Below are 67,658 nucleotides of genomic sequence, written 5' to 3'. Positions count from 1 at the left end.
GTGGTCCTGAACTGTGATTTTACACTGAAAGCAGTCTTTATACACAGGCTCCATGTAGCATATAGCAGGCAAATTAAGGCTCTTTGACAATATATAGCTATCAGAATCAGTTTTAAAGACTAAATAGGCCTAAGTGTAAACACATACAGGGAATTTGACTGCTTTACACAGAAAATAGACATTCATGTACAAATACATAGCCGACATCGAATAGACATTTGCATGTTGTCAATCTGCAACCTGTCACAGTTTCACTTCATGTTGCTCCTGTTTGAATAATGGAAAAGAAGCTGGGAATTTGTGTGGTCTGCAAATATCTTTGTTTTTCATCCTAAAGAGTTCTTTATTGGTTAATAATTTAATCTATTTAACGACAAAAATACTCATCACAATTTAAGGGAACCTTAAGTGATGTATTTAAAATGTGATAAACATAGTGAAACCTCAACAATATTGAGGCATATTTGTTATAGAAGACTTTTATGGACCTTGGTGTGAGATATTTGGTCAACCACTGTTTTGAAGCTCGAGAATGAACCCTTAATCTCAACTTTTAGGACAAGAAGTCCTTAAAGGGCTAAAAAAAAAAAAATGGAAATTTGAACATTTACAGGTCCATACTCTATCTCCTGAGAAAGATCATGTGGCATGGTTGAAAGCTCCAGAACAGCTACTTAGTGGAACTTGTGGGGGGATTATTTTGTCAACCTCAAATTTGGTGTGAAACGGGGGGGGCTGCACCAAAAATGACATTCTGACTCCCACACTAAATAAATTAATGCCATTACATGAGTCAAATAAGGGAAACAGCTGCCAGGTTGAGCTCTCCTCACCTTTGGGAATTGTCTTGACAGCCTGAACACTGTCCTCGGTCTCAAACAGTCCTATAACAGTGGTGTCTGTCGGTTAAAAACAAAAAACAAAATAAGCTCAGCTGAGGAGATTTCTGTCGGTTAATATGATTTATAAGTTGGGAGAGTGTAAAACCATGCTGCAATAGAAATAAGACTGCGTGTGTCTTTATTTTCTGTTCTCTCTATGCGATGCCATTTTATACTGTAAATGAAATGGCAAGGCTGAAGGCAGTGTAGTTATTCCTTATATCCCTTAGGGAGTCCCTGGAGTCTCCTGGGGGTCCTTTAGCACAACATTTTGGGGGATGACTGGGCTGCAGCAAGCAGGTGCATCCAAGCCATGACTGGAAATGCCTCTAGGGCTGATGAGAGTGCTGGCTGACTTCCAGACTGTAATCAGATAATGTTAATGAATACGGTAAAAGTGGGTTATTTGCACAAGCAGCAGCTTCTTTGTTTTTCGGGAATGGAAAATACTGTAAAATGAACCTCGGGCTCGCTACACATAAATATTGATGAAAACTGACTTAGTTGGGAGTGTTTCCCCCCCCCCGAGATGAGGGTCATGTGACTGGAAAACCATTTGAATTGTCACAGACGCTCTCACAAAGGCATTCCCCACAGGACGTGTATTAGTGCACCTCGAAACATATTTCTACTTAGCTTGCTTAATGTTTGAAGTGTATGGTTTTAAGTAGAAATGATTGGCTCATGTATAGGAAGAATAATCTAATTCTTGACTACTGGATTAGTTTTGCTTGTAAACACTACCGTGTGACCATGTTCTCCATTTTCTTCTCAATCATGTTTGAAAGGAATTCCGCCAAGGCCTTCTCTGCTATTTTAAATGAACACATCAGTATGTTGGAATTTGATGCATTCATAGATGTAATTTCATACTGTTTTCAGGGATATCTGGGAATTTCCAACTGTAGCTGCCATTGAGGTCATGTCCTCCGTACTGTTTCTGGGAATTTGGGGGTTTTAACAACCTGGATTGGGTTGCATCAGCTATCCATAAATCCATCTCTTAGTTTGTGTGTAAAGTTCTTAGTAACTACTAGCTCGTTTCAAACTAGTGATTTGCTTAAGCAGGTTGCACCATTAAAGTTAAAGAAATGTCTTGGAGACTTAAGTAAAGTGTAAACCCACAGGATTTCAGAAATACTACTTGCCCGATTTTCATAAACTTGGTGGGAAGGTGAAGCATGGGCCAAAGAAGAAAACATTAAAGTTTACATACATACAATTTATGGGGCGCATATACAAACTATTTTTCACTTTCGTTAACATTGCGAGATCGGGCGTTTGTGCTGCATTCATGTGGTTTTAGAATAATCAGAAAAATGAGTTCCCGACTGGGAAAATTCACACTGCATCAACATTTTGAAGTAGTAGTAGTAGAACACTGACGCTGTTTTCATTTCGTTTTTTTTTTTTTGATAGAACGTTTTGGTTCAGTATTTATATCACCTGAGTGATGTAGAATCATATCTTTGGCAATGTGGAGAGGGCTTTAAAATGCAGCCTTTAAACCGTCACTTACGGTGATAAAATTGACAGGGAAATTTCATTGCTCAGTTGAAGAAAATGGAGCCAAAAATGTCTTAGGAAGGTGATGTTATGTTGGGAAATTTGGACCCTTGACTTCTGCATTTTTTTTTAATTCTGGCTTCAGCCTTGATGGATAATCATGTCTGGTAGAAATGCACAATGCAGAAGTAAATCAACTCGCTCTCAGGACCTTTTTCTTTTACCTTCTAACTGAACGTGACAGACAGACTAATGTTTAACTCAGAGACTACACACTGTAGAATATTATAGATTTTCCTGCACACACGGTATTGCTTTATTGCTCCCTATCTGAGCTCTTCATGGACTTAATCAGTGAGGTGATGTGATAAAAGGTCAACAGTGGACCTGCAGACTCTTAACAGCTTCCTGCTAGCTACACACACACACACACACACACACACACACACACACACACACACACACGGCCACCTACTGTAAACAGGAGTCAATAACACTAGATTTAATGAGACAAGTCAGTCTGTTAGGCTAAGCCTGCAGAAATGCGTGGCAGGTATACTAAGGGCCCTGGGGCCCTCTATTGCTATGTGTGTACACTTGCGACAGGCATTGTAATGTACTGGTCTTGTTTTGGAGCAAAATCAGCTTGGCTAGACAGAACATAATTACCTTTCATTCACTTACTGGCTGAGGTCAGGTGTTTGTTTTTTTTAGTCCATTGACTTCCAATTACTTGGATCTTAGGTTATAGTCATTACTGTTGTCATTAAAGGTTTAAGGTTATATGTTATGAGATGTTTTTTTTACACAGAATACAAATGACTACAGAATGACACCACTTCATATGACTACAGTGTAAACTTCAATATGATTACTATTGTATGGATTTCTTTGAATGCTTATATTGCTGATATTAATAATCTAACTACATATCAGGATTTTAACATATGTCCTTGCCTGACACTGTTTCTCTGACGCTGTTTGTTGGACACCCCAGAGGGGCTGCAAACGTTTTTTTTAAGATAATTTTTTGAGCTTTTTCTGCCTTTATTCGATAGGACAGCTAGGTGAGAAAGGGGAGAGAGAGGGGGAAGACATGCAGGAAATCGTCACAGGTTGAACTCAAACCCTGGACCTCTGCGTCGAGGCATAAATCTATCAGTATATGTGCGCGCTCTACCACTGAGCCAACCAGGCCACATGACTTCATCGGGTTAAAATACTGTATATCGTTAAAAATTCAAATGTGATTTTGCAAAATTTTGACAATATACAGTAGCAATATCAGAGAAATATTCCTAGTTATTTGACTCAAAAAGTCTTAACTCTAGGTCTACTTACTGGCTTTTTTCTGGAGCTTTCAACTGCATCCCACAGTCTTTTTTTAGAGGATGAGTAAGAATGGAACTTTGGTCACGTAAAAACTCCATTCACTGAGGAAGACTGTATAATATGGTTGAAAGCTCTGGGAAAAGCTAGTAAGTACGGTTCATTTTTCTATGTCAAACTCTATCTAAGATCAGGAATAAATTAGTTTATTCTACTTCGTTTAAGAATGCTTGATTCTGATTGGCTGGGAGGAGGGCATTAACCCGGCAGGTTGCCCGCTGACTGAGCACAGCGTCATCAAATAGTAGATCAATACGCCGCTTGTATTTTTTTTTTTCTATGCCCGGCTTGTGGAAGGTAAGCCGTCCACAAGCCGGGCATATCAAACTGTTTATTGCCCTGCCTCTCGGTGATTATCCCTTACATGTTCAACATTCTTCTTCTGTGGTAGACTGGCAATCTGTTCAGGATGTACCCCGGTTCTCACCCAATGTAAGGCGGGGTGGACTCCAGCACTCATGACCTTCCCCAGGATAAGACGGTATTGATAATGGGTGGATGATTTCAACCACCTCCATCTTGTATGGTACAACCAGTTCCAGCTGTTTTTATCGACTTTAGTCCTCTGAGAATGCAAACCTCGTCTTGGCTTGAATCAATTATACCTCAGACTTCTCAGAAATCTCACAGTGCAGCTTTTTTTTTCTGTGTGTAGTGTGTAATAACCACAGAGTGTAAATTGTAATTTCCCCATTGGGGATCAATAAAGAGTATACATAAATAAATCCATACATTTTTCTACATGCAGGCAAATGAAGATTTTTAAATAGTATAAAGCAGAATAGAGTCTAGACTAATGTATGTAAAAATCCTCTACTTTGCTCTTGACATCAGTCCAAAGGCACTCAGCCTTCCCAGCCGTGATGAAAGGAATGCCACTTTGATTCAAGGCTTTAGTGATTACACTTGCATAAAATGTGGTCCAAATGTTTTACTCGCTGGAAAAGACATCTCTGATGTTAAGGTTGTTGATAGCAAATACTTTGGAGTTTTATATTCAGGAATTCAAGTCAACAAGAATGAAGTAAGCGACATAATGAGGATGATGGGAGTGTGTTCGAGGCAGCAAATCAGCATTGAACCTCTTACATTGAACCCGTTGTTCCCTGAGGACCTCCTTTGTTCTTGCCTCCTGATAAACTGTAACACATCCCCGTGTGTCCCGTTAGAACATCAGTCACAGCTGCATGCACAGCCGTGTGCCCTTTTGCAAACGAAAACAATCAACATAGAGATTGGTGGATGACAGTCTGGAGTCCCTATCCCAATTATGGACAACCACTAATTACCGGTGGAGTAATTAAGAATCAGGCAGCTGGGGCAACAATAAACTGCTTCTGGGAGACTAACAAGAAATGCTGCTGCTGAAGGTAAAACTGTTATTTATGCCCTTTTACAGTGCATTTACATACACTGTCAAAATATGGCTGCATGAGAGTGATTTTTCCCAGTTTTGAGTCATACAGTGCAGTTTGGATCATACAGAGCTGCTTACTGTGTCTTTACTGAGTGAAAAGTGAAGACTGGAGTGAAAAAAAACTGTATTTTAAGAGGCAGACTGAAGAGCAGGAAGGTCACTTGATAAAATGCTAATATGAGCGCTAAGCATCCATGCTCTGTCAGTCTGACAAGGCTGGCTGGCCTGGTTGGCTAAGAGATCTCTTCAAATAAACACACATACAGTACATCTCTCTCTCTCTCTCGCTCTCTCGCTCACTCGCAGCAGCTTAGAAAAAACTACTGCTTTGAAGGACATGGATAGTATATCAGACACCTCTACAAACAAAAAAAGACCATGAGTTTCTCAACCTTGGAGTTGATTTGCCTCGCAGGGTTGCTTGATATGCAAACTACTGAAGCTTATAAATTTCTTGTGACTCTGTCTAGTCACAAGAAATTTATAAGCTTCAGTAGTTTGATATTTGGTTGATATGATCAGTTTGGAATATATCCTGACAGTAAACAATATACTCTCAGCAACTCCAGATTGTACATCTTATAATCAAATAATACAATTTCTGTCAAACAGTGGTGGACACCAGCTACAGTAAAATACTAGTCACACATTCAGTGATAATAATTCAATACTATAATATATAACAATGTATATCTGAAAATGCATTATAATGTAATGCATTTACTTATTTTGAATGCATATTGACTTGAACTTTTAAATATTTTTACCCTGTTGTGTTGTATTGTGCTAACAAAAACACACCATTTCACATGATGTGATAGATTGATTCACATGTGAATTTCACTTTTGATGACGTCACATACATGTGTGGTTTTCAGACATTTCACATGTAATATACCTAATTATATGAAAACATGACTTACTCATGCTTCTAAGGAAACAAATAAATACAGTTCCTAAAATTGAGATCACAGGCAAAAAAAATCCTAGGAAAACTGTGTTCTGTCCTTCATTAAATTGTCCAATATCGTAAACCTTTACATGAGAGAAAGTGTCGTTTTTAGTGTTTTACTTGCTTACAGCTAATGTCTGTGTGTTCCTTGAGAGGTGTAACCTTTTCTAATGTGGACATCCCATAATATTATATGGATTAGCCTGCATAATCCCTTTAGGTTTATTAGTCTGCCAGTATTTGCACACAGTAATACAAAACCTGCAATTGTGGCTTGTGATTACAGCTGGGCGATATGGTGAAAATCAAATATCCTGATCTTTTTGACCAAATATGACGGCGGCGGCAATATTGTAGAGTTGACTATTGGTGCTTTCACAAAACATTAACACAATGAGATTTTTGATAATCACCAATAATGTGACTAAGTGGGTAAAGGCAAATAATAAAACAGCTACTAAGTCTGGTAAGTTCAGAAAATTACATCACTTTACTGTAATGCAGCCTTTAAAACCAGAAACGGACAACTCTTGTGTCATATCACGATATTATGATATCCAAAATTTAAGACGATATCTAGCCTCATCTAGATGTTGATATAATATCGATATATTGCCCAGCCCTACTTTGTGATGGGTGACGTAATGGTAAATAAAAAGGAAGGTTTAAAGTACAGTGGAACCTCCGGTGTTCAGTCTAAACATGTGAGTAAACTGTTTCTAATTTGACCTGGAAACCTGGCTTACAGTTGTGATGTGTGACTGTAATGCAGGTTTTTAAGTCGGACAAAAGATGGTAGGTTGTTACTCTAAAGTTACCTCAGCAAGCCGCAGCAGCTCCTGTCAGTGCAGTGCATTTTTTTTAAAAGCACAACCTCACTGATATGGGCTGTGGCAGGGTAAAAGCTCTCTCAGTGCGTGACCTCTCCACCTATCATCTGGTGTAACCATGAGTGAAGCTGCAGACAGGGCTCCAGCTGTGCTCACTCTCCGTCCACATCCAACCTTTTCCTTCTCCTTCGCTAACAACCATTCCTAACACCGCTCTCATTTTCTGCACCTCTTTTCCCCTCTTTTTTCTCTACACTACATGCTCTAATGTTCCTGTCTGTTCGAACTCTGTCCAAACGTTCATTTATCTCGCTTCCATTCATTGCCTCTTTCTTCTCTCTCCCCCCCCCCGACAGAAGTAGACTTATCTGAAGCTAAAGTGAGCAGATTCCCCATTAACACCCATGTTAAACTTATATCTTGAAGTGAAACCCTTCACACTAGGGTTGTGTGATATGACAATGGATACTGTAAGACAATAGAAATTTGTCAACTGGTAGAGATTCTGCTATGTGGTTTATACACAGTTAAATCATTTCAACATTTCTATTTGTATTAGACAATTTTGCACAATGTTGCAAATCAACGAGCAGGACTGCTTTATGGCAGTATTATGAAAGATATTGCAATGTCAGATGCAATGTGGATTTTTGCCCAAGAGCATTTTTCCTAAAGAACCAGAAATGAACACGTGACATAGTGAGCTTTTGTTCTCTCAGATTTTCCATCCATACAGTGAAGGCAGTGGCATTTTACCGGCAAAATATATTTCTCTCAGAGGAGATTGCTCCTTGCGTGTGTGTGTGTGTGTGTGTGTGTGTGTGTGTGTGTGTGTGTGTGTGTGTGTGTGAAGCCAGATGCAGAATGTTAATGAGACTGAAAGCAACTGTGCTGCTCTACCTTACAGCTTGAAGACGGCTTCTGCTTGTTTATTGGTGTGTGTACGTTTTTATGTCCACAACCTTCCTATGGACTATAAGATTCATTTCAGAGCACATTTTCACCAGTAGGAAGGATTATCCTGAAAGCAGCTGAGTTGGCGTGTTGAGTTAAGAGGTTGGTTATAGTTGATCAGCAGATTCCCAAAGGAAACTGTCTGATTGGAGAGGCTGGAGACCCTGATCTGGCTCTCAGTGTGCCCGCTTTGCCTTTAGTGATTTGGTTGCTAAAATATGGATTAATCTATTGGTCTGTACATCCTCCCCCCTCTGTCTGTCTCCCCTGCTGTCTCTCACCTCCATGACATGCTGAAATAGAAAAAATGCTGCTCTATTACAAGAAGATGTTATTAATAATACTACTACTAATAATAATAATGCATTTTATTTATATAGCGCTTTTTGCAACACTCAACAACTCAGAGACTGGTAATGGTCTTTTTCCTCTTTTCTCCTGTTAAATATCGTTTGTAGTTCTTTTAAGATTGTTTTGTAATCAAATCAAAGGTCTAAAGATGGGAAGTGAAAGGAAGTGTCATATGTAGTAAAGCCATCTGAGACAAATCTGTACCAGTAATTTGGGCGACAAAAAAATGGATGGGAAAGTCCTCTTGTTCCTTAACCTTGTTTGCCATCTAAACTATGATGGCGATGAGCATTTTTTTGGTGTCAGGAAACACAATAACTGTTGGGCACACAGTGACCAGGTGAAAATTGTTCTCACTGATCTTGGCTTTTTTGTAAAAATTGGCTTGACCTCCAATTCATTTCTTATTTCTGTTTCTGTCATGATACAACATACATGTGTTTGATTTTTGTGTATTCACTGGAAAAAATATAAATTAGTAGAACCATTAAACACTCCATAATTTGATACGTTATCAGCTTTATGTAGTTTACAACTTAATATTTAATGGCAGTACATTACTGTAGCCTGCGACCGACCAATCAGCGTTGGTTTTGAGGCGGGTTTAGGTGTGACGCAACAAGAAGCGACTGTTCAGTCTAAACAACGTAGCGGCTTCCACGGATGAGATGAGCGTAGCTATTGCGCAAGTTTTGTCCAAATTAAAAAGTATTCCTTCATTGAAAGAAGAGAAAAAAACGGCACTGGAGGCTTTTCTTGGAGGAAAAGATGTTTTTGCTCTTCTCCCGACTGGTTTCGGCCAGAGTTTGATATATCGTTGATCTGATTGGTTGATTTGGCCCGTCTATCACCAACATACAGTGGTGTGAAAAAGTGTTTGCCCCCTTCCTCATTTCCTGTTCCTTTGCATGTTTGTCACACTTAAGTGTTTCGAACATCAAACCAATTTAAACAATAGTCAAGGACAACACAAGTAAACACAAAATGCAATTTGTAAATGAAGGTGTTAATTATTAAAGGTGAAAAAAAATCCAAACCATCATGGCCCTGTGTGAAAAAGTGATTGCCCCCTAAACCTAATAACTGGTTGGGCCACCCTTAGCAGCAACAACTGCAACCAAGCTGCTTTGCGATAACGTGCAATGAGGCTTTTACAGCGTCCTGGAGGAATTTTGGCCCACTCATCTTTGCAGAATTGTCCTAATTCAGTTACATTAGAGGGTTTTCGAGCATGAATGGCCTTTTTTAAGGTCATACCACAACATCTCAATAGGATTCAGGTCAGGACTTTGGCTAGGCCACTCCAAAGTCTTCATTTAGTTTTTTCTTCAGCCATTTGGTGGTGGACTTGCTGGTGTGTTTAGGATCATTGTCCTGCTGCAGAACCCAAGTTCGTTTCAGCTTGAGTACACGAACAGATGGTCGGACATTCTCCTTCAGGATCTCTTGGTAGACAGCAGAATTCATAGTTCCTTTTATCACGGCAAGTCTTCCAGGTCCTGAAGCAGCAAAACAGCCCCCAGACCATCACACTACCACCACCATATTTTACAGTTGGTATAATGTTCTTTTTATGAAATGCAGTGTTCCTTCTACGCCAGATATACTTGGACACACACCTTCCAAAGAGTTCCACTTTTGTCTCATCGGTCCACAGAATGTTGTCCCAAAAGTCTTGGGGATCATCAAGATGTGTTCTGGAGAAATTGAGACGAGCTTTGATGTTCTTTTTGCTCAGCAGTGGTTTTCTCCTTGGAACTCTGCCATGCAGGCCATTTTTTGCCCAGTCTTTTCCTGATGGTGGAGGCATGAACGCTGACCTTAACTGAGGCAAGTGAGGCCTGCAGTTCTTGGACGTTGTTGTGGGGTCTTTTGTGACCTCTTGATGAGTCGTCGCTGCGCTCTTGGGGTAATTTTGGGCGGCCGGCCACTCCTGGGAAGGTTCACCACTGTTCCATGTCTTCGCCATTTGTGGATAATGGCCTCACTGTGGTTCGCTGGATTCCCAAAGCTTTGGAAATGGCTTTATAACCCTTTCCAGACTGATAGATCTCAATTACTTTCTTTCTCAATTGTTCCTGAATTTCTTTGGGTCTCGGCATGATGTGTAGCTTTTAAGGATCTTCTGGTGGACCTTACTGTGTCAAGCAGCTCCTATTTAAGTGATGCCTTGATTGTGAACAGGTGTGGCAATAATCAGGCCTGGGTGTGGCTAGAGAAATTGAACTCAGGTGTGGACAACCACAGTTATAGTATGTTTTAACAAGGGGGGGGGGCAATCACTTTTTCACACAGGGCCATGATGGTTTGGATTTTTTTTCTCCTTTAATAATAAACACCTTCATTTACAAATTGCATTTTGTGTTTACTTGTGTTGTCCTTGACTTTTGTTTAAATTGGTTTGATGTTCCGAAACACTTAAGTGTGACAAACATGCAAAGGAACAGGAAATGAGGAAGGGGGGCAAACACTTTTTCACACCACTGTAGGTGGTGATAGACAGATGGTTTATCCAATCAGCTAACCAGTATTTTCGCCCCTTCCCAAAAGTTCTCCAACGGAAAGTACCCAGATGGATATGCCAAGTATACGCAAAGCAATCCATCTGACGGAGTCAGGTTAACATTACTGTAGCTTGACCTACAGTAATGTAGATATGCCAAGTATATGCGAAGCAATCCATCTGACGGAGTCAGGTTAACATTACTGTAGCTTGACCATAACCCTTGTAGCCTGAAAAGTGCACTACGCCTATTAATACTCAAAAACCTGAAAAACTCAAAAGTTGGATAGAGGTTCGGACCTGGATACACAGAGCGTTTTGACCAAAAATGGCACTGTGTTTAAAAACTTATTGTCATGACTGTTGCTACAGGTACCAGTAAGAAGGTTTGAAATACAATGTTGGGAGACCAGTTTGAGTTATAGAACCATGAGTTTAAAGGGATATTATCAGACAACAAAACAGCAATTTATGATAGCACAATTTAAAACTCTGTAAAGTTATCACAGTGACAATAATTTTAGGCTTAAAGATTTGGCCAGACAACTCTGATCTCATTTAAATGAATAAGGAGGCTGCATTTTTTTATGCAGTTCTAATGTTGGTTTGCACACGGTCCTGTGCTCTCCTAATATAAAAAACACGCTTGTTTTGCAGCCTGGCTTCCTTACATGCAGTTTAACCTCCTTTGCTTAAAAAAGAAAATGTTTCTTTTCAGATAAGGCACTTTTGGTTCATTTAAACAAACGACAGCTTTTCATAGTGTCTTCACTACTTTCTGTCCATGTTAAACATTAGAAGCTTCTTTTTATGGCAACAGCTACATTGGTGGCTGTGCCTTTTCATCCAGAGATAGCCCAAGGTCTTCTCTAATGGCTTTTTCCATGTGCCGTTATTCAAAGTGCAGCGACCTTGGACCTCTTACCTTGGAACCTTTGGTTATGTCACCGACGTCATTGCATAATGTTTCGCTCTTCAGCACAACTGTGTTTGATGCAGACATGGACCTCATCCTCATGCAGAATGATTGCCTCTGGTACCTCACAGCGCTCGCCTGATGCCTTCATTCTGCCCAAGTACAGTGTCAATGAGATTCAAAAAGCCTTGTCTGAATATTCTGCATTATAATACCTCTTAGCCAGTCCTCTCTATTCATGTGTAAATGCTGATGTTTCTGAAATACGCACAAGCTTCCTACTATTACTATGAAGATTGGTTGAATTTTGATGGCTAATGTGTTTCTATCTCCGCCTCCCACGCAGCACACACAGTCTTTAAAAGCTGTTGCATCTCAGGAAAAGAGAAATAACGTTGATCTCTGCTTTTCAGAGGCTAATCTTGCTTTTATAGAAAGTGATCCAGCCAATGTTCTCAGTACATTCAGTCCAGTGCACCATCTGCAGATATGTTGCGTAGGGGCATCGATGTGTCAACAACCCTGTGTTTACTGTATCTACTGAGGCGATTAATTTAGGCTGAATATTAAGAGAGGCGTCCATTTCGCAGATGAATGAAGCCCAGTTGTGTTTCTGCAGAGCAGTAGATTTACTAGGCAATTTCATGTTTGGCTCATACTTGTTCAGATGCACGCTGGTACCTCTTGGCACTGTTCTGTTATGTAGCACTATCAGATGAAGTTGAGGTGTTTAACATGGTAAAGAAAGTGCACCCTTTTTTTTATTCCCCCGTGGTTATATTTCAACCGGGGAGCCAGTTTAGTGTACATTTGTGGCGATGATGATAAAAACGATATTAACCACCAGCAGCATAATCCTGCAGCACATCAGTCGCACTAACCAGATCTGTGTGTCATCTGGAGGAGAGCAATCAAGGCAGGCTGATGAGAAAGGCATGTAGATGGTGTTCAAGCGATCCAGCTTTGAGAGGGACTGTATGGTACACTGTGCAGACGGATAGTTCGACAGGAAAATTGGATTTTAAGACTACCCATTAGGAGGGCTGGGTTCATTCAATATACTGTGCAGCTGCGGGCATGCTGATTATGATAGCAGCTTCCCCTCTGCACACAGGGCTTTAAAATGGCCAATACTGGGCTCAGAAGGGGAGCATGTGTATAGACATACTGTACGCTCACCTACTCATTCACAAACACATCAGAGAATATAGGTCATAGAGATTTTTTTACGTAACATCTTACATGTTACAATGCCAGTTTAATATGATTCTGCAGTCACCTCTCTTTCCTATCAGACCTTTTAAGAGCGGATGGAAAAATAAATAATGAATAAGGTTTATAGGTCATGATGATTACGTGTGGCCCTGTTTTCCATTTATTTCCCCTTTTCCAGAGAGGTCAGATTCTGTTCGAGTGCACTGTCTGGTCTGATCAATACAAGCACACATACACTGCCAGTATATTTGACTGGTTCTGAGGTTAGCAGATCATCATAATGTTGCTGCACACATCACCCCAATACAAAACACTGCCATGTTTTAGCAAAAATGTTGGACTTACAGTAGGTCTTGCGTTGGGTATTGGTATTTTTGTCAGTAGTGCTGAAACCATGAGTCAATTAATTGATTTGTTGATCAGCAGAAAATGAACGGACAGTTATGGTAATCATTAAGTTGTTGAAGTCATTCATCAAACATTCTGTGGTTCCATTGTTCTATTTTTGAAATCACTGTAAATTCTCCTTGGCGTCTGGGAATTCTCCTTGGCGTCTGGGAAAATGTATAGGGCAACAATAATTGGTAGATTAATTGATAACAAAATAACCCTAGATGTTAGTATATCTAGCATATAAGCCCAGGGATGTGGGTTGTGTACACACACACACACACACACACACACACACACACACACACACACACACACACACACACACACGTTATGTGTATATGAAGCAGCAGTTTTTGCAGAGGAATGTGGGGCACCTCCCCTGACGCCTCCTGTCTCTCCAGCACTTTGGGTCAAAGTGTGTTATGGCGTTTTTCCATTACGTGGTACCTGCTCGCCTCGCCTCGAGTCTACTCGCCTTTTTTAAGCCTGCTAACAGGTACTTTTTTTAGTATCGCCTCCGTCGAGGTTCCAAGCAAGACTACTGATTGGTCAGAGAGAATCGTCACTAATTACTGCGTCATCATTGCTAGCGACAGACGGGGGTGTCCTGAACAAACCCGCCATTTTTAAATATTTTAGCCAGCGGTGTTTTTTTTTTTTTTTGCTGCCTCCAGGTTCTTTTGAAACAAAATGTGTCTTCTGGCTGAGATGCCGAGAGTCAAAAACAACACACCTTCGACGTTCTGTGTGTGTGTCGTGTTAGGTCACGGCAGTTTCCTGCAGCGTCTCTATTGACGACCTTTAGTACCTAGAATCACAAAACAGGAGTCTACAGCCACGCTAGCATCTCTTTGAGGTTGTACTTAGACACAGGGGTGTTAAGTACAGCCTCACATTAGCGTATAGCTTTGAGCTAAGAACACAAAATCGAGCCAAGGCTGATGGCAAGGTCATCAGTTTTGCAGGTATGCGATCATAAAATTTGACTAGATGAAGAGTCAAATCATCAGCAAAGGGATTTCAATTCATCTAGATGGAAAGATGAATGTCTTTTATACAATTTCATGGCAATCCATCCAATAACATAACCACAAATTTCAACCTCATAGTGGCACAAGATAAATTCTCAGGGAACCACCAAAGTCGTAAGGATTCATTGCCTGGGAGCTATGAATGTCTGTCCAAATTTTCATGACAATGCATCCAATAGTTGCTAAGATATTCAGTCTGAATCAAAGTGGTGGACCAGCCGGCCAACCGACATTGCCATCCCTAGGACCATGAATCTGGCATGGCTAAAAATGGAATAGAATAAGTAATAGATTTTGATTAATCACTTAAGTTAATAGACTTGATCCTTATGTTGGTCTTTAGGTTCAATGAAATAAAACAATAGAAAACTGAAATGCACCCACAACCACAAAATATGAAATCAGCAAGTCAAACCAAGTAATTACTGGAGAGATGTAAGCTGCAGTCATACTTTGTTACACCTACCCTTCTCACCGTTGAAATTAACAGGAGTACAGACTAAGCAAACCAAAAGTCTTCCATAATTCCCCTTTTACTGAATACATAATTGTCCTAACTATTTTTAATCATTCACGTCCCTTTAAAATTATAGTGTGTCTTTTTAATGGCAAATATGTTTTTAGATGCTATTTGGTTGTAATTGATTTAGTGCTTTTTGTTAATACTTGTTTGCATACCTCTATGCCACAGAACATAGATCTCATTCAGTACGTGTACATGCACACCAAGATTCCACTATTATTCCGAATATGGCAATATTCCGAATTTGATACAGGTCATGTAAACAACATATTCCGGTTGGATATTCCGAATAAGGCCTTTTTCCGAAAATAGCATTTTCCATTTAATCTGGGTTTTCACCGCAGGCTTATGGTCAGCTCTGTGCGTTGCTATGGTTTCTGTACACATACTAACCAGCCAACAGTTTGCAAGACTGGAGACCCGATAAGAAGGAGAAACACAGCTACTTTTAAACATTATGAAAGACTTGGATTTCAACAGGTTTTTGGATATCAAACAAACATCACTACGCCAACCTTTTCAAAAAGCTGGTTGAAGGAATGAAAGAGGGACACTAGGTTTGCACGATCCAACAAGTCCGCTGCCACTGGTAAACTTTGAAAAAAATCCTGTTTTGCACGGCTACATGTAAATGGGAATATCAATGAAATACTCACTTTCATTAGCCATGTATACAGCTTAGTCTGAATATCGTCTTTTTCGGAATTAGGGCAAAAAATGGAATATTATGCACGTGTAAACGTAGTCATTGTGACAAAACTTACTCTTACTACTAACTTACTACTCAATACCTAACCTACTACTTTATGCCAGTTGACAAAGGTTAATGGTTTAAATATAGTTCAGTGTGTCGAGCCTGTGGCTGCTTTACTGTATGTGTGTCACTGTGTTCCTTTGTGCATTGTGCCCTTCATCAACCTCGATCCAGTCACCCATCACTCTATTGATTGTCAGGCATCAAAAGGCCGCGCTGTGCCCCACAGTGCCCCTGTGGTTGCCAAGCAATCAAGCGCCAGATAAACACACTGGCAAAGGACAATTTTTACAACGTCCTGTGTTTAACGCACTCCCCCCTCATTCGATGTGTGAACACTTCCCATCTCACCAAGGGGGTCAACAACAATGCATTGTTCCTCCCCAGGAGAGCTAACAGTTACAGCCATTGTGCAGCAGTGAGGTCTGCATAATATGAACACACTGCCTGTCCACATTCTATTAGGCTTCCTCAGTGTTGGTGTAATAATATGGACAAATGACATGACTGAAGCCTGTCTTGTCTTTACTTCCTGCTGTGTTTGTTGGTTCAGGTGAACTCTATGGTGCAGAAGTATGCTTCATGCTTTCAGGCTCCCAGGGTTACTTACTCAACACTAAAAGCTGGCTCACCCTCCCACATTTTCTCCTCTGCTCCGCCCCTAGGAGCAATGCTAAATTTAGCAGGCCTCAAAATGGTTTGGCAAGTTCTTATTGAGTTTGCACCCCACAAATGTCTGTCTGTCTCTCTCTCTCTCTCTCTCTCTCTATCACATTGTGTCTTGCTCTCTCTCCTTCTTTTCTCAGTAAAGGCTTGTCCGTGAGTCAACCGCGAGCATCGTATGAATTATTGAACCAATGATAGAGCCCTCATGAATTATCTAACCGTTTGTCGCCCGGCAGAGCAGGGCAGCTCAAACTGACCAAACATGGTCAGTTTGGCTGTAATTACATACTGTATATATTCATATACTTCTCCATAAACACTCAGACCTCCACCTCCCTCCTCTGATTAATGCCCTCCTGCATTCGGCGTATTGATCGTTTGATGTGTGATGGAGCTGCTAAATATTGGAGGAAGGCTTTTACATCCTTGAACATTTTAAGTGTGTTGCTGTTGATGGCAGGTAGCCTTGATATGCAGAAAAGCAGGGGTCTCATTTATAAAACTGTGTGTAGGATCCTTACTATAAGTGCACGTATGCCCAAAAGCCCAAAATGGCGTACGCCAAAAAAAAGTCAGATTTATAAAACCGTGTGTACACACCTGTATGCAAAGTTCCCTTTATAAATCACAGATTACCTACAAGTGTGCGTACTTGAATCAGCCTCTTATCCTGCCCTGTACACGCCCATTTTTAACCATAGTCTAAATAGTCAATGCAAAGCACCTCATGAATGCTAATCAGTATATGAATGACACTGGCAGTTGTTACACCGAATCATGATGACTGGCGGAGAAAAAGCAAAAAACTTCTCAGACGTTCAGGAATTGCTGCAAATTGAATTATAATTTCAGCCTGTTCTTGTACAGTGTAGGGAAACCTGATCTATAACTACTTGTATTAATAATACGTCCAAAACGGCAGGCATTACGGCACTCAGGGACAGCTTCGATATACCAGACGTATATAATAAGATTTAACAGAACTATATATTATATCCAAACAAGCCTTACTGATAAAGTTGAAGATTATATATAATATTCTTTTTTTTTTATAAAGCCGGTTGCCTCCAGAGTGGCGAGGACCTGTAGGCTATTTGGACCGGGATGGCACGGTTCCGGCGCGTTGTCCTACTGGACCCAATTCAATACATAGATCCAAGAGCTCAGCTTTAGGGACTCTAAATCGGCATATTAGCCAGTCATCGTCATGGTCCCTGAAGTCTCTTTCTCTCCTGATTCTTCCATTTGGGGTTAGTCCTCCTGCAGGGCCAGCAGTGCCATCATGCAGCATTACGCACGGGTTCACCGCAGTATTTATATGTTTACAACAATTTGTGATTGTTAACACCTTGCCAACACAGCATCAACTAGTGGTATCCCCACCCGAGATACAATTTGAAGATGAAAGAAAGTCTAATAGGCAAACACACTTTTCTTCATGCAGGTTTTGTCACGAACAGGATTAAAGTTCGGACTGATAACGAGGACATTAAGGGTAACGATTGCGCGAGAGCTTAACGGCTGTATTTCCAGACTTTGACATTTGATGATATATGCACAGTATAGAGGGTTTTCACGGCGCGTCATCAGACGCGTCATCAGACCCGAAGTCGCCATGTTGGAGGTACTCTGCATCACAACAAAGCACAGGCATTGAAGTAGATCCCGAACGGCGTTAAGGAAAATGGTTAATTATTGCCGTGTTTTAGGTTGTACCAATAGGTCAGACCGAGAAAAACATTTGGAATATTATTGACTTCCAAAAGTTATTAAAAACCAGGGAGAGGAATGTCAGAAGTTATCAGAGGAAAGGAGGCGCTTGTGGTTGGCAAAGCTCAACCAGGATCTACGAGGGAAAGCTCTGTCTTGTTCGGTCTTTGAATTGAAAAAAAAACTATTGAGAGTCACTTGGCTACACCTTGAGTATCACAATGATATCATACAGTTAAGGTTAGATTGATTAAAGACGTTATTGCATTACTTACTTTGGCCTTCACAACACAACAGTTGTTAATGACTTGGTACTGCGTCTCCCTCAGCCATCCACACACCATCTGGTTATAAGCCTCCAAACTTTTGTAGGATTTAAGGTCTTCCCCTGTGTATGGGCTCGGCGAGAAAACCAGGTAGTTGACTATATTGGGATATGCAACTGAAGATAGAATCACCAGGTCGCCATGGATCCAAAAAGAGGGAGCCAACTTGTAGGGATCTGCACTGCCAGTAAACTGTAATTTCTCAAAATATCGTGCCTTTTTTTGTGGTCCAAGTCCTTCCATGCCTTTGCATCTTTGATGCATTTTGATGAACTTTTCTGTTGTTTAGACATAAAGTATTAAAGTATCCAAAGTGCACAATACTCCATTACTCCATTCAGTTGTTTAGACCGAGTGCCTCCAATATGGCCGTGCATCCAGGTTACCGCCCAGAACGTGACGTCGGTGAAAACCCTTTATTAAAGACAGATTTTTACATTTTTATTAAAGATTTGAGTTGGAGGTGTTTATGGAACAAGTATCACGAAGTACAAGCGCAAATAACACTGCTGGATTTAATCTTCATGGTAACGTGGATGATATAGAGTGAAAAAATGTGCGTGAGGCATATTAATACTTGAAAATATTACGGGTAATTGTTATTCCCATTTACTTTCTGCAGTCTGACTTCAGTTCACCACCTCACCATCTGCGTCGCCAATTCCTATTTTGTCTCCAAAATGTGCGTACGCATGGGTCAGAGTTTGTGTGGAGGACCGCACATTCTCCCGTCAAGTTTGTTTTTTATAAATCACAACCTTTGCGTGGGAAGTGGCGTACGCACATTTTCAGCCCCGTTTTGTGCGTACGCCACGTTTATAAATGAGACCCCTGGTGTTTACTGAACACTGTATTGACCACTGATAATGGCTTCACCAACACTGACAGTACTCTATAGAAAGAGATATCCGGTCTATTGCTGTAAGTACATTGAGAGCAATGAAAAACCAGCGTCAAATTCCTTTTATGGGTTTACATTAGAGCTGCAAAGATCAATCAATTATTTGATTAGTTGTCAACTATTAAATTAATCACCAACTATTTTGATAATCGATTAATCTGTTCTCTGATTCCATCTTCTTACATGTAAATATCTTTTTAGTTTCTTCACTTCTCTATGACAGTAAACTGGATATCTTTGACTTGTGGACAAAACAAGACATTTGAGGACGTCATATTGGGCTTTGGGAAAAATCATTTTCACCATTTTCTGACATTTTATAGACCAAACAACTAATCAATTATTCGAGAAAATAATCGACAGATAAATCGACAATGAAAAATATTTGTTAGATTCAGCCACACATACTTGGCCCACATAGCTGCAACACACTGTCATTACTACACACTACTGCCATTACTGCACACAGCAGTAGGGGACACATATATCCTAAAAGCACAGCGTGCTTCGTGTTTGATACATAGCCTGTTAAAATTGTTCTTCTTACGACACGTTCCTCCGACTGAGCAGAAGATCTGATTAGACTTTGAGCATCCTTCTGTGTAAATAAATGTGCATATTAATGGGGAAAATTGGATTTTATTGAGATGACAGCTGATAATTCATATCAAAACCACCCTGGTGTTATGTGGAGACAATTTTTATAATTCATGATAGGCGAAGAAAAGGTTTTTATACGATGAAGAACTTTTTTGGCTTCATGTGCCACTAAGCAACTCTCATAGGAATGAACGGGCGGATTTTACAGTTTTTCTCAGTCGCTTTGGTACATTTCTCTAATCATTCTTAACGTACGTAGGTAGGTAGGTATGTAGGTAGATTGAGAATGGTGAACGACTGTGTTTGTGCTGGGTGTAAAAACTCCACCCAAACAGGACACAGGGTCCATGGCTTTCCTATGAAGGACAAGGCAACCCTCAGACAGTGGGTACAATTTGTCTGTGTTAGGCGGGCAAATTTTTCACCAGGACACTTCACCAACTCTCCACTCATTCTCCTCGGACCATGTATTTAATTGGCTTTGACGGCCATCAGTTCTCAGCAATTCCTCATTCGCCCTCTCACGTCTGACAGGTTCGAAATTATACGGCTGCAGGCCATCGTACATGTTATCAGTGGTTCTTGCCACCTCGTCCTCATCCCAGTCAGTCACCATAGTTCTAGTACTAGGCTGAGGCTAGTCTCCCCAACGTGACGCCATCACCGAATTGCATTAAAAAAAACCTGCTAATACCAAAAACGACATAAACTGGCCTTTAACACCATTTGGAGAATTTTTTTTAAATGATATACATATCTTGAGTGCTTTATGTACCCTTTAATCGACAGTGGTCGTTAACCTGCAACATGGGCTTTAAAGCATGTAAGCATGTTCTAGGTGAAACCCAAAATAAGTAAGGATCAAAGTATGGACCTAAAAATGAGCATTGAGGATTTTTTCAAAGGTTAAACATCAGGTGTTTTACTGAGAACTCTGGGCTGTGGTGGATTACTTTGTATCCAGGACACTGTGTTAACTCCTGTATGTTATCCAGGTCGTCGTCTGATAGAGCAGCTGTCACTTTATTCTGACTGAAGGGAATGAAACGAGAATTCGGGATTGATCAAGTGTCGAAACGTGGCCAATGATGACACGGCAGCAGCACCTGCCTGCACTTTGCTCCGTGTGTGTGTCTGGAACAGAAAGCACCTCACTACTCAAGCACGACAGCCGCTTTCTGGTTACCATGCCAACCACAAGGGCTGTCCATGTTGGAGCATGCTCAGTTTGGCTCCCTTCCCTGTAACAATAGCCAGTAAGAGGGCTCACTCACACACACACACACACACACACACACACTCTCTCACACACTCTACTCCAGCTCGCTGTGGGAGCGAGACAGAGAGGAGAGGCTGCCTGCTGCGCTGCGGAGCTCATAAACGCACACTGACCAACAAACGCACTCTTTAAACAACAAAGGTGAGTACACAAATCTGCAAATAGTACTTTGAATTTCCTGGCTTTTATTTCCTTGTGGTGAGGAGTTTGTAGCATCAGTAGCTTCGCCTCTCTGAAGGAAAGAGCTGCAGAGTGGAGACAGTTGTTGCCGGTGGAAAAACTAGAGATAAAGAGGAAGCATGTGCTGTGCTTTGTGAGTGACAGGACTGCATGCATTCTCTATTTTTTCTTTAAATCATTGTATCAACAGCATCATTGTACTCAAATCCCCCCAGTTCCTTTTTGGGGCTACATTTTTCTTGTCTTTTTATGAATGGTGAAAGCAGGTTTATTCTGCTCAATCGGAGGTGTAGTAGTTGACAAAGCAGGGATCGCTCAATAATTCATGTAGCCTTGTATGGAGGAAAGTCAGAAGATGACAGCAGGTGTAATGTGATGCTTTGCATGGACACAGATAGCTCTTTTAGGCTCTTTTGACAACGCAGCTCAGTTTTACAACCTTCTGTTTGCTTATCCAGAACCTCATATTGCATGTAAAGCATTTTTTGCAAGTTATTTGTACGTTCACTTAACCTGCAGATATAGCTCAAAAGGTGAAAGTGTCTCCTAGAAGAAAAAAGGATGAATAGATTCAACCTGGTCTAGTTGCTCAGTCTTCTCTGAAAATGTTATATGAGCTGCAGGTAGAGGGAATGTGAGGAGCTTGTCCTCATGTCTGGCTGACCCTCCGAAAAATCTGTACGTGTATGTGGTCCATATGTGAGTGTGTATTAGGGGTGGCCAGCATGAATAATATCTTTGATATTATCCTGTAGTCTTGCCCCATTTCTCTCTGAGGCTCACTTAGAGATTCACACAGAGAGAGAGGGAGAGAGAGGGAGAGAGTCACTGCCCGCATCCCACAAGATTAATTGTTGTGGCTGATAAATTCATCGTTGGTCGATAGTGTATCCCTCCGCAGCCGGCAAGCCCCTTGTGTTTGTGCTTGTGTGTGCTATTGGGTGTTCACAGAGCAGCATGACTATCAACCAGCTCTGTGGACTCGTATGTAAACTAGAGGTGCACCCAGGGCTGGGTGATATGGTTTGAATCAATATGATATTATGAAATACAATCATTTTCACTTAAGATGCTATATGACTGTATAGCAAATGTAATTGAAAATCCTAAATAATGTTCCATTCAATAAGATATTATTTACTGTTACTCATTACATTGAAAAAAAAACAAAAAACTCTTGTGCCAAAACAAACCTTTTTTTTTTTTACTCACTTTGTTAGTTATTTTAAACTACAATTAGCTTTAACTCCTTATTTTAAAACCTACAGTAAAACAAAACAGCTAACACTTTAATTGGATTCCCATATTTCAGATTTATAAGCATAAACCTTTAAAAAAATGGTTTGTCTCTAACAGTTGTTTATTTACACAATTAGTACACAGTGAGCAGCGATATCATTTCTAGGGAGTCATGTTTGTGTTCACCTGATGAATGCAAGTCCAATATCCACTCTCTGTTTAGCTGGTCTCCACCAACTCCTGAGACAAATATCTGGCTCTGTAGCTGCTAAATGTTCTAAATATGTTCCCCAGCTAGATGGTAGCTGTGTCTGTCTGCTGTTTGGTGCTGAGCAGGAACTGTACAGTTGGTTTATGAGAGCTTGTTTGACGAAAACGGCTGCCTGCTGCTGATGAGAGTTGAGACTGTACCAAACAGTAAATGTTGTGCTCTGCAGAGCTCCAGAGTTGGTTAGATAATTATACTTTATATCTCTGTGGGTTCATCACTAAGAGTGATTTCACATTAGTCATTTGACTCATTGTTTATATAAATATATTGATCACTGGAGTTTTTAATGCTTAATTGTTTCTGTTTCGATTGTTGTCTGCTTAATTTTCTGTTAATCCACTATTCAATTAATCGACTAAGGATTTAATTAAGTTTAAACTATAAATAGTTAGATCCTGTCTGCTTCTTATGGGTCACCTGTCTAGTGCCTGGAGGAGGAAGACAATGCCACACCACGCTAGCTGCAAACAGACCAATAAGACACAAGAGGAGGGTACACATGGAATGATGGAGAGAAAAGCGAGTAGGAACAGAAAATAGAGAGTTGTAGAGTGATAGATGGCAGACAGGGAGAGCGAGTGAGAGGCACTCTTTCACCCTGCGGGAAATTGGAAAATAAATTGAGTTGACACAAGCAGGTTTGCATAGCGATGTTGATGCTGGGGAGTGGGAGGGGAGAGGTTTGGACTCGGGGCTTAGAAGGTTCATGAGAGGCTAATTCTCTCTGTACCCACCGGTTAGGACCACCAAATGGCTTCCTGGGGTTGGTAATTAGGAATTTCCATCTGCCATTGATAAAAAGATACAGTCCAGTGTGGCTGGCACTTCAGGCCTTTGTGTCTAACTAAATTGGCACTTCAGTTTGTCCTTTGGTATATTTTAGTCAAAATGAGTAACAGGAATTCTTCCAGCAACAACTATTTTGAGTCTGCCTGCAGGAGGATTTCAGCTGGTGTTGGAGCATCTAGTGGGAGTATCTTCTGTATGGTGTTGGGCAGAATATAAAGTGGCACCCAGTGTGGGTTGTCAAGTTTGATTTTCAGAGCGTAGAGTGTTATGATGGCTCAGAGCAGACAGACGGACAGTGTGTGAGCAATGTCAGTCTTCACTATTACAAAGGACAGCGTCTCTTTTTAATCTTCTTGTTCTTTGTCTTTTCTTTGTCATTGTTGTCTTCTTCTCCTTCCACTCTGTGTTAGCTAGATTTTGGAGAGTTTAATGACAGACAGGTTTTATTTGTGGCTTTAACCACTGAGTATCAAAAACTGTAAACTACTGAAAGTTAGTCAGATTAGTTTTGTGCTTGACTTATTTCTTGATCACATACAGTAGTTTCTGATTTAAATCAAATGGCTATATTTAATTAAATTGCTGCTGCTGTTTAGACATTTCACACTTTGGCTCATATTGTTAAAAGAGAAAAAGGGGGAGAAAAACTTGAAAAACATAATATGAACGTAAGTCCTGGAAAACTGAGGTGCAAAGTAACAAAAGTATTGTTTTAGTATGTGCACCAAAACTTTGGTTATGTATCGGCACTAAAATGAAAAATTCAAACAATACCCAGCCCTAGAGAAGATGCACACACTTGCATTCCGTAATATATTACACTTGCACACATGCACATAGTGTAAATACACACACATACATTATAGAGTTCACAGCCTTTGAGTGTTGATGCTTGTAAATCAGGTCCCTGTAAACCGTGGTGACAGTTGATCAATGGCTCTCCATCCCTCCTCATTCCCAATCCCAACACCCACCTTCCCTCCTCTCCCGCCATGCTCCTAATCATCACATCCCTCCAGCTCTGTCCTTTCATCACTCTCATCTCTTCTTCTCCCATCCCCTGCTCTCCCCTTACCCTTTTCCCTCATCTTTTTTTGTTCTCTGAAATCTCTCCTCTCCTCTCACCCCATACCGTTTAAGACAATTACTGTACAAGCATGTCCTTGGCTTCTGGAGGAGAAAGAAGAAGGGCTTTTCCCTTTAATCTCCCCTCTTTTATTTCACTCCCTCCTCCTCTTTCTCTCTTTTGGTGTGAGTCATCCAAAATGCCTTTAGCAGATACAGATCCTTATAGGCGTCTGTAGGAGCCACTCCGTCAATGACCAGGCCATGATGAAGAAAGGCCTTTTTGAAAACATTGACACCTTCTGAGCAAGGTCAAGGGGCAGCATTGATCCAGAGAAAGGAGGCAAACACATGGCTGAATTTGAAAACAATTGGTTTAGTATTGAAGTAGTTTTTTTATTTTACAGTCATAGATAATTTTTTCAGTAATACGACCACATATGTTTCACGTGTAACATTTAATTTTTTTGCTTTTCAGAAATGACAACTTTTAAGTCAACTCTACTTTTTCAAGACTAGGGTCTCTTTTTTTTTCCCGAAGAGGCTCTTCGGTTTCTAGTAACGGCAAGGCATCAATGAAACATTCTCCTCTTCTATTCACTTTTATTCATGACAGTAAAGGATTTGTCCTGGGCAGCTGCCTGCGACCCAGCAGGTAAATAAAACCCAGCAGAATCTATTTATTCTTTTCTTGAGTGACAGGCTGGTTTAAGGAGATGCAGAAGGGCTTTGATGGGATAAATAAATGATTTTTGTTCTTATTTCTCTCCCATCGTCAATCTCTAGTTCTCTTTCCTCCGTCCACCCTTACCCCTTCTTATCTCCCTGTCTCTGTTCATTCCCAGAGAAGGGAGTGACTCACGTAGCCATCTGCTGCCCAGCAAATCCTCTCCTACCTTATAACCCTCCTTTTGTTTATTAACGCCGCCCCTGGGACGACAATGATACCTCTGTCTCATCTATCTCTTTCTCTGCATAACCCTCTCTCCTATCACCGACAACTCTCCTCCTCCTCTGTTCACTCAGGCTTTTATCATGTATTCCTCTTACACTCCCTCTCACCTCCTCGGCTGAAGTCATCTCTGCACGCGTTGCTTCCCTTTATTTCACCTGATATTGTTTTTTCCTCTCCTCATCTACCTTTTCCTTTTTCTCCTAGGAGACAGATTGTAGGAATGAGGTCAGACACTGTGTGTGCGTGTGTGTGCGTGCCCGTGTGCGTGTGTGCGTGTGTGAGCATATGGATATGAATGTGAGCAGACTGTTGATGTTTTGTTGATATAGGTGTTGTTGTTGCTGATGTCATTATGATTCCCTGCAGAAATGACAAGAGACAAATGAAAACACCCTGTGGGCAGGTGTGTGCGTGTGCGTGTGCATGTGCGTGTTCATGTAGACTGAGCACAAACATTGGCCTTGCCAAGTAATTAGAGCCAGAGACAGCAGCAACAGTTTCAACTGTTGGCTACTGTGTTTTACTGTATTTCATATTGTTTATGTGAGGAGAAGAAAATAAGATTTTGGCCTGAATTTGGGCAGCAAGATGACTCTTTAACAAAACATTTTTAAATATTATATATATTTATTATCTAATAAGTTGGCCAGCTACTTAATTTTTGCCACGTATCGCACATATGAATACAAAACACTGCTGCAGTACTTGTACTAAAAATACAACAAGACATCATCATAACATAACATATACACAAAGCCAAAAGGAAGACATCATTCATAACATTATATGTGCACCTACATAATTTAAAATAAGTATTTTAAATAGTTTTTATTGAACTGTAAATAAAAAGGTAAATTTAATGTCAGTTTCTAACATGCAAATTCACTGTGGAAAATATAATTATTCCAACAAAGAAGCTCTGAGAAGGCACCACAATAGAGTTGTAAAGGGATAGCAGTTATTTTGGGCATCAATTATTCCAGAAGTAAACGTCTGGTTCATTTTATTCATAAACAGTGTTAGCTGACTGACTGACACTTTCACAGTTTGGATAAAACCATCCAAAGTCAAAGATACAAGCATGTATACATAAAATAAAATGAAAGGTGAGAAGTGAACTATGCCTCTTTCTCCAAAAACATCCAAGAACAAAATATTCTGCGGATGGGCTAACAGAAAGCCAAAGCTTAGGATTTTGTTTAAATCAGTTTAAGATTCTGGATCAGTTTTGGACGGTTCCATATTTTGTCCTGATCTGTAAGACATCACATTTTGAATTTGCTACATCTCTGATATATTCTTCTGACTGGCTTCTTACCTTTATAGCAACGTTGGCTGAGGTTCATGGCTATTGTAGTATTTGAGTCTTTTGCCATGCCAGACACACAGACAAACTGTGATGTCTCATAAACTCATTATACTCATTACAGTATAGTTAAATTATTCAGGAGACTCCTGTGTGTCTATGTTGAGGAACATTGATAGAAAAGGACTTATATTGTGGAAAAAAACCTTCCGACTCTACTTCACAAAAAACGGCATGAATGAAAACTTGAGCATTTAAAGATGATGAATGAATGATGAACGTCAAAAAGTGAAAGGATAAACAAACATAATGACAGTTTGTAGTGTATCTCAGTTTTAATGAACTGTTTGTGGTCTGGCGTGGCTCTGAGAGTGTTTTCAAAGCTTTAAGAAACAGAGAATATGGAGGATGTTCTTTTGATTTGAAACGGTGCATCAGAGTGCTGTGCCTCTGGCAAGTGGCCTCATCCTGAAAACACTAACTCGTTATTTCTCTGTCTCTCTTTTCTTCCCAGCATTACACAAAGCTAAATATAGAGATTAGTCATTATATCACACTCTGTCTCTATCTGCCAGTCTCTCTTTCTCTCCTTCTGTCTCTCTTTCTTCTGGAACGAGACCCCCTGTTCATCATGCAGTAGCGATGAAGGGAGCGCTTCATTTCTACCCCTTAGAGGAAAACATACATCACACAGTTGGAGCTTCATAAACTTGTTCCTGAAACATCTTGTTTGAAAATCAGACCTTTAAACTGTCACATGGAATTGTTATCACAACAGTGCAGCATTGATGGATAGTTTGATCTGGTGTGTGTGTGTGTGTGTGTGTGTGTGCCCGCACGCTACCTGTCGCTCTTAAGGTTAGCTCTGTGTATCTGTTGTTATGGATGCAGCCACCAAGTTGAGTGAGAGATCCATAACCCTCCATTAGTCGATAGGAGGCGTGATAGAAAGCCATTTTGCTGATTGGGTGACAGGAACACACACAGACACACACACACACTCACACTCACACTCTGTTCAAACATTTTGCAATACTTTTTAGTTTTGTGCTAACAAATCCTGTTTCAATATACTAATACAATAGCTTAATTACACATCAGATAACTTTGCCTGTGTTTCTCAGTGTAATTATGGATACTCAAAGCACCAAGAATGGAAGTGTGTGTGTGTGTGTGTGTGTGTGTGTGTGTGATTCTTTCTCTTGACTCTAATTGGACCTAGGTATCATTTGAAGGGTTTTGGTCCCTGCGTCAACAAAAAACCTGACTTTTGGTTCAGATACTAAAAAGTAGGGCTGGATTTCGCAATTAAAGGTGCCGTAAGTAGGATTGCGAAGATCCAGGACTCAGCCAAAAAATTTGAACATCAACAACTTCTCAGTCCCTCCCCCCCCCCCTTTCTGCTAAAGCCCAAAACTCTCTCCTAAGCCCCTCCCCCCACAAGGGAGAATGAATGTGTGTGCATAAGCAGTGATTGACACGCAGTTAGACTAAGGCAGGTGGGCATAAAAGGGCATTCTCAATTACAATCACACCCTGGCACTTATGTTAGGAAATAGGAATTATGGATCAAACCACAAACATGACCTGTAATAAGATAAATGAATAATACAATAAACTGAAGAACACTATTTAAAATTAACAACTAGATCAAGCATTATAATCCATATATCTCAGAGAAGTATCAGACACTCCTTGTAGCATTTCAAAGCGCCAGTCTTTCCACAGCACTTTATCTTTATTACATGGCCTCATATAACATGATAGCTCCAGTCATCATTTGCATGAATAGGCTCCCTTGGACGGTCTCTCCTCGGCGGAAATGACTTCCTCTTTTGTCCTCTTTGAATATGTGCAGAACTGCAGTGCTGCTCATGGAAAACCTCATGCAAGGTGTTTGCTCTCAGGTCATAGGCTGTCTGTTTAATTTCATCTGCAACATTTCCACCTCCCAACACATGAAATATATGAATGAGACCAAGATGACCTAGAACCACAGAAGAAGTACACAACTGTTTTGTAGGTACTGCCATGCTATAGAGTGACTTATTTTAACATTTTGTAATAGAGCTGCAAAGATTAATCGATTAGTTGTTAACTATTAAATTAATCGCCATCTATTTCGATAATTGATTAATAAGTTTGAGCCATTTTTTATGAAAAAGAGAAAAAAATCTCTTCTAAGCTTCTTAAATGTGAATGTATGTTCTTGTTTCTTTTCACCTCTGTGACAGTAAACTGAATATCTTTGAGTTGTGGACAAAACAAGACATTTTGTAGACCACAAACAACTAATCGATTAATCAAGAACATAATCAACAGATTAATCGACAATGAAAATAATTGTTAGTTGTAGCCCTATTTTGTAGTGCATGTAACTACATATTGAAGTAAGTGATGTAAGAGACTTGAAACAGCTACTATTTTATTTGAACAAATGTAGCTTCTGTTTACTTGCTAGCAGTTTTCTTCTTCACTGCCTTGTTGGCATTACTATGTTTGTTAATGCCACTAACTGCCAATCAGCAGAATAGCGTGAATTCTTGGCGGGATGTGAATTGCACCGCTGCAATGCTCCCATGTGCATGTGTGCATATTTTGTCATGCGCATGCACGACACAAGGAAAACCGGGACCAACCCTTAAAGATTTTGCACTATAGCAAAAACTCCTTTTAAGCAAGTTTAAGAAGGAGCATCTTCTCCTTCTCAGTATCACCCGTAATGAGACAAGGCGAAATAGAAGTTACCAGGATGTAACTTCAGTTCTATAAGCATGTGAATAATTATAAGTATAGAACCAGCTTTAGCTTGTTGGCAAGTCAGAACCTGATGCACAGAGGAAATGAAAAAGAGCTTCATATACTGATTTTAAGATTTAAATACCAATGTGACAAAAGAATATTTGAATATTGCAGGTAGGGCTGTCAGCATTAAAGCGTTAATCGCGATGCGATTAAGGGCTGACCATAATGCCTTCATTTTTTTTTTTTATGGTATTAATCACATGCCGCTATTTATTAATTTATTTTCACTTCACTTTGCGTCGTGCCTAACAGGCTACTATTTTGCCATACTTCCTCGTAACACATCCTGCTGCTGCAGGAATAGTAACGCGGATTTTGGTGCCTCATTCTGGTGCCACTGATATGCCTGCACTTCTCTCTGATGCTCTGAAACAGACGTTACAGGCAACAGAAACATTATTGCACGTGACGCTAGTTAACACTATACTCGACAGCAGCTAACGTTAGCCTACCGCTAGCTAGTAGCTGGATTAAACACGGTTACAATGCTGACAGCTAACGCTAAACGGTGTAAAGTTTGTCTGTATTTCACTGTAGAGGATTCCAACACCGGGATGTAACAATCTGCAGCTGCTGTTGTCGGAAAAACACAGATGGTGCGTTCACTGAAACTGGTAATTTACAGCCCGTTAAGGCACCGGTACCGTTTTAAAAGTACCGCTTTAGCACCGGTATCCAAACCAAACAATACCCAACCCTAATATTGACTCTAGATTCAAATGTGTGACTAGATTAAATATATAATAAACAAATACAAATCTTAAAATCAAGTTCATAAAGTCATTTTCTTTGCATTCATTTGATTCACAATCAAGATACACTGGTAAGAATTGCTTTCCATTGTTAATATGTACTTAAAAACAGTTCTGAAATGCAAAATAATAGAATTTTAATCATGTGATAAAACATGCGATTAATCGCGATTAAGAAAATTTTATCGTTTGACAGCCCTAATTGCAGGCCAGCCAAATGTTGTATGTATGTATGTATGTATGTATATGTATTGCTGTGTTACTAGGAAAGTGCTGCTTCAGGTACCAGTGAGAAACTGAAATATGATCCAGGAAGGTCAGTTCCGACTTGTAGATCCACTTGTAGAGGCACTGCACAGTGGTTTATGATACTATAAGACACAATTTTACAACTCTGAAAAGTTATAACAGTAACAATTATTTCATCTGTCTCAACAATCGGCAGGTAAACAACGTTTAGCCAGTTTCAAGCTTTTTACTGGAGCCTTTTGAGTCAGGACCCTCACTGTGCCGGTGTGGTCTGAATGAGGAGGACGCACCCAGTGTTGTTGTAGAAACACATACAGTACATTTGTGTTTTAAAGTGCTCATATTATGCTTTTTAGATTTTCCCCTTTCCTTTATTGTATTATATCTTTTTGTGCATGTTATAGGTTTACAAAGTGAAAAAACCCAAAGTCCACCCCAAAGGGACTTACCATCTTCCAGAGAAAACACTGTTCACAAACTGCTCCAAACAGCTCTATTGTAGTCCAGCCTTTACTTCCGTGACGAATGTGCGTCACTTTGTAACACACGTTATAATGCTTGCCTAGCTGATACCATGGCACGCCCTCATACTCTGCAACTGACAAGCTAGCAGTACTTACTGCGCATGTGTGACTCCAAACAAAGATGGAACAGAAGTGAGATGCCTCACTCGGGTGGGCTAAAACAGAGAGCTCAACACACAGGGTGAAAAGAGAATACTGCTTCCTGCTACTACTCGACAAGCCTTCATTTTAACTCTGCAGCTCAATGTAGGCCGTTTCAGATTCCTGCAGAGCCAAACTCTTAGCTGCTGTAGTAAACCGTCTCTACTGCACAACTATTCATCTCCCCAGAGACTTGTAGTTCATGCACATACCACAGTCATTCCGCCTAATTAACTGCACTCATCCACACTTCCACCTTTGATGTTGCCCGTGCTCAGTGTCTTGCATGCTCCCGCCCACTCTCTTTCCTCCCCTCCCTATGATGAGACTGGTAGTGTAGGTGTTGCTGACAGTGCCCCTGGGTGGTGCCTCATTAACCCACATTTCACTGGCTGATGGGAAACCTAGAGGAGGGTGTGTGGGGGGGTTTCTGTGTCTGTGCATGTGGGAATGTGTGTGAGAGGGAAAAATGGAAATGTTGCCTTTGAAGAAACTCTTAAGCATCTGTATGCAAGAATGACAGAAGCTGGAAGCTGGGTTTTTTTCACTTTAAAACCTTTTTTCCTAACTTAGATCACCCAGCTCCCTGTGTATTACAGTCATCGTCAATGCTAATGCTGTATTCATTTATGGGTGGAAGTTGGAGCTTAAAAATGGGAAAGGCATCATTGCCTTTCCTGTGTGCATTCAAGCTCCCAAAGTGGGGAAAACATGTAGGCTGCTCACAAGCACCAGAAACATTCAACTGACAATTATATAATGGCATACTGATTGATTAAAAGTCCACAGAAGTGTTTAGAAATCTAACAAATGTTTACAGTATACTTGTTTGCCCTGATCCAACAGGATCCTGGATCTGCTCTTTTTTTAATCTCTGCTTTTAATTTTAAAAGTTCTCCTCCTGATTTAAATTGACCAAATCCCCATATATCACAGTCCTTATCTTTGGTAGTGCATTAAAAGAGTACTCTGCTAATTCAGCGTTGCACTCTTAAAATATTATCAGACTTACGAAGGCCAGTTGTTGTTTTTTAAAGTTTTAAAATCAATGTAACAGAACCAGAGATATTGCCTTTTTTTCTCCATATGCTCTTCTTACTCGCCAAAACCTGCATGACACCTACATTACCCACAATGCAAACTGACCATTCAGTTATGCTAGAGGCGGCTAATGTAGCCTTGAGCCTCTAACCTCAAGCAGAAATGAGCAGCGGGTTACGAAGATCTGTTAAGCTAACTTTTGTTTAGCTCCACACCTCCACCTCCAGAATTTTTATCATTCTCAATCTTCAGCTCCAACCGACGCTGACTCAAGTGACATCATTTGAGGCAATTTATCAGATTTCACTCTGCTCCCTCTGGAGCCACAAAATGCTTAATACAACTTATTTATTTTTTATTTGCACGCTATTTATTTGCATTTGTTACTACCTTGTATTGCAAGTGATGCACAATAATTTTCCTCGGGATAAATAAAGTTGTATCTTATTTCTTTTTTTATCTTATCTAATTCAAAAGGTATCTACACATTATATCAAGTTAACCCTTTTCCAGTGTAACCATCAGTTTCTCCTGATATCCAAAACCCTGAAAGCACTTATGCTGATGAACCTCCAGTACACAATGTTGTCAGTGAGAAGCTTCCATGAGGCTCAGGTCCCAAAGACCAACCAGATGCTTTTTTCATTCCTCATCCTCATCTCTCTTTTTCTGCTTTCCTGATTTCATCTTCATCCCTTCTCACCTCCTTAATTTGCATCCTATCTCAGCCATTTAGTAAACTAATCCTTCAAGTAGCAGTTATTTGTTCAGCCTCCACTGATTCACAAGAGCTCTAACCTCTCCCCTCTCCTCGGTCCATCCTCCTCCTGACAGGAGATGTAGAGCTACTTCTCTGTGTGTGTGTGTGTGTGTGTGTGTGCGTGTGTGCGCGCGTGCGCGCGTGTGTGTGTGTGTGCATGTGAGTGTGTGAGCGTGAGCAATGGAGTTCCCACAAGTCTCAGATGTAGAGAGATTTAGCTGGATGACTCATTGTCCTTGATTACAAATAAGGCTGGAACGTGAATATTACATAGTTTGTATTCATCAGTTAATTGTTTAGCTTACAAAATATCAACCACATTTTACAAATTCCCATGCTATCAAGTTCAAGTAATGTCTTAAAAAGTGCTCATTTTGGCAGGTTAACAAGATAATAAAGAAACAAACTTAAATATAAGAAAAGCAAGCAAATATTCATGGTATTTTTGCCTGATATTAGGCATTAAATCATTAAAAATGAATTGATAATGATTAAGTTTTACTTGACCGACTAACTGATTAATATCTTAAAAAAACAGTAATTATTTGTTTTTATGGCATTTATAAATGCTTACCAGTAAATGTAAGCCTATTTGAGTATTTTGATCAGATATGTGCCGGAAATGTTAGTTGCAAAGCAACAATAATGTTACTCTGCTGGAGAAATCCTTTCCCATCACAAATCCTGCTTGTATGCAGAAATCTATAATGATAATGGCGGTCAGGTCTTCTTATGTAAGACACTGCGGATAAGCATCTCAATCAATAGACTGCTGCTGAGCACAGATCACGCTGGGAGGATTGGCGCTTTATATGGATAGACTTTCACAGGGATAAAGATGTAAACTGCAGGATTAATAGATGACTTACACACTGAGAGGCAGGCGGACAGGTAAGCCGTCAGACAGGCAGATTACTGATGCCAAACTGCAGGATACATATGTCACATATTTGAGATGTTTATGAGGTTTGGTTTTTATCTTAATCTGCATTATAAGTGACACTTTCTGTTTTTGCCATTCACTCTCTTTAAGATTTGGATGCATTTACATATATTTTTGCCCAAATCTGACATGTATAAGTGAGAGTCCATTAAAGGAGATTCCACTCCCGCATGAGTTTTGTTTGTTGTCAGTGTCAAGAGAGTCACAGATCACACATATGAAAGGTCATTAACGATCTATCTATCTTTTGAGTATCAAACAACCTGTAAGAAGTAAAATATTTGAAGTTTTGTCCTTTTTACACGTCTTCTATATTTTCTTTTTCCTTTCTCCCTTCGGTAAAGCACCTTGCTGCTACAGTTCTAAAAAGTGCTTTAGAGAAATTTTGTTTACACACTCACTGACTTAGTCAGCTATTCCTGCAACATGATCCATTTTATCGCTGTCCATAAGCTCGCTCAGGATGTTCCAAACAGTTATAGATTTTCCAAAACTATTTCTAAATATTTTGCCAAAACTACGAGTAGCAAAATGCTGAACATAAAGATAGACAGCGAAAAGGTGGATTATACTGCAAAAGGTGTTTGTCGTCATCTTCAGGCAGTGCTGCCTGGAAGGCACTAAGATTAGGCAATGGTTAGGGTTAAGGTTAGGGTTAGGTGCCTTCAAGTCGATGGTCGCAGTGCTGCCTTGAAGTCAATGTTGGGGGTTGCAAAGTTTCTGTGGTGACATTTTACAAAGAAACTTTTTAAAACCATCTCTGCAGCTCACCAGGGATTAATGTACCCCAAAGTAGATTTTGGATGGAGTATCCTTTAAACCAGGAGTGAAGTGTTGAGATGTGGATGAGCAGTGACGGACTGGGAACAAAAAATGGCCCTTGCATTTTGCATTTGATGTAGACTATGACTTCATGACTTCTGAGCTGTTTCGTCACCTGTCAAGCCTTCTCACCTCACCGCCTTACATTTACGCTCTCTGCACCCTTAGTCACAGTGTAAGTCACTGCTGGTGCAGGCTGTTGTTATTGTGGCTTCAGGGGCTCATAAAAGAGAAACCAGTTGGCCGTATTTCAGTGTTCGCCGGTGGCCGTCTTCAGGCTCGCTGTTGTGCCAAGTGAAATATCACAGCAGCCGCCGTGTTTGAGACCAGACTGCATGCCGGCACACAGTATGTGGACAGCGGTCTGCCATTTTCTGACATGCTGGCAAACAGCGTGTTGATGCACTCAAGCACATACACACCCTAACATTTGTAGTATTACCACAAGACTTTCCTTTGACTTGACTTACAATACATTAAAATAAACTTAAAGCTACATTCATTGGTATTTTGTTTTTTTATTTCTTTTTGGTCAAAGGTTTTCTTAGTTTGTGTGCATGTAAAATGCAGTGTAGAAAAGGATGACAACAACAAACACATACAGGTTACATTGCCTGGCTTTACTACCACACAGCACCCAGCCTTGACTTAGCAGGTGTACAGAATCTCATCGCCACTCATGGCACTGTTTTCAAATTCCATTTTTTTAGTTTAGAAACCACCGGCCAGTGTAGATAGAAATGCCAAATGGAAGGTAAAAAGACTAATTTAAATGCATTTGTCTGTGTGTCCTTTCCAGTCTTGGCCTCACAGTGAGTTCTGGCATGTCTGTCACACTCCTGCTGTGCCTTCCAGCTGTGTTAAAGTCTTTCTGGCACACAGCACGGAGCTTCAGATTGAAACACCTGCTGAGCCACAGCACACATCAGTGGGAGGTGAACATATTCATGCCATGTCGGTTTTAAGGGTGTTTAAATACTATTAACTCAAACCACCATCCTACCTGACAGAGTTCTGACTTACGTTGAGTCCTTTTACAGAATAACAAAATATCATTTTTGGGCATGGTTTCATGTTGTTAATATTCTGAATTGATTCATTCAGTTCCTCAGTTAAACTTTTTTGTATATTATTAATTCATATGTTGTTTGCTGTGCAAGTCATTGTTTATTTGTAGAAGTCTGGGCTCTAAAATGTGATACTTCATGGTTGGCTACAAAACAGCAATGGAATCACAAACGAGGTCAGGGAAGTCATTTTTTACAATTTGTATGACTAACCATAAATGCATCATTCCAGCAGAATTTAAACAGAATTGTCATGCAATGAAATACAAAGATGTATTTCTGGGTATAGGGGCAATATATTTTATACAGTATATGGTATAAGCAACACTGTAAATTTAACACTTATATTCTTGTTATTGTGCTATGTTTTTCACAGCTGTATTCTTTTGGTTTCAGTCACTGTTTTCCCTCGTGGATCAGGATGTTTGTGTATGCAGAAGTAATTCTTGTGACAGAGAGCAGAATATGTTTACTTTTTGTAATATCTGTTTTTATGGAACCACAAATATGAATATTGAGGTGTGAGGCTGAAAGACTGTGTGTGTATCTATCTATCTCTCTCTCTCTCTCTCTCTCTCTCTCTCTCTATACACACACACACACACACACACACACACACACACACACACACACACACACACACACACACACCACAGCTGGATCAGACAGACAGAGGCGTGAGTCTTTATGTCTGAAGGGAACACTGGAGGTGTCAAAAACCATGGAATACATTATTATCACCTCTTCTACCATTGCATATAGGATCTGAAAGACATTCAGCCAGACACACTCACACTCACACACACAGATCAGTAATAAGAAGTGTGCACGGTCTGCTCAGAAACACTTCTGAGGGGATGAATGAAACGGGCCGGAACGGCAGGGAATTGGCTCAGTGATTTAAACGCTTGCCGGATAAAAAGAGAGATAAAATAAATAAATAAATGGGTCACTTCAGTCAGTGCCGATTACCAATTTATCATTCCCTCTCTGAAAAGCTCAGTTTCAGTTTCAGTGGGATTGTCAGAGCGGGGTTATTCTGTGAGCAACAGGGCTAAGAGTGGAGACGTCTCCCAGTGGGCAAAGTGCAGCTGAAGAACTGAGCTAATTCAGACTCTCAAAATCTGTTTTAAATCAACAGATCTGATGACAAACAAAATGTAAAAGTGCACTTATTGCAAAATTCAAATGGTTATTAATAAATATAAAAGTGGATTTCAACATGGTGAAAACGGAGGATGCTCTGGAAGTGCTGTCAATCATCTAGCACTTCTGGGATGGAGAAGTGTGTGGAGGAGGGTGGGGGGTTCCAGTTCTATAGTGACAGTCACTTGTCAAAGCTTTGGATGATGCAGCCACAGCACTCTCCATCCCCTGGAGGGGAGATGGGGGTATTAACGTCAGAGAACACGTGAGCTGAGCTTTGAATGACAACATTTTATTTCTCATTGTGTGGCTGAAGATGTTGAAGTGGTGGATGCAGGTTTTAGTGGAGCAGTCGTGTTTAAAGAGGAGGTGGGGATCATTCTTGTTGTTGTTTTTTTTTGTGAACTAATTATTCATAATTCCCTGTCTTTGATCTGAGCTGTGTCTGTAATGCAGTTCACTCTCCTTTGTTTTATTTTAGGCCTGCTGGCCTACATTACATTCATGTCTGCTGTGATGTTGTGTGTGGAATTTGTATTGTTTATCTCATTGCTTTTATACTTTATTTTGAAACGCGACTTGACGTTGACTTTGAACGTGTTGGTTTCAGTGAACTCATTGTGTTTTTCTTATTTACAGTGTTTTAAGGAAACAACTATTTTTTTTTTCACAACACATTTGCACCAGATTTTTTAATTTTTTTATTATTTAATAAATTGTTAGCGGTGACAGCAATGTATGTATATATTTATATATATTAAAATAGTGTTTTTTAATTTATTACTTTTTAATTTTTTATTTGACAGACACATTTTTATTTGTTATTTTATGTCATTTTCTTGTTTTTGTTTTTTTTTACGACTGGGACACTTTTCTAATTTAATTAAATGTAATATTTTAATTTATCTTAATTTTCTTTCATTTTATGTTATTTATTGAGCAGGTACAAATGTCTGATTTAGTTTATTTTATTGTTTTCTTTATTGTTTCTTTATTTATAGGTGCAATTGAACTAGATTTGAATAAAACAAATTTTCCTCTGTGGTCTCCTGGGCAGGCACCACCAGTATTTGTTTCCTCTTACTGAATAATTATCTGCAGGCTGTTTTATTGCTACATTATTGTGGCCAAGCTCTTGGCATGATGCGTGTAATCTGCTACTGTCTCCTGACAGAAAAACACTAATTATGTAATTGACTCAACATCTAATTCAATCTGCGAAAGGAGGACACGGTTTGTTTTACAGTATCAGGGTACAGCTGCTATTCAAGCCTGTGAGACAAGTGAGACAAGCCTGTGTCTCCTTGTCTCACAGAGTGAAAGGCAGAAACACTTGGCACAACGATCATCTCCACTGTGTTAGTTTGTTGTTATGTTCAGCTCATTGATTGATATGCTTTTTCCTTCTTTTTCTTTCTCTTTACTTGTAGCTTAAGGCCACGTCTGTCTGGCTCGCTGGAAAATCCAGACAGATCACTGTACTAAGAGGAGACTGAGCAGAGGGAGCCGGGCACTTTGGGATCTGATCCAATGACCTGTAGGAGGAGAGAAGCAGCGAAGAGGCTTGATTAAAATGGGGTAAGTTAAGAAGATCAGACAGCACGCTGCAGGAACTGCTGGCTGCAACAGGATTTGCTTCCAAACCTGATCTCTGCAACACGATGCTCACTGTTAGATAACCTCTGCCCAGTCAGAGAGGAGGGGAGATAGCAAAATAGACACTGACTCACATATAAGATCACACTGATAAAAAAAAATATGCATAGACAGAATTACACAGCAACAATAGAGCCTTATGCAGGCCAAGTTCTTCCACATCAAACTGGGAAAACCATTTCTTTATGGATCTGGATTTTAGCACTGGGGCATTGTCATGAAGAAACGGGAAAGGGACAAATAGAAACTGTTACCACAAAGTTGGAAGCATACTATTGTCTAAGACATCAGTGTATGCTGTGGCATTAAGATTGAACTTCATTGGAACTAAAGGGCCTAGTCTAAACCACCAACCAGAGGCCAAAAGTAAACAAAACAGAGGTGTCCACACACTTTTGGCCACATCATTTAAAATTTAGGGAACCATATAATACACAAACTGACTTGTCCTGTAAGACCCAAATATAGAAAAACCTAAAAAAAAAATGTATTTCACCTTTCAGATGTTGTTGTAGGATGCCTTTGATGCAGAAATTAAACAGTTTAAAAAAAAAAAAATGTTATGTACGTTTTTAGAGAAATGTTGTAATATTGCAACATTGGACTTAGTTGGGAGCAGAATTTCTGTATTTGTACTCACGTTGTCTGAACAACAATTCAGAACAACTAAGCGTTCATTTGCAGGTTTGATTGCTTACTTAGCCCCATAAAGGTATAAAACATTAATAATAATCACACATTAGTCATATTTTTTATGAAGTCATTTATTAAAAAAAACTATTAAACAAGATAAAACTCTAGCTTTTTCTAGCAACTTCTTCAGTCCTTTTTTTCTTTTCATGACTGACTTTCATTGGTTGTGAAAGTCCCAAAAACAGTTCTTGTCCTCTGAAAAGCAAAGGCGAACATCACACTTGCTGCATTGCGTGTTGGTGTAGTCTTTATTGCAGTGTATGTAGCGTCCTCTCCCTGTCTTCTGTGGGAAATGTGCAACTAGGTCCTTGCGTACATCCAATGGGAGGTGTGCACATCTCTTGGACAGTTCTGAGCATTCAGAGGGCTTCTTGATGTCACGGTCTGTGTTGCTGGGCTCCCTTTGCCTGGAGAGATGGATGTGGCATTGACCACAGCGAGGATGATGGTGTGCCAGAAGATGTACATGGGGAACTTATATTTGGCTGTAAATGAGTCCAACAAATCCACACCTCCCATGTACTTGTTGTAGGCACCAACAATGTACGGCCTCTCAACTTCAATGTAGGTTCTGTTGGCTTTGTCCCAGCGTTGAATCTTCTGCACAGGTTCAGCAAAGGATGACACAAGTGTGATGGCCCTGTTGTCATACCATTTGACAGCACAGATGTTGTGATTCCCCTCCACTCTGACGTCATAGCTTCCTCTCCCCTTTTTCTTCAAGCTCTTCTCGTCTTCAAGGTTACAGTTGGGTAGGCGCACCTGCCTGGCTGTTCCCACATAATGAATTCCCCGATCAAGGAGCTTCACTAATAATGGAACATGGGTGAAGTAGTTGTCTGCATACATTTTGTAGTTCTGACCTTCTGGAAGACATCATCACAACATCACCTGACAATCCAAGATTTGGCTCGTATTCCATTGACACTGCCTTGGTAGACATCGAAGTCACACATCATGCCAGAGATTCCAGTTCTCACCCACACTTTGAATCCCAATGGGTTTAGCTTGCCTCGCATATATTGCGTGATGCTGCTGAATTTCCCCTTGAAAGGAATCATCATCTCATCCACAGAGTTGTGCTCTTCTGGTACCTACCTACCTTATCATGCTAAATGAAACATCACCAGCCATTTAGTCACACAATACTGCCTTGACATAACAATATTGCTTGTTATGCTCTCTAATTATCTTACTAAAAGGAAAACATGCATACCCCCACTTACAGCCACACCCCACATTCAGGAACATTTTCACCTTTCCCAGAACTGAATTGTCTGTTGATATCCTCTGGAATGTTAAATCAGTCTGATCAAATTAACTACATTTTTTAGAGATAAAACTTTTAAATCAGTCAAATTTGACCATAACACAACACAAGGGTAGAATGTATACTGTCCATGTATAAAGAAAATACTCAGGTAATAATGTTTCAGGTAGTGGTGTAGTGGAGGGAATACAACCTGTTTGAGCTATTGAGGTATTTTGACTACCACACTCACCCAGTGTTATAATTGCAACAAATATATAACAAGCTCTGAATTGAATTTGCTGCATCTATTCTACAATAACTACATATGTACATTCTCTAGACATTATAATAACAACCAAAAAAAATATTAAAGACATTTTACTTACTTGAATTTGATGAATCCAGTCCAATGAAACAAAGAGATGTTCGAAAGAAACCTTGAGAGGTTGTGTGAGTTCATGGCCATAAGGCGGGACTTATAAACAAATGTACGATCCAATAGCATTGTGAGACTGAACTATAGGACCCAATGACTATGTAAATGTGGTAAAACCTAAGATAAAATATAACAGATTGTTTTTAAGGATGGCTAAAGGTGACGTTGTAATTTTACAACAAGGGGTGTTACAGGGTTGAGATCATTTGGTTTGTAAGTTTAGTAGATAATGGAGACACTCTGACAGTAAATCTGAACACATAAATGATTTATTTCCTTATTGTAATGCTGTACTCCACACACTCTGCCATCATATCTGGAGAAATCAGCCCCTGTGCATGCTGGGACATGGTGGCTGATTTACTGTCCTGCTGGTAGGGATGAGTTATTCCTCAGTTAGCTCCGGTGACAGAGGGAGCAGAGAAAGTGCGGACCTCCAGAGAGTCTTTATACTGGCAGTAATTCAACCAGAGAAAGGCAGAGAGAGAGAGAGAGAGGCACAGGCATGCTGAGCAGCATGCTGCCTGCTATTCAGACACACACATTCATGCTAATTAAAGCCCAATTCCAACATATCAGCACTTTTTCTCCAATCCAAACTATGCACACACATATTTGTGTCTGCCAAACAGAATAACAGAGGCCAAGTGCTCAGTCAGTTTCACATGCAGTAAGTCCAGGAAACCTTAAGGTGGTCTTCAAGATGATAAAACTGATCATAGAAATGAAGACATTCTTCATTCACTCCTATGCAGAGCAAAGGCAAGAAGCATATTAAAAGCTATTATTTAGTCGGGCATAATAATGGTTATACACCGATCGGTTTTGAGCTCACAGGGTCTTCATAATAATGGACAAATGGGATGGATGATAAAATGTCAGATATTTTTGATCTATGATATTTTGTGCAAACCGTCTTGGTCACTAGAAGATGAATCCTAATGACTTTAGTGATCCCAGCATGTTGACATTTGTGGTTTTTAGTGAAATACCTCAACAACTATTGGATGGATTTCCATTCAATTTGGAACACACATTCATGTCCCCTTCAGGATGAATTGTAATAATTGTAGTATTCTTCTGACGTTTTACCAGGCCTGAAATGCACACGTGCAAACAGGACCTATACACGTGCATTAAATGGAGAGATGTCAGAGCGAGGGGTTTCCCATGGACGGGCACCCCGGACAGTTTGGGGTTCAGTGCCTTGCTCAAGGGCACCTTGGCGTTGCCCAGGAGGTAAACTGGCACCTCTCCAGCTACAATAGCAGTCCACGCTCCATACTTGAACCAGCGGCCCTCTGGTTCCCAAGCTAAGTCCCCACAGACTGAGCCCCCCCAAAAAACTAAAGGCGTTCCCATCAGCCTCAGCTGTACTTTGTGTTTAGTGCTAATTAGCTAATGCTAGCTAGTATCAGCATGCTATGTTGTCTCTTTGAGCATGTGAGTATTTAAGTCAAAGCTCCACTGTGTCTTAGTACAGCCTCACAGAGCAGCTAGCATGTCTGATGACTCTTAAATAAATAACGTGAAGTACACTGATTTGTCAGGTATTTCATTCACAATATTAACAAAAAAACTGACATCCCTGTTTGGTTTTTGTATCCATAAATAGTTTCCAGGTTCCAAAATACCAGATACAGGAGTAAAAATGGTTCCATCACATAACCAAATGTCCAAAGTACAAAATTCAAAGAAAAGATACAACAGTAAAGATATCAAAATATGAATATAATGAAGATTATAAAATAAAAGCCATACAAATCATCTCATGCAGTATGACTCAAACCCACCATAATTAAGGGTAAGCCTGCCTTAAGACTGAAACCAACGAAGTGTTAGTCCATCTGTCAGGACCACGTACGTGGGTGAGTCAAAAGTAAACTACAGTGGGTGTGTGTTCACGGTAATGAAGGAACATGTCACCCAGTGTAACAGTGTGGCTCGTTATTTTTTTTATAATTTTTGGACAGTGGAGCTCTGTAACACTTATCTTTTGATTTGATTCTTCTTGATGTTTTTCAATGAATTGATTTCCTTTGACTTCCACTGAGTTCTAGTCCTCAGTGTTTCACTTTAAAACAACACATTAATGTTCTTGGTTTTAGTTTTGGGGAACCATTGATTTAATAAACAGCCAACAAATGTCATTTGAGGGATACCGTGCTTGGTTTGTTGGAGGTTACTGATTACCTCTGATCGCAACCTTGCTTACATCCAAACATGTGAGGAATAGAGATTTATCTATTACTGCAAAGCTGCAGAGAAGCACGACGGCCTTTTCGTGCTTTGGCATTAGGGAGTGTTTGAGTCTAAAGTTGATCTGGGTTTTATTATTCACCTAATGCATCAGGGATGAGCCCTCTGAGTCCCTGTTTCATAATCGTAGTCATAATCACAGCCGTTACCCTGCGCTGCAGAGGGCAGACAGAATGTGAGATATGGATGATGGCTGTTTGGGTTGGGCGGTCGACATGCTATTCATACTCATTACAGAGAGAGAGAAAGAGCTGCAGTACACCCAGTTCTGTCTTGCCGGCTCTCTCGGCTCCTGGCTAATCTACAACTGCTGTCTGATTAGTCAGAAGGAAAGAGCAGAGCCTGCCGCCAGCGGACAGCCGAGCAGTTATCTTCATTACTGTTCCTCAGCTTACCCCTTCTCTTAACGTCAGACTCATTTCCTCTCTCTCTGTCTCATCTTTGTCTCTTTTACCAACTCTTTTTTCCTCCCTCCTGCACTGCGTCTGTCTCTCTGTATCTGTCTCTTAATCTCATGTTTTAATAGCCTGACAAGCAGGGCAATAATCCCTCTATTATTATTCTTGCTGCAGAGAAAGGAAAAAAAAGAGAGCCAGAGGGGGTAGACAGGGTGCCATTTATATAAAATGAATGTGATTATTCTGATGAAGAAACCACGCATCACAGACAGTGTCTCTGTGTCCAGAGCTGTGGTTATCCAATATTCCAATATGTGTGGACTGTGCTATCGTCCTTGTGGCTGAAGACCTCTGACAATTCTCTGGCACAAGTATAAGTACAAGTAATATTATCAGTTTAACAAAAAATATCTAGTCTGGTCTAAGTCTAGGAGTCTAGTCTGATAACAGAAGGGCAATGTGGTATTGTCACAATATGGCAAATGTACACAAAATTGCTTATAACAATAAGTAAATTGATATTGAATGCAATACACTTTGTGCCAGTGTTATTTGGTGTGAACTCATTAGTCAGTTCTTAATTACAATTAGCTTGGAACCATTCATTAACTCATAAACATTTTGTAAAACAATAACATGATATAATCATATCATTCCATCAAAAGTCATTTTGAATAATTTACCAGCTTTAGATAGCAGAATTATTATTTTTTTTCTCCCGATTTCAGACTTTAGTCTTTGCCTTTCAGATTCAGGATCGGATAAATTAAGTTACTAAATTAAGTGTCTTTCAACTTTGGGTATAAATCTAAATTGTGCATCCAAACTGTTGTTTAGAAACAAAGAACAAAGTTCCAAATTCAATTCCAACATAGATCTAAAAGTTGAGAAAGATACCAAAGAAACCATTTTGTGTACAAAATCATCATAAAAGCATCTTGGGAGCTTACGTGTTTTTGAATGTATGTTTAGTATACAGATTAAGGTTTTTGGAGTTGTGTAATCCATTTGCACACAAACTACTATGCAACAATAATATAATACTGACTACACCTAATGCAGACTTTATGTTCATTGGTTTCAGATATAACAGCTCAACCGCAACAGCCTGCCCTCATTTTCATATTATACAGAAATGAATGTAAAACATTGTGAAATTGTGTAAAGTGATTTGTAGTAAATTGGCTATATATATATATAAATAATCAGATCTTATCTTTATCTTCCTCTGTCTTCATCCCTGTAGGCTGCAGATCTTCATACCTGCTAACAGTGTGTCTGAGGGCCGCTCGTTGAGCCCACAGCCATGCCAGACGTAAAGCCTCCACCACCATGTGACTACCCTTCCACCTCCTCCGCTGCAGCCTCCGCCGGCTCTCCTGCTGGCTGCGCCTCCTGCCTCGACCTCCTCATAGACATGGAGCCCTGCATCGCCAACCTCCCTTTGTCCCCCGACCCCTTGTCCTCCTTCCCCCGACACAGACCCAGCATCCCTCACTACCCGGGCCTCCAGGGGGCTCCCTTCCCGCTCATGGCCAGGTGTAACAGCAGCACCCTGCTCACTAACCTGGGGCTGAGGTACTGCTCCAGCAGGCAGGGCCCTCTGGGGGTGGGGCCGGGTCAGGGTCCGGTGCCGGGCTCCTGCAACCACACAGGAAGCAACGGCAGCAGGCCTTACAGGAGTATGGAGAACCTCAACTGGAACACTGTGGCAGATTCTGGCCTGTGTGCATTCAGTGCCGCTCCCTACAGGAGTGTGGACAGTGAGTTTATTTTACGCTACACCTCCACTAGCCACTGGTATGATGGGCCTCCAGATGGATCTATGGTGGGGGGCCATGGATTTGTACCCAACCAAGAGCGTCTGGCGTTTTACCCTCGACATGGGCCGCCCAGGAAGGACCTACCGCTCTTCCCTCAGTTGCTGTTTTCAGGTGGCGTCGACGAATGGGATGCGAGGAAGGGCCTGCGGGAGAAACTCCGCCTCCAGAGTGCACGGTCATCACTTGAGCCTTTGAAGCCCCTTCCGTTGCGGCCTCAGGTGATCCCGGGTGCTACACCCATCGAACGGGAGGGTGTGCATCACGTCAATTCAACAGTTACTGGGTCCAGACCGCTGTGCACAATGCGCATCACCAGCCCCGAGGAGATCAAGCAGGAGGTCCTGAGGCGCCTACAGCTCCGGCGGCAGAACAGCAGCCCCAACCTGGCTCTCCATAGCACTCCATCCAGCCCAAAAGTGGTCAAGACATCATACACAACAGACAATATTGCAGGTAACAGGAATGCATCAGATTCTGCATTGGAGCGCTGCAGACCTCCTGTGGGACGCCTACATATCCCTACGTTTGAGGAGTTTAAGAGGATGAGGCAGAAAGAGGGTGAACAGAGCAAAGAGTCCACAGCGGGTTCTGTGGTATCTGGAAAATCTGAGGCTGACTTGTCACAAGAAGCAGGAATATCAGACAGTAAGATATCTCCTTCTGATCGGGCCGTCCCTCAGTTGAGCTGTAGTGGAGGACACCAAGAGCAGCGAGAAGATTCAGAGGAGCTGGAGGGAGAAATGAGCAGAGGGACCTCAGAGAGACCTCCTTGTAACACTGTGAGCAGTAACAGCCCTGCAGCTCCCATTTCCACCTCTGTTACCAGCATCTACTCACCCATCCGCACAGGCCCGTCTCCACGTTCACCCCTGCAGCCCATGGCCAGCTCAACCCAGGAGAAAGCCCCTGCTGCAGGGGGAGATGATGGGAGCAGCAGGCGTAGGAGGAGCAGTCTGGAACCAGCTGGGTCAGTTCCTTTCCCGCCCAGCAGGGAGAACTGGGGTCGGCCCTCCAGCTGCTGCCCAGCGCTCCTTCTGGAGGGGACGGACCTGTCCAGCTACGGAGCCAAGATCTATAAGATGAAGGATGGCCTCATCGGCTCTGCGCTGGACCTCATCAAGAAGAGGTTAGTTTGGGAGGAGGGCAGTGTATATGTAGTAGTATTCAGATCCTTTACTTAAGTAAAACAAAAACAAACACTATGATTAAAGCTAAAGGTCAAGGTTATATGTAGCCTAAGGTTAAAATACTCCATCACATGTAAAAGTCAAAATTGTATGTAAGTACATTTTGCTGATCATCCTTTATGAAAAGTGAAAATCACTCAATATATCATATTTATAATGTAGAAGTACCATTCAATTGAAAAGCTCAGGTTAAGTACCCCAAAATGTACTTGAATATACTGTTTGTACTTAGGGACTTACACCATTGATTATTGTGTGTGTATATTATATAATTCTGACAAATGACAAAAGTTAAAGTAAAAGTAGGAATGCAGGAATGAATTGAGTACTTTTACATTGCAGTATTTCTGCTATTACTTATGCAAAGAGTCTGAATACTTCTCCCATCAAAGTGGAGTTGTGAAAATCCTTTGTGTGTGACTAAACCTTTAAATACAACCCATCTGCAGGTAGAAAAATGAGAACAAAAGATCTAGTATTTCTATTTGATCTGTTTGTGCTGCACTGAACTTGTAATGAGACCTGAGTATTTCAGCAATAGGCATGTTGCTTTTAAATCCAGTCAAAGTCTTGGCCAAATTTAGATCCCGTACACATCATCTGAGCCCTGTAGCAACCTTCAGCAGCAGAGGTGTGTGTGTGTTTATCAGTGAAGTGTATGTGAGCACACTTCCACGTGTGTGCTTTGTAGTGCCAGACTGTTGTATCGGTGTGTACGAGTCTATCTGTTTAAGCCAGTGTGCGTTGTTGTGTTATCGATTTATCTCAGTTATTGGGATAACAGCTGTCGGAGCTAACAGGGTTGGCTCTGCAGACAAGACTGTGGGCGGGAGGCTGGCATGAAGCATGACAGACTGGAAGACTGGCACCGTCCCTACAGACTTGCTGTTTCTCTCTCTCTCTCTCGCTCTCTCTCTCGCTGTCAGCTGTTGGCTAAATAAATGCAGGCTTCACTCCACTGTGGTTCATTCTGATCAAGGACAAACAAGAGGAGGGTGTGTTTTACAGCACTGTGGTGCCATTTGGGTCCAGGCCTCCATGCATTGTAAATATTAGACCCTGAGCACAAAGGAGCTACTTGATAAGGCTTGTTAAAGAATATAAACTCCACCTCTCTGCAGGCTGTGATAGATGGGAGATATAGACGGTATCTTTCCCTGCCTGACAGGACTCTCCACTGACTGTCGCTTCTTTGTCTGCACTGCTAGAAGGGATGATTGATGTCTGAAGCTCGACTGCATGAAGGCAGCGGAAAAATAACTGCTGTGTGTGTGTCTTTGTATATATGTTCAATATGTGAAATTGCAGAGCTGCTGTCTTGGACTGCAACTAACGGTTATTTTTTATGATATATATATATATATATATATTTACACAGTGGGGCAAAAAATGATTTAGTCAGCCACCAATTGTGCAAGTTCTCCCACTTAAAAAGATGAGAGAGGCCTGTAATTTTCATCATAGGTACACTTCAACTATGAGAGGCAAAATCACATTGTAGGATTTTTAAGGAATTTATTTGCAAATTCCTCGGGAAAATAAGTATTTGGTCACCTACAAACAACCAAGATTTCTGGCTCTCACAGACCTGTAACTTCTTCTTTAAGAGGCTCCTCTGTCCTCCACTCGTTACCTGTATTAATGGCACCTGTTTGAACTTGTTATCAGTATAAAAGACACCTGTCCACAACCTCAAACAGTCACACTCCAAAAGGGAGGACACCAGAAACAAAATTGTAGACCTGCACCAGGCTGGGAAGACTGAATCTGCAATAGGTAAGCAGCTTGGTGTGAAGAAATCAACTGTGGGAGCAATTATAAGAACATGGAAGACATACAAGACCACTAATAATCTCCCTCGATCCGGGGCTCCACGCAAGATCTCACCCCGTGGGGTCAAAATGATCACAAGGGTGAGCAAAAATCCCAGAACCGCACAGGGGGAACTAGTGAATGACCTGCAGAGAGCTGGGACCAAAGTAACAAAGGCTACCATCAGTAACACACTACGCCGCCAGGGACTCAAATCCTGCAGTGCCAGACGTGTCCCCCTGCTTAAGCCAGTACATGTCCAGGCCCGTCTGGAGTTTGTTAGAGAGCATTTGGATGATCCAGAAGAGGATTGGGAGAATGTCATATGGTCAGATGAAACCAAAATAGAACTTTTTGGTAAAAACTCAACTCGTCGTGTTTGGAGGGGAAAGAATGCTGAGTTGCATCCAAGAAGCATTTCAAGGTCCTGGAGTGGCCTAGCCAGTCTCCAGATCTCAACCCCATAAAAAAATCTTTGGAGGGAGTTGGAAGTCCGTGTTGCCCAGCGACAGCCCCAAAACAGCACTGCTCTAGAGGAGATCTGCATGGAGGAATGGGCCAAAATACCAGCAACAGTGTGTGAAAACTTACAGAAAACGTTTGACCTCTGTCATTGCCAACAAAGGGTATATAACAAAGTAATGAGATGAACTTTTGTTATTGACCAAATACTTATTTTCCACCATAATTTGCAAATAAATTCATTAAAATCCTACAATGTGATTTTCTGGATTATTTTTTTCTCATTTTGTCTCTCATAGTTGAAGTGTACCTATGATGAAAATTACAGGCCTCTCTCATCGTTTTAAGTGGGAGAACTTGCACAATTGGTGGCTAACTAAATACTTTTTTGCCCCACTGTATATAGTCAAAATGGTGAAACATGCCCAAAATTATGTCTTTAAATTCCTTGTTTTATCTAATCACACGCTCAAGGATCTTTGAGGCTATATTGGACAAATTTAAGTTTTGAGCTGATGATGGCACTAGATGAAAAGTCAGAGGATTAGTAAAGTTATTGAAAATCATCCTGAGGGGGCCATGAATTTCTGTTAAAAATGTAATGACAATTCGATCAGTTATTGTTGTAACAAAAACTAAAAAACTAACACAATCACCAATGTAATTCAGCCTCTTGAGAGACTCTGAATGTCTGTATAAAATGTCATGGCAATCCATTTAATAGTTGTTTATATATTTCAGTCTCGACCAAAATGACTCACATTGCCATCTCTAAGGTCATGTCGTTAGCAAGGCTAAAACTAAAATATTTTTAGGTGGCGATGATGTAAAACAGAGAAAAGCAGCAAATTCTCACATTTAAGAAGCTCGAACCAGAGTGTTTAGTATTTTGCTCGATTAATAATTTAAACGATTATCTTACCTTCTGTTCTCCCAATTGATTAGTCAACTAATCATTTCAGCACTGATGCAGCCTTCTCATAGAGCCTATTGACACCCCCAGCAGCTCACGTTCAACATTGTTTATCCCAAGTGGATTGATCTTTTATGTTCAAAAAGCACCCAAAATGCACTACACCGTACGCTCCCCCCTGTGATTTAAATTTGACTTGAGGCTCTGTGAATATTTTAGTACTTGGAGATTTATTAATTAAACATGACTGTATTCTGTGTGATCTCTGCAGCCTGAGGTATTTCTTTCTTTGTCTTTGTTGTAAATGTATCATGCAGCCAAACTATCATACAGAGCACAATACAGCTCTAGTTGTATTATTACAGTAATATTCATATTATTTCACCTAGGAGGGTTTTATAGAAGTGAAAGCATCTCCGAGTTTATTGTATACTGCAGTGAAGGTGCACCAGTTATGTAAAGCATGTGGAGGGAGGCATGTGTCCACTGTATCTAACCGTTTCTATTTATTTGTCTCTATTAGATGCACACTCATAAATATATTTCATTGGAGTGATATGCATCAGCGGAAATGACAGCCAGGCTAATTTCAATGTCACATAGTGCCGTGTTGCGCGGTGATCTATCACATACACTGGTTCCTTGATGAATTAAGCTGCAGGTTATTACTTCCCATGCATCATCCGCAATGTGACAGCTCATACTGTGAAGGAAAGGCATTTAATGACAGTGTGGCAGTTTGTCCGAGGAAAAACCCGTTGGAATCTTTAGAGCTGCGTAATCAAAACTGCATTATTTATACCTGCCTTTTTGACACACTGGCAACAGTTTAAATAGGACATCTGGACACCTTTCATCTGTACTGTGCTGGCTTTGGTGATTACTTGTGTAACACAAATTAGTACAGGTTCCCAGGGTTTGCTGTAGTTTATTATGAAAAATGTGTGCGAGCCAAAGTTGACGTGTCCACCAAGAGCTCAGCAATTTAACTGGTTTGGGAGGGACAGAGCTCAGAAAAGACAGTTATGTAAGAAGCATTTGAATAATGAGACCTCATGTTAAATCGCCACAGGGATATTTGAGGATACGTAACAGGCCGTAGTGAACTGCATATCATAGCAGAGGTTAATACCTAGTGCTGGAACAATTAATTAATTAATGGATTGACAGTAATCAGTTAATTGTTTATGTCATTTAGCAAGCAAATATCCATCCAACATTCTCTGGCCCCTGCTTCTCAAATGTAATTTGATTATTTGTTTTATATCCGTGTAAATTGATTATCTGTATCAAAACAAGCAATTTGAAGATGTCACCTTGGCTTCTGGGTTATTTATTGGTCACTAATTTCCAACAACAATGTATAAATTAATAAATAAAAGAAGTTGACAGATTGGTCAATAAAGGACATGAGCTGTAGTTACAACCCTATTTAAAACAAACAATAAGGGCAGTTTAAGAGATTGGAATTGGACAAAGAAAATGCAAACATTCGTCTATACAGCAGCCACAGTAACAGCCGCAGTTTAACTGCTAAAAAACAATTATGTTTACTGTGGACATGACAAGAAACATATACATGCAACATTACATTCAAGCTCAGGAGCCAATATCACCAAATGTATAGGTGCTGTTTGATAAAACCATAAAGCCATGCCATGAGCAACGCTAACCCCACCTGCTCCTGAGACTAGCCATCTCCTCTCTTGTTACATATACCACTTTGGGGGGGAAAAGTCAATATTTCAGGAATGTACAGTACAGCCTTTCTTTCATTCTGAGAGCCAGACATTGTTTAGACTTTGTTAAGGGTTTTGACCCCTGGGCCTTTTAAACCCGCTGAGCCAATAAAGAACCACAAACAAAAAAAATATAATAATTTTCTAAAATTGCTGTAACAGTAGGTTTTTTTTTTTCTTGCAATGATATTGTGTTTCACACTTGTGCCTGCTGGACTGTAAAGCTCACCAGTGTTTGAGAAAAAAAAATTAATACAATGTATATAGTTCCTGTTGTTAATAATAGGTGCTTTCCGACCGGCTAGTACTTCTTAAAAGTACACTTCTAAGCAGTTCTAAGAACTACTCTCCCCCAAAATCTTTTTTTCCGTTTGCATTCCCACTGGCCAAGTGGCCATAGGGACTGGTAGGAGGGGTAAGGGAGTGACGCAAGCACGGCAACAGTCTTTATAGCATCGTCACTAGACCTTAGCGCCACATACAACAACAACAAAGCAGCATGGAGGAGGCCGTACATGGCCAGCAGTGCTTGCACCTCCGCATCAGTCCACTTTTCCGAGTTCCGCATTCCGTCCATTCTCGTAGTAATTCACGCAATGTTTTGCTCAACACAGACGGGGCTTTATTATACTCGGAACAGACCCCGCCTCTGCCTCCTGCTGCTGCTGCTGCGGTGTGTGTGTGTGTGTGTGTGTGTGTGTGTGTGTGTGTGTGTGACGGCAAGCCGCAGAACACGCTTGTGGAGTTTAACTCCGAAAAGACAGTTAACCACAGGTTCCCGTTAATCTTCTGATTGGACGTGTGTTGTGATATTTAAACAAACGAACCGTCAACGGCGAAATAAAAGCCTCTTATTTACGAGAGCGGTCTGAGAGACCTCCAGCTCACAGCGAGGTGTCTGAGCATGACTGGCCGAGCGACGAGCTAGAGGCCGGGGCAGGCGCTTGCTGGCTGTCGCCTCACTTCATGGAGCTTCTCAACTCCGAAAACCTTGAAGCAAATTGTCAATTCGGCATCAATTTTCGCAAGACTGCCTATATTCGAAATCTAAACAGTTAATTTCTCGCCTAAAACGTTGTCAGAAGTGAATTTAATGATGAATAGGATGGTGAAAATTGTTAAAAATGTCCCGTTGTTGCTCTGTCTGCAAGTTTCCGAGTTGGCAGTGGGCGTGACTTATAAGTTGGACCAATCAAGTACACCTAGGAAAAGGGAAAAGTGAAAAGACCCTGCTCTGAAGTAGGAGCTAAAAAAGTACGCTACTGCGGCCAGAGGAACTTAAAAATCCCCAAATTTTTCCTGTTGGAACACGACGAAAAAAGCGTTCTAGGAACGTTTAGTTCTAAGAACTGCAAAAATCCCTCCGGTCAGAAAGCCCCTAATGTGTGAAAGAAGAATTTAAAGATGGGTGCATTAATTTAAAGCTTTACTCATCAATATGACTACATATAATGTGAAAGGAATCTCTGTGAGGAACCCAGACGGAGTTATTAGCTTTTATAGCCTCTTTTTGCTCATACTTTTGGTTTGATAGGACATTTACTGTTTTTCCCCCTCAGTTTTAAGAATTCAGTTTGATTTACTCACTAAAATCTCTCTAAACTGAATCTTCATACTGTCCAGCTGCCAGAATCCAGGGCAGAGATGTTGATAAAAATCTTGGTATGTCCATCTGTTGACACGTCCATCTGTGCATTCTCAGTAATTAAGCTTTACAAGCAGCCTTTCAGGCTACAGTATAGATGCTACAGCTCTACTCTCTGATTGGTGGAAGTTATACCTGAGAGAAAGATCTACAGGCACTACTCAGGGCTGTGAAAATACTGCAAACCCCTTTGGGTTTTTGTGTTAAACAAATAATTTAAATGTATGTTATTATTTATAGTCAGAATTCTCCCAAAAAACAACAACCTGTCAACATTATTGCAACATTTATAAATCATAAAGTATCAGTCTCCATTAACAAAACCTTTTACGTTTTGTTAGTGTTTAAAATTAAAAAAGCTTTTTTTTTATTTTTTATTATTATTAGACTATTTATTAGGAAAGCCTGATAACCAATTCCATTGTAAAATGTTGCTAGAATGATATAAATATATAAACGCAGGATATAGCATGCACATATTACAGTTTGGATTTGTTTTGTTTGGTTTTTGAAGAAGGTCTTGACCTCATGTGTCCCCCCACCACCGAAACCAAATCTACACCGTTGTGGAGGCCAAACCAGAGCTAAAAGGAGATTGGATATTAGACTTATATTCATCAGGTGTCCAGAAGCACGACTCCAAATGATTGATCATGTTGCTTTGTGTCGACTGGATGTTCACCATAACAACTTTAAAAGGCGTTGTCAGAAGTGTGTGTTGTGGTGGTCGTCTCTCCCCCAAGTGGCCATCAAAATAAATACAGCTTTAAGTAAAATGGGGAGACAGGTCTGCCACGAAGCTGCTTAGACTTTACTATTTTGTGGCATTTTTTTTTTGCCTTTTCAGTAGAGAGATTGGACAGGAAATGAGGGCTTAGAGAGGGATGGAGAATGACTTGCAACAAATGTCCCCGGCACATTGCGGTTCATGGTCAGAATTTGACTGCTATAGGGTGCACAGTCCTCTGGTCTCTGCTGTATGTGTTTGTTATGTGCTCTTACAAATGCATGCATAATTCCTGCAGGCATGTATTTGTGGTTTGTGCTTATGGGTATGTGCATTTCAGTAAAGTGCAATTTTAGTGTACAGTGGTAGTACAGTGTGTTTTTGCCTTTGTGGGCTGTCTCAGATCATGCTGGCTGTGTGCTGCAAGAATGGATCCACACTTATCAGACAAAGGAATGAAGAAAAAGTATTATTCCTCTATGTGGTTTTGTGTGTTGTACTGGCAGTGTCCCTGTTGTCCAGGGGTTCAGGTGTTAATGTCCGCTGATGTGTCTAATTGCTGTCCTCCTGAGGAGGGGTTGAGGGTTGGGGGGGTAGGAAGGGAGGAGAGGCATTGATTTGGGGGTTAAAAAGAAGAGGAGGAGGGTGAGTGGTGGGAATAGAGGAAGACACAGCAGGAAGCAAAGAGGCATGTGAGCTTGAGAGGGAAGAATGTATGAAAGGGATGCTGTAAGAAGAAGAGAACTGTGCCAGAATTATAATTTCAACCATCCTCTCCCTCCTGCGTTTTCGTTCTCCCTCCTTTGACTTTTCCTCTTTCCTAATTTACTTCCTCTTTCCCACATTCTGCTTCTATCCTCCTCCCCCTTTCCCTTCTCCTACATCTCTTCCTCCCATTCTTTCGCTCTCTCCCTCTCCTTATCTTCTCTTCTTCCCCTTATCCTTCTCCTTCACTCCCCTCCCCTCTCTCCATCCATCTCTCTCCCCCTCTGTACCGCCGTCTCCTCTTCTCTCCACCAGCTGCAGTGCAGAGATCTCCGCCGAGGCCCCCGTCAGGCTGTCAGGTGACTGGGACGGAGGCTGTGACATCACCACCCCCTTGGCCGACTGTCAGCCCTCCGCCGTTGCCATGGCAACGTCGGCAACGGCCTGCAGAGCCGAGGCTGGCGACGAGACGCCTGCAGGAGGAGGAGGAAGAGAGGAAGCACGAGAATGCGTAAGGATTCTTTTTCATTTTGATGTTTTTATGTCTTAAATGTGTCGTCTGTGCGTGTATTTGCTCTGCGCTTTTCATCGTTTCGTCGCAGTGTACAGAAACGCATAGATCTATTGGTATTTAAGGATGACAAGCAAAGGGACTGCGACACACATGCACATCACTCACACATACTGATGCAGAGGTATTTGTTAAGACAAGAACGAGCATGCAGCGCGCTGTCTTCCAGTAGCAGCTCGACATCTGAGGTTTCAGTAAAAAGAGGATTAAGCCCCCCTCCAGCAGTCGATTGCCGGTACCCTAGCGCTTCATTCCTACTCTCCGCATGACTCCTCTCTGCTGGCTGGCTGCAGCTTGACACCAGCCTCAGTTCCAGCTAGCATTGTGCTCCTCTCTGCATCTGCAGAACAGAGGAGCCGGACTGACATGAAGTCACATCTTGCTTGCATGCTACAAGGCCGTAGGTAGTTTAGAAAGCAGATGTCGGGGTGCGTTTTGCTTCTTGCCTTTCTCATGTTTTGGCTGTGAATCTACAATCGACCCTTCCTCTGCATTCGTAAAGCGAGGGCTGCAATTTGATAATTCGGCGGAACATGAATTATTCTCTTTCATTTTACCTGATTGCTGCAAGCTATATATCATGTTGTTCTCTGGTTTAGAGCGATGAAAACCTTCCTGAGTCTTTCCATAATGTGTAGCTGTTTGTGGAGGTAATCTTTCATGTAAAGCCAATATCATCAAATGCAATGGATATGGACGATGCATCTGGGGTGAGGAGTCGCGTGTCATAGCGATGACCTTTGAACTTTCCATCTTAGGTCAACTCTTTGGGGCTTGATAGACCCTAAAAGGATTTTTAAAAGCCACGTGATGATCGTTTGTCGGTGCAGAATGCTGCAGTATGTCGGGGAATTCCTTGCTTTATGTCAAAAAAAAGCTTGGAAATGCTTTGAATTGTCACTAGGGGGACATCTCTCATCTTCAAGGCTGGGTGGTTTCAAGTTGTGATAAGAGCAGATTTCTGGGTGTGTGGCCATGTTGTGTTTAGACTCCGTTACAAAACTTGGCAGACGATTAGTGCTGCGTCTCAGTATGAAATTTGGATTCTTGTAAGTTCTACAAGCTGGGATCAGAGAGATAACCAACATTTGTTATGTAATTATGTCATGACAGTGAACATGGTGATATGACAACTCATCACACAGACGCACACACAGCTCCACAAGCTGTGATTTCTCTCTTCATTTTCACCTTATCTCCTCAGAGAGTTTTGCCCTTCTTCATCTGTTGCTATAGCAACATAACCGTTTGATTGACACACATGTCCTTCCAACCAGCAGCACACCAGTCTGGGCTGCAGGCGCTCCAGCTCGGACGCAGCCTATGAGCTGGCTGAGACGGTGAGGGCGCAGCGTGAGTGCCGTCTCCGGCCCCACTACAGCGATCCCATGCCAGCCGACGCCTCCAAGCGCAAACAGCTGGAGATGAAGATCGCTGCAGCAGCCCGACTCCACGGCCATCGCAGAGACCGCGACAGAGACAGAGACAGCGGTGAGTACGTGACACACACATGGTTGACAACTGTGTCACTTTGTTGTTGTCACAGTGTTTGATCGGTTTTCTGTATGTAATCCATTGTATTGTATTCATTGTACTTACAGTAAAACAACAAACTTTTCTGGTTTAGCCGAATGTTTTATGCACCAAAATAAAATAATTCACAGTTGTGGACAAGCTGTATAGGTAAAAATGAGCAGTGTGGCCTATCCTGAAATATTTGTCCTGAAGCAGTGCTTTATAAGTGGTATGCCCATGTTTATCATTTGATCAATGATTCATTAGGCCATTGATCATTCCTTGAGCCTACCTTTTTACCAAACGTCACGAAAATCGGTTTAAAAGAGTCTTTCAGTGGGACGCCTGGATAGCTCACCTGGTAGAGTGTGCGCCCCATGTACAAAGGCTTAGTCCTTGTTGGCTGCAGGTTCAACTCTGACCTGTGGCCTTTTGCTGCATGTCATTCCCCTTCTCTCTCCCCTTTCACATCTTCAGCTGTCCTATATAATAAAGGCCTAAAATGCCCAACAGAGAGAGATATTTTGTACTTTGAGTCCCTAATATGGATCAAGCTACAAAAACACTGGATGGTACATTTCCCATAACCCAACTCATTAGCATCTTTTTGTTAGTTCCTCCTCCCTACCTGTCTCCCTTTAATATTTAGGGAAGGTGAATCACCCTCAATTGTAAATGAACCTCCGACTAAGCCTGACATTACAATGCCTCGCATTTTTCAAAACAATACGACTGTTTAGAGCTGCATTTGTTTTGTTTCTCTCATGCAACTTAGTGTCATGCTTGTCTCTGAATATGTTGGCCTTTGCACTCTGTCCTCACCTCACCTCCCCAGCGTTCCCCTGCTAATACTGTGCTCTTCCCTGTCAACAGAAGCTCTTTGACGCCACAGAATGTCAGTCAATATGGCTGGCATATGCTAATGATGACCTTGTTGCTCTTAAAGTAAAACAGTATACACACCAGAAATAGTTTTTTTTTTTCCTTATTACCAAAACATTATCATCATCCAGTGCATTAATACATAATTAAGATAGCACCTGTTTAATGAGCCAGGTGTTTAAATAAAACATTTGAAACCTTGTCTCAGCAAACACATACAGTCTCTCTGTTTAGGTTTAAACGCATGCACAATAGTATTGACAAGCATAGGGACAAAGGTTAAGTCCTCGACTAGAGGGTTAGGGATCACATTATTGGAGAAAGATGATATCTATAACAGTTTCTTCGTTTTGACATGACCAGTAATGACTAGTCCAGATTAAATGGGCATCCATTAGGGAGGCTATAAATTGTGTGTGTGTGTGTGTGTGTGTGTGTCTCCATGCAAGTGTGAATAACAAATACTGTGTAGAGTAAATCCATAAACATCATGAGCACTAATGAATCTGACCATCTCCACCTCTCTCTCTCTCCAGCTCCAGCAGCAATTCGTGGTCGCTCAGAGCCCCCTGGTGAGGAGCGCCAGGCAGGTCTGGGTGTGACTCGCTCCGGGCAGCATCGCTGGAGCACCATCAGCAGCCTGAGCGTCGACAGCGGAGTGGTAGGCCTCAGTGATGAGCGGGAGGAGGAGGACAGCGAGCCTCGCCGTTACCGCAGAAACCGGGGAGCCGAGGTGGAACGCGTGGACAGCGGCATTGGCCCGGGACTGTCCCGCACCTGGAAGAGACCATCTGCCTCTCTCAGAGCCTGGGAGGCCCAGAGACCCTGTCCAGACTGTGGAATGAGGGACGGGGCCTCCAAAGAGCGAGGAGAGCGCATGTGTGAACGTTGCTCCAAGTTGCGCACCGAGCGCAAGGAAGCCATCCTGGAGTTTCTGAACACAGAGTCGAGCTACGGCGAGGACCTGCGGATCATCAAGGAGGAGTTTTACTGCCCCATGCAGAGTGCTGGGCTGCTGACCGCTGAGCAGCTCATTGTGGTGTTTAGCAACGTTCAGGAGCTGATAGACGTCAACGACCGCTTCACTGAACACCTGCAGGACAGCATCGACCAGGCCTTTGACCAGGTGACCCACTCTCTCTCTCTCTCTCTCTCACACACACACACACACACACACACACACACACACACACACACACACACACACAATTCGGTCGGTGCCTAAAAAGTATTGAATTCGGTACCCTGCCCTACCTAAAAGCCAATGTCTGCTGTAACTGCAGCAATCACTTGCTGTTCATAAAGCATTTCATAAGCCCTACCTCCTCCACCCCAGCATTGACCTGTCCTGTATAGAGACTAAACTCCCCAGTCACTGCTGTGCTGAGCTTGGTGTATGCTTGTGGGTTGGCATTCTTATAATGTTTGGTGGCTGAACACATTTAACTGTCCCTCAGGGAGATGAGGATCTGCTCACAGTGTACATAGGAGAGATCTTTCTGGAGTTCGTCAACATGCTGCCTGCCTTCCAGACATACTGCCTGCAGCAGTCCACCTCGGTCAACTTGCTCAACACACTGGAGAAGGAGAAAGAGCTGCTCAGGTATACAAAAAGTAGCCTATAAGGTGTGTGTGTGTGTGTGTGTGTGTGTGTGTGTGTGTGTGTGTGTGTGTGTGTTGGAAAAGTTACTCTGGGAGCTTTCTCTAGTTCCTGCCACGACTGTTATGTATAATTAATCTTAATGGAGAAGACAGCGGCTTATCACTTATTCAGAAGAAGTTCTATTTTGAGAGCTGCAATGATTCATATTTTTAGACAGAACTTCAGCTCACCCATGAGTCAGGCTGTCCTGTGATTCCCATTAATCAGCTTCTTAAGAGTTTTCCCAGGACGTGCACAGAATGCCTCTGTTTTCAACTTCATTTTCTCTCGTTCTGTCTTTTTAGAATCTTCCTGGATGTTTCCCAGAATGACAACACAGCACTGCGTCGTATGAACTTGCGCTCCTTCCTCATGGCGCCCCTCCAGCGTGTCACTAAATACCCACTTCTACTGAGCCGCATCATTAAGGTCACTTCCGAATGCCACCCCGACTACGCGCGTCTCCGTGAGGCCAAGAGCCGGGTGGAATCCCATCTGGAGCACATCAACATGAAGACCAAGCAGGAGGGCAACGGCGTCACCTGGTCCCTCCGCTCGTTCCGCCGCGACAGCCGCAAAAACCGGGAGGTCATCAACATTGAGATGCGAGAGGTGTCGATGAAGACAGTGGGCTGGGCCAGAGAAAACACACGATTTGTCATGGAGGGACCCCTCCAGTTGTCCCAGCCGGCAGATGGTCAGTGGGTGAAGAAGGGCACCAAGGCCCTCAAGTTCCAAAATGTCCAGAGTCTGCTGATGGTGAGGATACAACGAGCCGGTGAAGCCCCAGGACAGGGCACCGAGCTGGGGGCACGGGGGGATCAGGGAGAAGGTGGTGGTGACAGCATTAGAGACGGAGTGCTAGTTATAATCAAGGACAAGAGCAGCGGGAAGTTCACAGTGCTGAGAGAGCCCATCCGTCTGGGAAACTGTGTGGTGTCGACAGATCCGGACTGTGAGGATACCTTCGAGGTGCTCGATATTCGGCGGGAGTCTTTTGTTTTCCGCGCCTCGGACAAATCTCGCACCCAGCAGTGGTTCCATCAGATTAAGAGATACACTCGAGACTTGGGCACCTGGAGGAAAAGACGCAATGCTTTGCCCAACATCATGATCAACACAAACCAGACCCGCTCCTGAGACTAACCACCGCCCCCCCGCCTTTGTTACACTGTAAATAACCTGAATCCTTCTACTGCAAAACTAAACTGGCAACAAGAAGCATTTTGGAGTAACGCCATTGTTAAAACATGTTAGATTTCAGTAAAAAATCGTTCTCAAAGTAAATGGAAGATATAGCACTTTTTTCTTACAAAGTTATAAGTGCGCCATACTGTCATGAAGTTGTGTGTGAAGATTCAAGTTGTTAACATTGAAAGAAAATATCAGATTCTTGGACAACCAAAAAACTTGGGCTGTGCTTGTCAGCCTTGATTGTAAAGACTGTTTGCTCTTGGAGAAAGAGAGCTGTGTTTCAGTAAATAAGGAGTGTGTTAAAAAGCATGACTGAACATGGCTGACTGCAAAAAGAAAAATTGTAATGTAATTTTTTATACAAGGCGGTGGGTAGGGAAACATTAGTTTTTGGTATGTAGTGGTGGAGATGTGATCAAGAGCTTTGTTCAGTGGTTTCTGTTTGTTGTCACTGCCCTCTACTGTCTGTGTGCCGCCCTCTACTGTACGTTGGCGGTACAGCAACTTTCACTGCCAGAGATGCAGTTGAGCAGAGCCTCTCTGACAGGCTGAGCAGACCTCCTGTATCACTGTGTTTAAATGAGAACTCACATAACAGCAATAATCTCTGCCAATTCCAAAATAAGTAGCTACTGTACATGCATTTCATTTTCCAAGATTCCCTTTAGTGTTCTGCGTTCAGGTGTTACTGAGTTTGATGTGGCAGATTAAAGTCTCAAATCTAATCATGTTTATGGCTTAAAGCTTCCCTCCATCGTCCTGACACAAAGGAATTGGAGTTACGATCATTTTAGTGCCATCAAAGCAGTTTGTGACAAGTCTAGTCAGTCTCCTTTAACTGTTTCCTGTTAACATCATGTCACACAGGTAAAGTTGGACACTACAGTTTCCCCCACTGTCAGTTTTTCAACCTTGTGTTCAGGACTCCATGTAGGGTCACACAGACCGGGCCATGGGACAGAACAGGTGTATGTTTGATGTAGCTGTAGGGCTGCAGTTATTTGCACTATTGATTTATCTGATTTAATCATTTGGTCTAATAATGTCCGACATTGAAAAATGGCAATCTCAAATTCCAAGACCCTAAGAAGAGTCTTCTAATGCTTTGTTTTGTTTGACTAATAGTCTAAAACCCACAGTTATTTAATTAACGATTATAAAGAAAAGAGGGGGGTAGTAGCAACATTTGAGAAACTGGAAGAAGCACACGTTTGGCAATTTTAAATAAATTACTGTACATTTGTAATTAGAACTCAATTAAATAGGTTTGAAATATGTCATTATTCCTATATAATCCCACCCTCTTCCCATGACCCTATAAAGCAAAGATATTTTATTTTTAAGTTGCCATGAAATCTCTCCAGCTGCTGGGGACATGGCAATTTTGGGATAAAGGTTGGAAAACCCTGTCTAACTGACTCAACCATCTCGTCATGACAGTTTTACCTTTATGTGACCTAGCGATGAGCTGTTGTGCCTTGGTATATTACTGTTACGCTAAAACATACTGAAATATTTGCAACCTGTCACAGTAGCATTGATCTCTGACAGACAGACTAGACTGCCCTCTGTCGGCACTTGAGACCAATTTACAGGCAATGTAATTATTCCTCTGACAGTCCCTGGCTGCTCATGTGATAACCTGATCCTCTTATTTTTGCGTGTTTTTATTTATGAAGGCTTTATTTTCTTTAATGCACTTTATTATTCAGTAATAAAAAGTTTTCCAGTATAACGACTGGTAAAACATGTTACCCAGTCTTATTTACAATTCTTCATTCCAGAAGGAACCTAGTTGACCAAAGCTGATTTCAGCAGGTCGAGACAACGCAGTCATCAAACCAAAACCACTATTTAAGACTGATACTGTTTTATGTTTGCTATGAAGTAGCACTAATAAAAAGGTAGCAAATCACTGTTTTGGAGGGCAGGGCTGCTCAACTCCACACTAATACTCCTGTGCTGTCGGAGGATGCCGTTTCAGATGAACCCTTTCAAAATGGAAAAAAGAAAAGAAAAACAGAGCCTGCTGAAAATACAGTTTCTTTTGTTTCCTCATTTGCATTTGAAAGACCTGATGTATTATTTCCCCAATGTAATATATTGTGAATTATATTAAAAGATTTTAAACACGACCTTGCTCGTATTTTTCTGTGCAAAACGCTCATTTGTAAAGTCTGATGAAGACGGAAAGGTAGAGTGTAGAAATATATTTACAGTCATTTTAAGCATCTTTAAAGACAACTGATTCAAAGACAGGAATACATACAGTACAAGTGAAATGCACTTATCACTCCAGCAAACAAAAAGCACAAGATGGAAAGAGTGAACGTTTTTTTTTCCTAGAACATACGACCCAGCTCCACTACAGTCTAGAAGCAATAAGAAGCATGGATGCCAACAATAGAAACAAACCTTCAAGACATGTTTGCAAGTAGAAAAAAAGTTAAAACATCACATGCAGAACATGATATTCTGACTATTTCGTGTACGCTCATGGATTTCCAGAGAAAGCTTAATCACCCGACAAATATTAAAATGTCCCAGACATACTGTATTCATTGGCACTGCTCTGCAAGGTTTCCTTGCTGTTGAAAAAAAAATTACATGAAAAAAGGAATCGTAGAGTAGCTTTATACCACGTGAAGTGCGTTTTTTTTTCTCCATTTCTTTGGCTCTACCGCTCCTGAAGCCTCATTTATAAAAAATAAAAACTAGGTATATGCAGGTTAGGGGATAATGATCAAAATCCAAACAGAGGCTTTTCTTCTCTCATCTGGTAAGAATGCTGTAAAATGTATGTGGCTGTTCAACCATTTCCTTTATAAATGAGGCTCCTGGATCTGTTTGGGTGCAATAACACGTTGAGTCTTAAGAAATACAACCAGGTGTATCTGGTGAACACATTTCACTTTTCTTTTTTTGCAAATAAACACAAAGAGCCAGAAAAAAAAGAAGCTGTGTGCGACTGGAACACTCCACTCTGAGCGATCTCCACCCAACTTCTCCAATTAAACATCAGTATAATGTAATCTTATAATAACATGTTGACTGTTACAAATTAGACGGAACAGTTGCAAAACCGACTCAATGAAACAATAACGATGAAAAAGATGAAGCCGAGAACACAGATTTCCAAGAACCAGCAACAAACTAAACCTTCGGTTTTGAACGAGGGTGTCAAACTCTGCCAACGTCTCTGTCCCCCCCCTTCTGGCACACTGCCATCCATCTAAAGCACCTCTCATGCATGCATTCGCAAACACACACACTCATACCCGCGTGCACACTCGCACACGCTGTCCTCAGCTGCTGGAGCCTCAGGCAGATCCCTGGGTCTTGCCTTCCAGACGGGGTAAGGCGCAGCAGCCTCTGAGCTCTACTTGTCCCCGACAGTCTCGCCCTCCTTGGCCAGCCCGCGGATGGAAAGGTCGTAAACCACCTCCTCGATCTTCTTCACGTCGTACTTGAGGCCATCGTAACGCTTCCGCAGCGGGTCGTTCTTCAGGTTGAGCAGGCGGAAGCCAGAGTCCAGCTCGTTGATGAAGTTGGAGATGCGGAGCGGCCGGGTGTAGTCTCCTGCTGTGACGCTGTTTACCGCCAACCGCGACTGGAGGAACAAACAACAGCACAAATTAAACTCAGAGTTACTCAACTTACATGTACAAGGTTCCATTGCTTATTGAGAAATCATTTTTAATTTAAATCATTATTAACTATTATATCATAATTTTGTGGCACTGTCATTTTATTATTTTATAGGACTAGAAAGCTGTATAATGCACTACACACTGTGAGCTAACAGCAACCTTGAGGTTCCGGTTGGTCAGTGAATTCATGCCATGTTCCGATTGGTTCATTTGTAGACTTATGTTACAGCAGCAGTCAAATTATGAGAGTTTTGTCCTAAATTTCTGACACTGTCAGGATTTTGACAAGGTCAAAGTTCTAAATCAGCCCGCCGGTAGACGTGTCCAACAGTGTGACCGAGGACCACCGTTTTGGATTGACAACAACATATTTAAAGTTTCTCTCATGACTGTCAACTTTAATCCGCTAAGTCCCAAAATTGCACAGCGTATAGGGGCCCATGAAGAACTCCAGGCCACAGGGGAACCCTAATGTGTCCTTCTGTCAGCCTTAGTATATTCTTGATGTAACACGATAGCAGACAATAGACTTACCAGTTCACTGGCCATGATCAGCACACCTGCCAGGTAGTCCTCTACATCCAAGTGAAAGCCTTTCTCTCGCACCACCTCAACTGTAGGGTGAAGAAGGCAGGAAAAAAAGAAGAAAAATAAAAAAAATAAAGCTGCATTCCTTGGTAACAGTTACACAGCAATACATTAACTGATACCTACTGCCGAGTATCTTGGCCACTTCCTCCCGAATCACAAGAGTTTCATTCTCCAGGTAGACAACAAAGGCTGCTAAAAAAACCAGGCGCTGCAGCACAAACCGCCAGTGTTCATGGAACCTAAAGCGGGATCAAACAGGTCAGAGAATGAGAGCTAAAACACTTGGCCACAATAATCCACTCAGTATCTGCTTTCCAGGGAGTTCTGGGTAGATACATACACACATTTCTGCAGATTAATTTTGTATGAATGAACTATAAAGTACATTTTCGGACGACAACCCTTCCAATCAATCATCCATCGACCAATCGATTGATAGATACTTTAGATAGTTTATTCATCCTGAGGGAAAATGTAGGCATCCAGTAGCTTAGACAACCATAACACAACAAACACACATATATTTCACATACATATAAATCACTCACAGAAAAGTAAAGAGTTAAAAGGTGCTATGGTAGACTGTGTGCAATGGTGGTAGTGCAAAAGTGAACAGTGCAGGGATTGAACAGTGCAATAGCTTATTATTAAATATTAACTATGAAAAAACAAGAATGTAAACATAATAGAATTGCTTGACAAACAAGAAAAGAAATAATATACGTTAAGAACTGTATATAACAGGGAATAAGTTATAAGATGTAGATGTTGTGACCACAGTCCAGATTGTGTAGGAAGCTGCCAACTGCAACTTTTGTTAAAGTGGCTCCTACCTGTAATACTGCTCCGCAGGAAATTTTGTTTTGAGGTTGCAAATTTGTGTCCTGACTGTGCAGAACAACTCCCGTGCTTTTGCACATTTACTGGGAACTAAAAAGGAGAAGAAAAAAAAAGAAAAAGATTAATTTTAAAATTGACAAGTCTAAATTGGAGAGGCAAACATCATTCCATCAGTGCCAGTCAAAACAGTGTATACTGTGTGTACTGCTCACTTTCTTTGAATCCAGATGGTTGGTGGACACTTTGGAGTACAGTTAGTATTTCTCTGGCAGTCTGCTCCAGTGTCTGGACCACCTTACGGATATCCTACAAACAAAGTCCAAGTACAAGTGTGTTTTTTCTTTGTCTTAATCCAATATAACGTCTTTTCTATTACCAGATACCTACCCAACTCCCCTAACGATAGAAACCCCACTTATAGTGGACCATTGACGCCAAATCATGTCAATGCAATGCTATTCTTTTAAATTAGACCCACTTCGTATTTTGAATTAACTTAACATTGTGTACGTTCATGGGCCGATTTAAAGCGAGTAATGCCATAACGTTACGTTAACAGTAAAAAAACAAACAAACAAAAAAAACACGATAAAGAGCTACACCTTTACTTGTCAGATAAGTAGCAGAATTAAATCGACCATATTTTAGATGAAGTTGCGTGTTACCATTCTCGGCGAAACCGGGCGCAATTTAAAGCACGTGGAACAAAATGATGACAGGCAGCAGAGCGTAACGTTAATGTAATTTATATTTTAGGAAAAGTGACACACCTATTTTATCAACCTGTATAAAATAACGTTAGACGGCTAGCTAGTTATCGTATTCAATCATTGGAGGCGCTGTTGGCTAATAAATAAGACTTCTGTTATTATAGTGCGGTTTCTGGGGTAAAAATATATTATGTGTGTTGACATGATTTGGCTCCGGTTATCCGCTAGCTAACTGTCTCTGAGAGCTAATATTGTATGCAGCTTTGCAGCGGGCTGTCCATTCATACCTCTCTGACGTCCTGGTCGGCGCTCAGAAAGCCCTGGATATAACTGAACATCTCGGTGACAGACATTTTTGATTTGAGTCAAGCTATCCGGACGATGATGATGATGATCCGTCTTGCAGCTAGCTAAGCTAATTCATAAAAACATCAACGTGCACGCCACCTCTGCCTCCGCGCTTTGTGTGGCGCGGGGAGATGATGTCATGATTTCTAACGTCATGTCGTTGTCGCTCCATATTTTCTGGAAAAAAAAGTATAATAACAATAGTAATAATGATGATGATGAATATAATATAATAATAATAATAACAACAATACTAATACTACTAATAATAATAATACATTATAATGAATAATAATTTTCATTTCATGTCAAATTTCTTCAACACTCCAACTGTAATAAAAATAACAAAGGGGATTTTTAATTTATCTTCTAAGGACTGTTTACAAAGACATCGTTAGGCTACAGTATATTATTTTAGTCTATTATCTCTATAACATACCATCAATATAATTTCATCCATTGTAATCATTCATTATTTTTTTATTTCTATCACTTGTTTGTACACTTGCAGCACACAATTGTACACAAGCTGTAATCTAAACAAAGTAACACACTTTTCATGGTATTATAAGACTGCTAATTTACATAGTATAATTTTTTTCTGTTGTACAAAGGTAGAATAATAATCTAATTTAATAGGCCAATGATTAGGAAACCATAGTTTATACAACACGGGTCTTTGAGCAGGTATGTGGTTTACAGAACGGCATTGTTTGCCGTTTAGAAATCTGATGACTGCTTGGCCTGCATGGTTTAAGTTCTGGTGAAATACATGCTGCATTACCTCATTCACCCTGTTGATGGAGCCAAAGTAGCACACTTGTTAATGTTACCTTCACGTGCTGCTCGAAAAACG

General features: G+C 41.2%; 2 protein-coding genes across 2 annotated transcripts; one reads left to right on the top strand and one right to left on the bottom strand.

Annotated features, from left to right (window-relative positions):
• The first annotated feature begins 21,152 nt into the window (after positions 1–21,152).
• Positions 21,153–61,797, top strand: arhgef49 (Rho guanine nucleotide exchange factor 49). The gene is made up of 8 exons (XM_078262406.1): positions 21,153–21,238; positions 38,583–38,730; positions 45,093–46,795; positions 55,175–55,370; positions 56,708–56,921; positions 58,364–58,953; positions 59,285–59,430; positions 59,775–61,797. The coding sequence occupies exons 3-8, from the start codon at positions 45,153–45,155 to the stop codon at positions 60,607–60,609; spliced, it is 3,624 nt and encodes a 1,207-aa protein (XP_078118532.1). The 5' UTR covers positions 21,153–21,238; positions 38,583–38,730; positions 45,093–45,152; the 3' UTR covers positions 60,610–61,797.
• A 1,061-nt stretch (positions 61,798–62,858) lies between these two features.
• tsn (translin) lies at positions 62,859–66,933 on the bottom strand. The gene is made up of 6 exons (XM_078262405.1): positions 66,742–66,933; positions 65,957–66,050; positions 65,738–65,834; positions 65,028–65,143; positions 64,848–64,927; positions 62,859–64,273 (listed from the first exon to the last, which is right to left on the bottom strand). The coding sequence occupies exons 1-6, from the start codon at positions 66,805–66,807 to the stop codon at positions 64,043–64,045; spliced, it is 684 nt and encodes a 227-aa protein (XP_078118531.1). The 5' UTR covers positions 66,808–66,933; the 3' UTR covers positions 62,859–64,042.
• Between the last annotated feature and the right edge of the window lie 725 nt (positions 66,934–67,658).

Source organism: Sander vitreus, chromosome 11 (assembly GCF_031162955.1).
Source record: "Sander vitreus isolate 19-12246 chromosome 11, sanVit1, whole genome shotgun sequence".
Classification (NCBI taxonomy): Eukaryota; Metazoa; Chordata; class Actinopteri; order Perciformes; family Percidae; genus Sander; species Sander vitreus.
The sequence above is the reverse complement of the archived record's forward strand: the minus strand, read 5'-3'. Positions and strand labels throughout refer to the sequence as shown.

What these genes read in the sequence shown, in the direction of transcription:
- arhgef49 (XM_078262406.1), top strand. Translation starts at nt 45,153, where the DNA reads ATGCCAGACGTAAAGCCTCCACCACCATGTGACTACCCTTCCACCTCC. An exon ending in GAGAGGAAGCACGAGAATGC is followed by an intron (nt 55,371 to 56,707) that starts GTAAGGATTCTT and finishes CCTTCCAACCAG; the next exon opens with CAGCACACCAGTCTGGGCTG. An exon ending in TCGACCAGGCCTTTGACCAG is followed by an intron (nt 58,954 to 59,284) that starts GTGACCCACTCT and finishes ACTGTCCCTCAG; the next exon opens with GGAGATGAGGATCTGCTCAC.
- tsn (XM_078262405.1), bottom strand. Translation starts at nt 66,807, where the DNA reads ATGTCTGTCACCGAGATGTTCAGTTATATCCAGGGCTTTCTGAGCGCC. An exon ending in CCTGCGGAGCAGTATTACAG is followed by an intron (nt 65,144 to 65,737) that starts GTAGGAGCCACT and finishes ATCCCGCTTTAG; the next exon opens with GTTCCATGAACACTGGCGGT. An exon ending in TGATCATGGCCAGTGAACTG is followed by an intron (nt 64,274 to 64,847) that starts GTAAGTCTATTG and finishes TTGTTCCTCCAG; the next exon opens with TCGCGGTTGGCGGTAAACAG.